This window comes from Oenanthe melanoleuca, chromosome 2 (genome assembly GCF_029582105.1).
Source record: "Oenanthe melanoleuca isolate GR-GAL-2019-014 chromosome 2, OMel1.0, whole genome shotgun sequence".
In the NCBI taxonomy this organism is placed as follows: domain Eukaryota; kingdom Metazoa; phylum Chordata; class Aves; order Passeriformes; family Muscicapidae; genus Oenanthe; species Oenanthe melanoleuca.
In genome coordinates this window covers 102039722-102107947 of record NC_079335.1, presented here as the reverse complement: position 1 = coordinate 102107947, position 68226 = coordinate 102039722, and the positions used below count along the sequence as shown (strand labels likewise).

Genomic DNA, 68226 nt, shown 5'->3' with positions numbered 1-68226 from the left:
AGTTTTTGGAGATATTTCCCATGGATAGCTCACCAATCCTATTTATACAGCAAATGAATTGAACTCTTCCTCTGGCATTCACAGCAAGGATGACAGGTATAAACTACACAAGAGATTTGGGACAGCTGCCCTTCTCAGTGCTGCAACTACATGGCTTCTGCTGTGGATGCAGCCTGCAGCCCTGTAAGGGTCTACGGGTAGTCCCAGGGGTTTTGCAGCTGGGCATAGAACCAAAATCCCCCCACTGGTCCAAATGAACAAATGTATTTATGGATTGAGAGGCAAAAGATGAGGTGTACACACGGTGACAGAGGAAATGTGAGTGCCCCAGTCCAGCAGCGTGAAATCTCTGACATAAAACAAAGCTTTTAGTGAATGTGAGAACAAGATGAGAACAAAGATAGAGGCGGTTTCACACAGCACCTCTAAAATGCAGGATAATCCCAGATAATCTAGACATTCACACTTTAATCCTAGGGAGGATAACATCTCCTCTCTCTAAAAATTGCTCAATTTAAGCTGTTTATGAACCTTGAATCTTCCCAATTTAGCCATCCAGGCAGAGAAAAGTTAGACTTTTATAAATTTCTTTTCCATGCTACCTAGTAAATATTTGCACTGTGGAGGGGAGGAAGTGAATGTCTAGAGGGCCTTTAGACATGCTTGTACCCTACACCACCAAATTCACTCTATGAGATAAGCAAGGAGTGGGACAAACGTAGCAAGAAACACAACAAAATTTCCAGAAGCCTTTTCTACACTTTAACATCATTCTGCTAGCCATATTTAATTACACATGGCCCAAAAAAAAAGAAAACCAGCAAATTAAGAATTAAAAAAAAAAAAAAAAAGTAAAAAGCCAGTCAGACTTACTAATGTTGAATTCTTTTACAAGCATGGTTCCAGTTATATTGGACATGATATCCAAACCCCAAAGCCCTTGTGTACGGTGAGGTGCGCAAACAATAGTTTATTCATGAACAGACACTAGTCAGCATCTTGCCTTTGTATTTTTCAAGATGAATCAGATTTACTCCCAACTGAAAAATCCCTGCCACCACCCTTGCAATGACAGAGCCCTAGGTGTGGCTTTTGCACTTGTGGGTTTGGTTGCAAGTAGGTTAGATTTCCAGTGTGCTTGATGTAGAGGTATTTCCCCCACAGAGTGATGGAAGGGTGAGTGCTGTTCAGTTTGGGCTTAGCAGGGCAAGCAGGGCTGCTCCTCACACTGCCCCCTCAATCCCACCACAGCTCCCAGCCCCACTGCCTTACCTGCAGGGTTTTGCTTAGGGGTCCCCTCCTCTGGCAGTTCACAGATCCCAAACCCTTCATGCACCCAAGCAAGGTGTAAAACTTGTTGATTTTGGCTTCTTATTTTCTCCTGATGGTGATTCTCTCAGGTACCTGTCCTATCATTGGCACAATTAATTCTTGTTGTGAAGGATCTATATAACTTCCCTCTTTGGTTTTGTCAGCAAAGCAGCTAGGCTGCTGGAGAAGAGATTGCTGGAGCTGGAGCAACCAATTTTGTAACACAGGACTGCTTCATATTCAGGACTAAGATCAAGAAAGCACTTAGGCAAAGGAATAATGACCAGCTTGAATGAGAATAATAGTGCTTAAAGTTAATTATGTGCTTTTAAAATTGGGCCTTATATCATGCCAATCAAATTTTTAATCTATTCAATTACTCCTGCTACAAAATGCATGTCCTGGACTTCCTTACTCAAAGCAGGAAACATGCAACTAAGCCCTTGAAAAAGCTAACAACATTCAATAGTAACACAGCAGAGACTTAAAATAATGTTGGCTTACTTCTTGCTAACTTTTACCAAGCAGAAAATTCAGTGTGCCACTACATCAGCGACAGTCGTTAAGTGCTTTAATGAACAAATGGTTATATATTAAAAGCTAAAGAGGGCGTTTTTCTCCTCCCTTGAGACAGTCTCAGTGTCTAATTATTTTTTGACATCTCAAGTCCTCAGATTTCTAGTATGCATCACAGTAGGAAAAAAGTAATCTGAGTGACAGAAGGATTAACTGTGCAGGGAACAGCAGGAGACAGGATAATTGATATCTGCAACATAATGCACATACAGCTGAAGGGAGTGATTGGAAGTAATGCATCCTTGTGAAGTCAGATATATTTTTACACGGGCATAGTCTACAAGCAGAATCATGCAACTTACCACCTCAGAGCTCTTGTTGACCAAGCAGAGTACATCTTTTGCTGTACAACTCTATTAAATTAAGCCCACAAACATCCTAAACTAAATAATTGCAAGAATTTATTAATTAAATTATGTGCTTCTATAGGAGATGAATACAATGTCAAAACTTTCAACTTTTTCAACAAAACCTGTGTGGTGGACAAAACCTGGGATCGGTCTCTGAAGTGGTTGATACAGCAAGCTGGCTCATGACAGCTTCATTTGCCATGCTGTTGCTGAGGTCTGTTTTGAGCAGCTCAGCTAGGCTGTCACATTTCAGAGACAGTCTCTGAGGAGCTATAGATGCTAAAGTTAGATGCAGTGCTACATGCTAATGTATGAGATTCAACAACCTGGATCAAATTATTGCTGTAATACATGTCTGACCAGCTCTAGCTAGCATTATTTCCACTAGTCCCCAAATTAATTTCTCAGTTTAAATGGAACACTGATTTTGCTGTTGCTACTGATGCTGTTTTAGATTCATTCTGAGTTTGTTTTGGTGCCTGTTTGTATATTAGAGACATTCTGAGTCTCTGCATCAGCTCCTAGGGATGGGCTAGTGTAGTGCACTGAAGACTTCTTTTGAAGTCATGATTGCAGAATGGGAACCAGAGAGCTGGCTCTCATGGCAATTTGCACTCAGTTTTTGTTGTGTCGGTGTGTGATGTGTTAGCAGGGAGCAGGCATTTTTAGTTCAGACTTCTAAAACTGTATTCAATGATGTTCAGCTATGGACTATGAATTGAGGCTGTCAAAACAAGGATGTTGCTGTGTTTGTATATGTACATGAATACATGCATGTAGAAGACTAGGGAGAAAACAAAATATAGCTGCCTAACATAAGATAGTTTTGGCTTTGTATCCACTTCTAAGAATCCTTAGAGATGGGAATGGCATCCAGCCTTTCAGGAAGAAGCCATGTTTTAACTAGAGATGTAGTGGGATTGAAGCCTAAAGATATTTTCCCATAAGCAGGGTGGTACAGAGGGGCAGTGACTGAAGCAGTAATGGTGTAGGACATGAGACAAGAGGCCTAGGTAACTAGGAGGACATTGGCTTGGCTCAATTTAAAATAGCAACAGATATTTCCTCAAAGAGGCATTGTCTTAATTGCCACCTTAGACTGCCAGCTTTTTCAGGCAGTGATCAACCCAGCAATGCACAAAACACCATCAGTGCTATGGGGCTCTCCTGGTAAACTCCAATCCTCAAGCACATCCATAATGACTGCAGTTTTAGCAACTGTAACTCAAGTGTAGTATGTTTAGGTTTAGTGCTCAGCTATCCCATGGCTATCCCATTCATTGGCTCTTTTAAAGACATCACCAAAACAGTAGGATTGATGCCAATAAGGGAGGCAGAGTCTTCAGGCTGAACATCCCAGACAGATATGGCTAACCCTAACAGCCTGCTGGGACCTGTAGTGCCATCATCCCCCTCTCTGTCCATTCTCCCAGCATTCAGAAAATTGGAAATGCTGTCTCACAAATGGAGGGACATGGCTCCAAGAAAAATCTAGACTCATCTCTCTCTAAGAGAGAGTTAGCTTTACACTGCTCAAATTTCCTCATTCCCTGAATTTGTGTGGCAGTCTTAGTCATGTCATATTCCAGACTTCATGCCTTTGCTTCTAATTCCTTTTTCTGCTTGTGCTCCTTTACATGTTATGGCTGTCTTCCTTCTTTGAGACAACTCTGGCTCTTTACAGACCACACAGACTCATTCTGTGAAAATACTGAGCTGCCACTTGCAATCCCACACAGGACAGCCCTCCCATTCTCTGAAGGAAGGTAAAATCTTGTGGTCACCACGTGCAGAGGGCCTCACCTGAAAAAAATCAAGGCTTTCAACTATTTTGTGATACAGATGTCGCTCCCATTTGTGCAGCTGAATGGTAATTGAAATTTAGTTTATACAGAGATTTCTCATTTGTGTATGGGTGAAGAACTTCCAAATCTGAGTTCCTCACTGCTCTGCATCCATCATGACCTCTCAAATTCAATTTCATTGTTTATTCAATGATATTTTCTTAAAATTCTGTGCTATGTCCAAGTCACCTCAGAAAAGAATGTCTGCCATGAATGCTCACACAGTGGATGCCTTTATTTTGTTTTTAGTAGACACAGTGCTTAAAGTACCTCTGCTTCTCTTCCATGTTGCTGGAAAGACTTGGTTTTCCTTTGGGTTTTTTTGTTGTTGTTTGATTGTTTTTGGTGTTTTTTTAGGCTGGATTTGGCAACCATGAAAACTGCATGCTAACATCCGAACAGGAATAAAAAAGAGGGATACTTTTATGTGTTTCTTGGATTATCTTTTCAACTCAAAGAGTTCCCAGGTGCATGTTCCAAAGCTCAAGACTGGTAATCCTCCCAGCAGAACAAGACTTCTGTGCTTTTTCCAGGCAAAGAGACAGACAAAAGATAACTATCAAATAAAGGTTTGGAGTTCCTTGCATTTACAGGTTCCTTTGCAAAATTAAGTCGCACACTTCAGAAGGAAAGGAGCTGATGTGCTGTAAAATTTCAGAATATATCTCTTGCTTTCAGTGGTTTCACTGCTTCTAGTATCCAACATACCTTTCTTGTGTCTAAGCAGCTTCCTTTTTCTCACTGACCAAAGACTTCGACCAGGTTTCGCTGATTAACAGCACTGGAAAACCCAAATGGCAGAATTAGATCATTTTTGCCTCAAAAACAGCTCTCTGCCCATAGACAAACTTACTCCCAAGCCTGGCTACTGCAATAGAAGTAAAGGTTGCTTTCTATTTCAGTCCCAGCACAGTAAACTAACTTTGCCCTTCAGACATTGGAGCAAAAAACATGCCATCCTGTGTTATGGAAAAGGTCCCATCCTGAAAGGTCCCCTCTAACCCAAGTTTTTCTGTGATAAACCCTCCAGAGAATTCATTGCCATGGTGGATAACTCAAGGCTCGAGCAGCTGTTCTTGACCACTGCTTGTTGCTCTTCACTCTTGTGGAAGATACAAGAAATATTTTTAAAACAAATCCATACCTCCTCTGTCTAGTAAAGGTCAGCTAAAATCAACTATGCTCTGTAGCTGCTGGGGCCTGCAGTCAAAGCCCCAGCTGCCACCGACATACCTGGATAGGGAGCTCCACAGAGAACAGTCTGTTCTGGCATCTCAGGCAGGCTTCAGCCACAAGGTACAGATATGCAAGCAATGCCTGGTATTCAGGCGATCAGCTCTTAGAGTGATTTCACCTCTAGAGTGATTTCACTCAGCTTGCCAGCGCAGGGAGAGGAGAATGGGAAGTGCTGTATAGAGATTCTGCAGAGTTCTTTATTGTCTTCTATTGCGATTGGAAGTCCAGGGACAGCAACAGTCCACTGAACTGGGTAAAAGCGGAGTTTTTTAGAGGGTTAGTGTGACTTGACAGAGTGTCCAATGGTTTGGGGTTTTGAGAATATGACCAATGGTTTTACAAAAAGATAAAGCGGGGGGCTGGAAAGCAGGGAAATATTTCTTAGCCTAGTCACCATGACTAACCAATTCTTAGCTAGGGGATAGCTCTCCAAGGAGGCCTTGCAGTGGGCCCTGCTCTATCCACAATGCTCTACTTGAAAGGAATCAATAACCTTTTTTCCTCAAAGAAGGCAATTAATTGGCTTTTCTGTAGAAGTTCAATAATCTTTTCAGTGTTCAAATAATCTGCACACAATCCACTAAATTTTGATTACAAGGGAAAATGTTCAAGAAAATAGTAAAAAGATAATGCAAACAAAGCATGACTGTACCGAATACATCTGGTAAGGTCTATGAACAGGGAGAAAATTTGTACAAATTACTGAAGACATCTTTCTTGTAAATTGGGTTGACATCTTGATACTGCAACTCTTCAGCCTCCTTGGAGCCTTCCTCAGTCTAGGCTGTTCTGTATTTCTAATTCACAAAACATTCCTGGTTTGATAAAAGCCACAAAGGGCATGGCTGTTTCTGTCCTTTAAAGTCTTATTGACTCTTCTTCATTGTTCAAATAGTTTCTCAAATCTTCTGATCTGCTCTCAGCAAAACACCATGGATATATGTCTACAACTCTCATTTTCATCAGATGCAAGCATAGTCCTCACAAAGAAGTGTTGCTGCACATAGCAGGAAACAACACCTTGCTGAAGACTGACTAGCTCAAGCACTTTGGTACTGCTCGTACTTTCTTCTTCACAGTGAGACTGATATTAATTACATGAGATTGAAAGGGATTTGCAGCCTGTGGCATTGCATATTGTACAGATATTGGGTTGAACCTCTGGTCTGTTAATGTGCAGTTTCTGGGTGCTAGAGAAAGGACATGATAAATCAATTGGCAAATTCCAAGATCTGATATTGTTCTGATTATAAAAACTTTCTACTACCACCAGCTAGGAGTTAGGAGAATGCCTTATCATGTTCTTATGCTTTTGACCCTTCAATTGTTGCTGCTCTTGAGCTGAAAAAGAATCAAAAGTTCCTCATCTGAAAGAATAGGATTGGGAAAGAGCAAGAAAGAGAAGGAAAGACTGATAGATCAGGAGTTGCAGGTCTGTCTTCTGGTGACAATGACTTTGTGTTCACATCTGACCCCATACCCCTTTTCTGTCCCATTTTGCTCCATTATTATACTTCATCCTTAATCCTCATCCTGGTGTGTTGTAAGACTCTACTTGAACACAAAGTAAAATAACCGGACACCAAATAGAAATGCCACAAAAGTTAAAGGTTATAGTGGTTGCATATTTGCTCAAACTTTTTTCTCTCTCTTTATAAATCTATAGTTAGAAGGAAACTTTGTACAGTTCTGCTGCTTTTCTCTGGACGGGACAGTATGAATCAGACAGTTTTTCTTGTAAAGATTGAGGAGGCCATTGCAGGCTGGTTTCTAGTGTGAGTTATTGGCATGTGTCCGTGGCATGGTAAAAAATTACTCCCAAAATCACACAGATGAGCAACAGCTGTTGACTTAACCACTGTATCTTTTACTGCTTACCTGAGGGATGTTTTACTTTGGAGGAAGTATGGACATGTCTGTGCCTACAGGCATGGAGCCTTGGGAGATGTTGCAGCAGGGCTGCCAGCTTTTGTGACACAAAGAGTGGACTTGGCAGTGAGGTTCCATGCCCAACAACAGCCTTCTCTACACACTTACCAGGGCCCACCTGGCAGCCAGTAATCATAGAACCATAGAATCACAGAATCATAGAATCACAAAATCATGATCATAGAATGGCCTGGGTAGGAAAGTGACCTTAAGGATCATCTAGTTCCGACCCACTCTGCCATGGACAGGAACATGTTTCACTAGATCAGTTTGCTAAAAACTCTATCCAAAATGGTCTTAAACACTACCAGGGATGAGACATTCATAACTTCCCTGAGAAACCTGTTCTAATACCTCACCACTCTCACAGTAATCAATTTCTTCCTAAAATCTAATCTACACCTTCTGTCTTTCCATTAAAAGCCATTGGGCCTTCTTGTAAAAGTCCCTTTTAATCTTTCTTGTAGGCTTCCTTCAGGTACTGAAAGTTGGCAATTAAGTCACTCTGAAGGCTTCTCTGTTTCAGGCTTAAAAATTCCAATTCTCTCAGCTTTTCCACATAGGAGAGGTGCTACATCTCTTTGGATTCACTCCAACTGGTCTGTGTTCTTCCTCTGCTGGAGACCCCAGAGCTGGATACAGCACTGTAGGTAGGGTATTATCAGAGAGAGACAGAGGGACAGAATTCCTTTCCTCACCCTGCTGGCCATGCTGCTTTGAATGCAGCCCAGGAACATGTTTGGCTTTCTGGCACATTGCTGGCTCATGTCCAGTCTCATCCACCAGCATCCCCAAGTCTTTCTCCCCAGGACTGTTCTCAATCTGTTCATCCTCCAGCCTGTGCTGATCCTGGGGTTTGCCCTAACCCAGATGCAGCACCTTGTCCTTGATCTTGTTAAAGTTCATGAGATTCTCATAGGCCCACTTCTCCTTCCTGACCAGGTAGCTCAGGATGGCATGATTTTTTTAAGCATACACTGGATCCCTCTGTCTGTATCAAAAATGAACATTAAAAAAAAAAAAAGGAAGGCCAACCTACATCTAGTAGCAAAAGCACAGGCAGATCTTATCTCTCTGCACCTATTTCATGAGAGGCAGCAGAAAAATAAGGATGTGTATGGTTCTCAGAGGTGACTAGATATGGGACAAGAAGCAATGGATATATGATGCAGCATGGGAAATTCCAGTTAGGTATTAGAGAAAAAAAGTACAGTATGAGAGCAGTCAAACTTTGGGACTAGAGCCTGAAGATAAATGTGACCTCAAGTTTTTGAGCTATTCCAAGTCTGCTGGTCCAGGCCCTGAGCAACATGACATAAGCCAGCCCTGCTTTGAGTGCCTGGTTAACAAAAAACAAAAAACAAAAAAACAACAAACAAACAAACAAACAAACAAAAAACAACAAAAAACCCAGATAAAGCTACATTCCCATTGAAAGTGCAAACTTTGCTTCCCAAAAAATCAAATTCTCAGGAATATTTAATTCTCCATATAACTGCTGAGCTTCTGAAAAACCCATAGCTGCTTTTTGCTTGAGACAAGAGTTACTGGGTTTCACAAGTCAAATGAGGATTTTTTTTTCTGGAAACCTTCCTTCCAGTTATTGAAAGGCAAAATATAGCCTGTAGGTTAAAGCACGAGACACATTAGGTAAAAAGTAGTCTAATTCTGACTCAGTAGCAGCCCTGTTAAGTAACTTTGAAAAAAATGTCTGAAGTCTTTCATGCCTTTAATATCATATAATATAGGACTAGCAACTTAATACACAGATGAGACAAATTCAACATTTTTTATTTTTTTCATTTGGATGTCATGGGAAATACTTTTTATTTGAGGAAAGGTACTATTATATCTTTTTAACAATGAATTGGCTGTAATAATTAAATGATAGGTCACTAAAAGAGTATTTCTATGCTTATTGGTTATTGGGAAAACAGTTTATTAAACCTTGAAGAGAAGTTAGACATTGTTAGGGAAAGTATTGTATTTTGTACAACTATTGCTTTTTATCTTGTGGAATCTTAACATGGGGATAAGACAGAACATTTAATGAGCTTTTGGATTTAAAAATCCCCAGGCATATGCACTTAATGTGGAAGAAAGAGAACATCCTTATCCTGAACAATTTATTATTCATACTGAGCTCCTGGAAATGAAACATCAAGATTTTGAAATATGAGTTTGTCCTACATTGCTACTGGTTGCATGGCAGGCTTTATAGCTATTCTACTGTACCACTGATAGAGAATTACTTTTTGAAATTAAATGGGGTCAAGGAATAATTGCAGCTTTGCAGGTAGCTGTGTTGTCTGACAGATTTTTGGTAACGGGGGTATGAAATGGATACATTTAAGAATAGAGCCAACAGTGTATTATAAAGATGATCATGACACCTGATAGCAAATTCACCCCATATCTTTCTTCTTTCCACATATTTTATTCTCTTCCTCCGTAAAAAAGGTTGAGTCAGTACTTTCCAATTATAAAACAAGTGCAGTATACAAAAAGCACGTGCAGAGTGGATGCTTACATCTCTCTGGAAGACTACTGTTTGATAAGGAGGTAGAAGCATTTCAGGAGTACCAGAACATTTTCAGCATTTCAGGATGCCCAGCTTCAGGGTTGCTACAGATATTTTATCACTGTATCCTAGGGAAAGTTCCTTCAAGGGCTGTCAGATCTCCTCTTAGGTATTACCTGAGGAACTGAGGAAAACCTGTTCAGAGGCTGAGTGGCCTTCATATCACACAAGAGAGATACCTCCCATGTCTATCCACAAACACATACTCCCATGTGTTATATTCACTTTCACTACAATTTGTCCTCTTTCTTTCACCTGTAGTCACTTAAAAAAAATACATTTTGCAATAACTAAAAATATTTAACATATAGCAAACAGAATAAAACACATCTTCATCAATGAACTTGATAAGTGAGATGATAACAGCTGGTCCAATCCTGTCTGTGGCTGACAAGCAATGGGTGGCACTTCACGAAACAGAGCTGGGCTGCAGTAGCAGTTCCTCATCAGTGCTTCTCTGCAAAGTCCAGGAGTTACATAGAGTGAGGCAAGTGTCCTGCTATGCTGCTGGAGAGCGGCTGGGTAAGTTCTGCAAAGGTCCTCAGCAGAAGTTCTGAGGTACTGGAAACAGATCAGGAGGAGGGCAATAGTATCAAACTCAGATGGGAATGCTGCAGGTCTGGATGGAGCTTAACGGCTCCTGGTGGGAGGTAAGATTACAGCAGAGCTGGGAGAAACATGATAGAAGTTAAAAGTACTTTGGGTTCTTAGTCCACTGCAGCAGTTGTGAATATCATATTTATGAAATCAGTGGAAGTAAAGTGGTAGTTAAAAGTGTATTTTGGGAATATTATTGGAGAAAAGACTGCTGCTTTCCTTTTACATAGCATCCACATTTTCATAATCCTTTCTGAAATTTAGTTTTAAAAAAGAAGAAAGTATAATTGTTTTGCCAATTAATCTTTGAACAAAGAATAAGGAGGAAATTTCCATAATGATTCTACTGGTTCCTCATAGTCTCCAATACTTTTCATGGTGAGTAAATTTTTCAGAATCAGCTCAGATGCTGATCATCTCAAGTCGCCTTCATAAAAGGTTACCTGATCTGCCTTAACTTTGGCACTTTTAGACACCATCCCTGATGCTCTCAGGCACTCACACAGCTCAGCAGTGAAATGAAACCTCATCATGGGCCGCAACAGCAAGAGCCTAGTTAGCAGGTCAAGGACTACAGCTGGCAAATCAAGAGTGTGGTTATTCCACTCTATTTACTACCTGTTAGGCCATACCTGGGAAGTAGAGTCCAGATTCTGTCTTCCTTGTCCAAGACAGACACTGAAAAACTCAGAGTAGCACAATTTCCCCTGCTGGAAATACTCAAAGCTCAGTTTGATCAACTCTGGATACCTCAGTCTATAGCTCTGCTTTCAGTGGGAGGTTTGACAGTAAAATTTCTTGAGGTGCCTGCCAGCCTGGATGTTTTTAAGATTCAACAGTCACAATCCACATAGACTGGGATATGCCTATTACTTTCTGCAAAGTTATGCAGAAAACTGGCTCTGGAGGAGCTAATTTAATTGCTGAAGCCTCTAAGCCTGAAAAACAGGGATAGATTTGATGAGGCAGTGTCACTCCAGCACAGATTTATCATCAACTATCTACTTAAAGCTAGCTTAGATATTTTTACACAGCATTGTGCTCTGAATTGCACACATACCTCAGGCTCACATGGCAACATGCATATCTTCTATATCCAATGCTGTAAAGAAAGACTCCATGAAATCTACCATTTTACTCCTAAAAAAGCCATGTGCAGGCTGCTTCTGAATCTGAAACAAAAAACAAATCCAGGGAAAAAAAACACTTCCAAAAAAATAATATAATTCTAGAACCTCTCACCAGTCTAATAACTTCTTCCTAGCCTAGAATTGATCTCTGTTGCACAGCTGAAATTAAGTTCATGTGAGGATAATCTTAGGTGTGGGCATGGAATGAGGTCAGACATCCACTAACATGGATAGAGGAAAAAATATGAAAATTAAGTGCAGATAGCTTTTGATACAGAATTCAATATCTAATTTTAATCTCGCTGAACAGAAAGAAATCTTTCCTCTTAAGTTGAAAATAAGGTGGAAAGAGTTTTAGCCAAAATAAGAGACAGGAGGAAAATCTGGACTGGATACAAAACAGGCTTTGCTTTATCTGCACTTTCTGTGCTAGAGGTACTTATTAGTAAATGGTGAGCTCTCACCATGAGGGCTATAGAAATCCTTGAATCGCTTTCATTGATGATCCTGATTTGATGGTGCAGAGAGAAAAAGGCAGCAATGGAAATTGCTACGCAGTGAGCTGTTGCTTCTCATTTTCATCTCAGTTGCACAATTAAACAAATTAACTGCCTGCTTTATTTTCTTAAACTCCCCAAATTCTTACCATTACTGATATCAACAGGAAAACTATTTTGGTGAGATCTTTTCTGTGAAGATGTACTGGAATTAGAGCTTAATTTGCTAACTTGAGAACCAGAAGCAATGGGGCTAGAGGTATGTTACTGTGGCAAATCTAACCTATCCTGTTGATAAGATAAAGATCAGGTCACCACCCATCTGTGGCAGTTTTGCCTTGGGATCAGAGCTCATATCTGCACAGTTGCCCACTGTGCCAGACCCACCAAAGCCTCCCTATCACTCCCCTCTGCAACTGAACAAGGGAAAGAAAATATAAAAAAGGCTTCATAGGTTGAGATAAGGACCAGGAGAGACGATTCACCAAATACAGTCATGAGAAGAACAGACTCAGCTTGGGGATATTAACTGAATTTATTGCTAATGAAATCAGCAGGGTAATGAGATGTAAAAGCAGACTATAAAAACACCTTCCTTCTCAACTCCTTTCTGCAGTCCAGTGGCAGAGGGAGACAGGGCATAGTGGTGGGGTCAGTTCATCACACATTGTTTCTTTCCCTGCTCCGATGTGGGGTCTTTCTCCTGGAAGATGGTACTCCATTGATTTCTCCAGTGTGAAAAACAGTTCACTGTAGTTCAACTGTAGGCAACAGTTCTTCACAAACTACTGCAACATAGGTCATTCTTTCCTGGAATGCAGTTGTTCACAGACGCCTGCTCCAGTGTGGGTTCCCCATGTAGTCAAGCCCTATCAGGAAACCTGCTTCAGGGTGGGCACCTCTCTTCACAAGTCTACAGGTCCTTGACAGGTGCCTGCTCCAGCACATGTTCACAGCCTCTTTTGGGCATTCACCTGCTCCAGCATGGGTCTCCTCCATGGAGAGTGATGTGCACCCCTCTGATCCTCCACATGCTGCAGGAGAACAGCTGCTTCACCATGGACTTCACTGTGGGCTACAGAGGAATCTCAGCCTCAGTGCCGAGAGCACCTCCTCCCCCTCCTTCTCCATTGGCCTTGGTGTCTCCAGTGCTGCTCTTCTCACATGTTCCCACCCTGCTCTTTTCTGCCTGCAAATGCAACTACCATAATAACTTTCCCCCCCCCTTCTTCTTCTTCTTCTTCTTCTTCTTCTTCTTCTTCTTCTTCTTCTTCTTCTTCTTCTTCTTCTTCTTCTTCTTCTTCTTCTTCTTCAATATGTTATCACAGAGGCATTATCATAACTTCCATCTGGCCCAGTCTTGGCCAGTGGCATATCCATCTGGCTGGCATTGGCTCTGACAGACTTAGAGGAAGCTTCTGGCAGCTTCTCTCAGAAGCCACCCCTGTAGCCTTTCCCACTACCAAAATCCGGCCATGCAAACCCAATACATCAGGGTTTGTACACATCCTATACAATTCATTTTGTATCAGCTTACATTTGTGCTAGGGTCTTCTGTCCACCATGCCTCACTGGCTACATGTGGACTAGTTTTATTTTACCTTTTCATCTACTATGTAGGGCTCATAGTATCATAAAGGAATGTCTGTCTGTCTTCAGCTACTTATTCATAAGAGCTACAGTGAATAATGACATAAAACATTGGGGTCTTATGCTTTCCAGTGATAAAGAAGATATACAAAACATTAAATAGCCTGGATTATATGAATATAAGGAAGTTAGAAAGGGAAGCTATTTCATAACTTACTGTTTTCAGATCTGGTTTTCTGCAGAGAGGTCTAAAGATCAGCCAAGTACAGGGACCCAGTGCAACACCACAGCACAGGACACCCCAAAACTGAATAAGAATATTTGGACTGGCAAAACATCATTAAGGCCACAAGAAGCATGGCCTGAGATTTTCTGTGGACTCCTGTGTCAATTAAATGGGGAGAAGTAAGGAGAAAATATATTAGGATGATAGTGGGACAAAGGGCAGATGTGGGTATTCTTCCATAGCCCAGAACAGCAGCACTTACTGTAAGTGTTTCTACGCCTATGGCTGGGCTGTCTAGCTGCCTTCTTAAATAATTCAACTGAACTGCAAATAGGCAAAAGTTTTTAAAAATGCATCACTAATGAGATTATTAACAGCACAATTGGCTTCACATTTTGGCATATGCACTGAAGATCCTTACTTTAACGCAGTTGAAGTTACTATTTATATCATAAAGTTTTCATTTTTTTCAGAATGGAAACCCCCAGATATAACAACAAAATGAGCCATTTCAGCCAAACAATTTGATGTAACAGAGCACTTGCATGCACACAGCACCTCACTCTAATATGCAGAGTAGAGCTGTGCTGATCAAGGAAAGGCTCTTGCAAACCAGTGTACTTTGAGAATGCAGTGTGGAAAAATTCCTTTGCAGTAAATTCCTCCTTTTTGAAATGACAGGAGGAGTCTGAATTCCTCTCTAACCCCACTGTAGCAGAAATATCATGTATTTAATTGTGTTTATGCTAAGGTAGGAAATCATGCTCATTATAGATCAGTGTTGGCAGCAAGCATTGCTTTCTGTACTGCTCCTAGGTAGTAGGAGCTTAGACTAATGCAGGGAGGTTTCTTGCTCAGACAACACATTTTAGCATACTAAGTTGCATAAATATATGCATGTGTGTATTCAGCATGAAAATGATCTTTGGTAAAATTATTTTTTCCATGCGCCTGATGATAGAATTTGCATTACCTCTGCAAAGATGACGCTCAGATGAAATGAGCAATCTGGGAATAAAACAATATTAGCAGTTGCAGTACACATTTTGAGGGTGAGTAGCAATAGACTTGTGCTGAAATAATTTTAAAAATATATTCTTCCTTACAGCATGCTTTCTAACCCAGCAGGCAATTAGTGAGGTTAGTACCAAGTTCAAAAATATTTTAGGAGGAGCACTGTCATTTCAAGATGAAAGGAAGGATTTTTTTTCTTGGAGAGGCATATATGTTTATAGAATTGGCATGATGCAGCAATGCAGCATATATGATTTCTTTCTCTGCAGTCTTATGTCATCTTTTTGGTAGGAGTAATAAATCTCCTTGTCAGTCAGCTTCTCCATCCATTTTTTTTTTTCACCCTGATGAGAACAAGCTCCCATAATGAGTCAATTGCTGTACTGGATTCCTGATGAAAAGCACATTCCCTGAAAAACTTATTGGCTTGCAACAGATATGAACTAGTAAAATCCTTCCCAAAAAAGATAATATTAAATTTGGTGATAGACTGTTAGAAGTGTGCCATTGTTAAATGTAAGTAGAACACCTTCGCAAAAAGTCCATTTAGGCTGGAGACTGAACAGGTACCTTTTGTATGCAGTTCCGATTCCTCCTCCTGCCCTTGATGACAAAGGCTAAAGTAGAGTCCAATAGAAAAGAGAAGGTATGGCAAAAGTTGGGCAAATCGCTAGTGTTCTTAGCTTTAGAACTGTTGGTTTCTAGATCTGGGTTCCCTCCTACACTGTTAAAGAAGAAATATGGCAGATTTTGATGTGAACTTAAGTTTTGGTTTGTTTTCAGTACTTTTCTGAAAGATCTGGACTCCAGTAAGAACTGAAGAGAAATTTGAGGAGATTTAATTGATATAATGTACTTCAACATGCTGCAATTTTGGCATTTCTGTAGGAGGAAAAGGTAGTGAGGCTGCAGGGGAAATAGACTTTCTCCATATCTCTTTTCCTCAGGTACATTTAAGTAAATTTGAGTAATAATGCCCAGGGATAATAACTTGAAAAATGGGTATTCTGTCCCCTAAATCAGGTAAAAAACTAGGAGGAGGCCACTAGATGAATTTCCACTTTTCAGAGGAGCTTTCATTTATGGCTCTGCTGCGCAAAGGTGTGTGAAACAAGGAATTTCAAGTCATGTTTTATTCCCTGTACTCTTCCAAAATGTTCTTTCAGATGTGTCACAGGAACTATTTCTTACTCATAAAACACCTTGCACTGCCTGGGTGACAGCCACAAATCACAACTGATCCAGAACCCAGAGAGAGACATTTTAAGAAACCTATAATCTATAAAATGTTTTTGGCTGATACTGATACTGAATGCTTTTCTTTTTGTAGGTAATTAATACCTTTCTATTCAGGTGTTTGAAATAGTAAAGCACACTAGAAATACAAGTCAAAAGTAAGATTTTGTTGGTAACACCCAGAAGTTATTCACTTCACTAATTACATACAGCCTTTCAGTTCTTCATATTAGCAGCTGATCTTTTACTCAATAATAAATTGCAAATAACCTGTCACAATTGCAACTTAATAACTAATCAGCCAGTCTTACACACTAGCCCAGGCCCACAGCTGGCACTAGGAGGGACTCTGAGCAGATCAAAAAGCAGGCTTTTTGTAAGGAGTACAAATTATTATGAATTATGTCCTCCCCGATGCTACGTAACCCACATCAGTTCAGTGTTGTCAGGACCATCACTCAAGCTTTACCCACAATTAAGAGCCGGGTTACCCGCAGTCAATTTAAGGTGTCCAGGTGGATCTTATTTTTTGCTTTCTGCCACTTAAATAAGTGAAGGAGAAGAATATTTTTCTAGAAGACCCATCCACCATGCTTGCATCCCTCCTGCCACCCTGTGTAGTCCACTTCTGAATTAGCACTCCAAATCCTTGAGTCCTGGCAAAATAAATGTAAACAAACAAAACACCTGTGTTGCCATGGTTATTCTGTGTACAGATCTAAGTTTGGAACAGCTGAAAAATCACTAACAGAATGTATTGTGCCTGAGCATAAAAGGGCACGGTTTTCTTTCCTCAAGGCCTTCTCACAATCCAGTGTAGAGGTACCTTGATGCTAATCAGTCTCAGGACAAGCAGTCCTTGAAATCTAGCCCAGACTCTTGTCTATTATTAAGCAACCTTGGCCCTTGAAACTGTTGCTGTAATGCAAACTCAAACTAGGTGATGGTTAAATCTACACGATACAATAGTACTATGAAAACACACTATCACACTTCTAGATTTTTAAGGTATTGCTAAAACCAGCAAATACTCAAAATTTTAAAATACATGCATTTCTAGTATCTGTGTTTAAAACTGGTGATGCTCTAAAATAATCACATTCTGCCACCAGCTCAGTACATTACAGCTGAAAATCTAAACTTACCAGCCTGGAATCCATTATACATGTTGTTGGTAAATCCTGCGCAAAATTGCATCAATTTACCAGGGAAGATTAATTGCAATTATGTATATTAAGTGTTCTATGCCTATCTAGATCTTGATGCTAACTACACATTAGAGACCAATAAAGGCAATGAGGGTGTCTGCCCCAGATCATACTCTGGTATTTCACTATTTGATTTACTCCTAGAATAAAGGATTGAAATTTGCCAACTACAAACACATGGAAAAAAATCAACCAGAAAAACTCCTATTTGTTTTGACTGCTTGAGAATACAACATTGTTATTTATCAACAAAATTATGTAACTTGTATGTTATGTTATTGTATATTACATTGCATCAAAAATATATATCAATATAAAACATTATTTATGTTTTAACTTATGTTTAACTATGTGCTAACTCATTTTATGTATCAAAAATATTGTATCATTTTAAAACCCACATACAGATGCTACCTGGAGGTTTTAAAGGTACCATAGCTTTATTCCACCGGGATGTATTCGTTCTAAAACAAGACCTAGAAGAAGTCATGACAAAATTGCTAATTTGAGAAGGCATAAGTCTTGATTCCAGGATATCTTACCTTTAGTTTTGGCTTTTTCCACGGAGTTTTCAACTTTTTATATGCATGCCTTTCAGCAGAGCTTTAAGACCAGCTTGTGGAAAAGTCTTAGAGAAGAACTAAGCATTACTGTTATGATCACCATTTAATATTATCTAAACAGTTCTTTAGCTGTCAGCCACTGTTCAAATTGCAAAATGCAATAAGACTATCTCCATCACATACCAGTCTGTTGTAGCAGGACTTCCCTTGTGCTTTTTTAACTAAATGTGAAGCAACAGGATGCAGTCAGCTAAAACATTCTCATGTGAGATTACATTTAAAAGTTGTATGTCCATACTGTTGATTTCAAAACTAGTATACTCAAATATGACCATGTGTGCTGACAGAAACATGTTAAGCCAGCAGGAGAGCAAAACTGACCTTGTACAGATTCCTTACAGACACGTAGTCCTGCAGTAAGACATCTTTTACCACACATACATCTCACAGCAACCATCATTGATGAGCCTATGACACTGGCATGGCTAATCACTTTTTAATTAGATCTCCTAGTTTCCCTCTGCTAGCAATGTGCAGCTATAGTGATGGCACCACATCCCAAGACCCAGACACTAGGCTAAAATCTTGGCAGAAAGCAGAGCTGAGAAATGGTGCTGGGCTGTAGAGTGAACCTTATTTCATCCCTTATACTTAGGTGTTTCTGACCACATCCAAACCTACACTTAGTTACAATGTAGATCATATTTTTCTCTTGTCCTGCCCTGTTTTCTCAAAACACACTTTCAAATCATCCCCTCCACTCTGGGGAACCGCTCTTCCACACATGTCTTTGCGAACTGTGAGGCTCACTTCTGTGTGTATAGTTTATCATTTTAGGCAGTAGTAAAAAGCACTATTCAGAAATGGAAGACTTTGAAGAACTCTAATCACTAAGAAGTAGCTGCAAGGTAAGGGATGCTGTGATGCTGTAGCAGCGTGGAAATGGATGGTGATTGCTGCTACCTCTCCTAAAGCATCTTCTGAGAAAGCCACTCACAGAGGCTTTCACACACACCACAGATAGGTCAGAGAAGAAAGATGCAAAGGCTCTCCTGGTATATTTCCAGCGAAGTTTATTGCAAAGTCACACCAAAGGAGTCCAGTGACCAAAGACCAAAATTAATGCAGTGTTCCAGGTTAAGTATGGGGTCAGGGGCCAACGATCTGCGGGCAGAGGGGTGGTACAAGGGCAGGGCTAAGGGCAATGACCTATAGGGAACTGAGGTAGATTAACATAGTGCTGCAGAGCACCATGGGGGAAGTCTTTCTGTCTCACTTCAAATAGTGAGGCGTTCTCAAAGCCTGTGGCAAACTCTTCCAGGACATTTCCTTGGAAGTTCCCCTGATAGGCTCAAGGGCCATCCACATGATGCAACTAAAAATTTTTCCCAAGGTTGTGTGCCCATGCTGAACTCTACCCTCACACAGTGGAGCCTCAAGGTTATTGTTTTGTCATAAGCTCAAAGAAGAAAGTAAGGCAATAACTCTTTAAAGTATCAGGCCTTTTGCTTTTTGTTCTTAGAGCTTATATAAAATGAAGATCCAAGTAAGCAACACTTGAAGAGTGGAGAGTGTAGTGGTTTAGGTTTGTTAATTTGAGATTTCCCAGCCAATGTACTAATTAATGTTATGGGTTAGGTTTGATTAAATTATTAGAGTATTTATTAGAATTATTTATTTATTTATTTGTTTTGTTTTTGAGATAGGATTAGGAGGAAGGTAAAATAGGTTTAAATTTTAAAGGGTATAAAGAAAGAACTTTATTATTATAAGCTATAAAATTAAAATAATATTAATTAGAACAAAATTTTTAGAACACTTTTCTTCTTTCACAAATTTTTTTTTACATTGACGACATATAGAAACAAATTAGTTCGTTTTCTATTTTTAAAAACAGTCTTTTACTAATTTATTTGGGAGAGGAGACTTCTTTTCAGTTTATGGAGAATTTTTTTTCAAGAAACAGATTTTTTTTGAGCTTTGATGTCACAGTGAATCAGCCACCCGGGAGAATGGAAATTTAATTATTGTGTAAAAATATTTTTTTTCTATTAATAGTTTTTCTATAATTGTTATTGAGGACTATGCCAACATATGGGGCACACTTTAAGGATTATCATAGTTTAAACAAAAACTCTTTTTGTTTTTGAAAATAGAGATCTTTTTTCTTCTCTTCCCTCGGGAGTGGCAGGGGTCTTTTTTTCCCTTTATTTAAACTTCTTATGGGATTATAACTATTTTAACATTTGCTTACACTAGCATAAAGGTCTTTGCTTATATTTATAGTTAGATCATTTTATCTACTCTATAATGTATTTTTATGAGTTATAGGGAAATAAGAGGGGTTTTTAAATAGTTTTAAAAAAGAAATTTCATTCTAAGAGTGAGGCATCTTCATTAAGTTTTTTTTTTATTTGGGACTTTGTCTTCTTTTTTTTTTTTTTTTGGTCTTACCTTGGTGTTTTTATGCTGGTTTTGTGTGTGTTTTTATTTTGTTTGTTTGGGTTTGTTTGCTTGTTTGTTTGGTTTTTAGTTGGTTTTTTTTTTTTTTTTTTTTTTGGGTTTTCTTGTTTGTTTGTTTGGTTGGTTTGTTTTGTTTTTTTAACTTAGGCGAGAGAATAGAGTCTGTAAGTCTCATTCTGGGTAGTGAAAGAGTTAATATCTTGCCTGGGCCTACAGATGGTTATGGGAACTCTTCCAGGCCGCGGCTGGGAGTTATTTTGCGATAGAGATTTTTTTCGACAGCCGCGCTGGTTAGACTAGGATTTTAGAAGGGGCCCAGCCAGAAACGGCAGTGTGTTCCTTGGCCGCATTCCATTGCGGGGTGGGTGGGGAAGCTCGGCTCAGTGCCCCGCCTCCCCTTCGGGCTGGGGGGCCCGCGGCGGGGCAGCCTCCTGGGGATGTTAGCAGCTGCAGCATTTCAGCCACGCTGGGTGCAAGGGGGAAGCAGCCAGGATCTCAGTGGCCAAAGGGCCTCCCTTTCCCGGCCCGGCCCCGGGCCCAGACCTGGTCAGGCCCGTGGGCCACATGTGGCCTAGCCCCAGCCAGACTAGTTACCTTTTGAGAGGCCGGAAATGAAAGATAGATTTTTGGGGTTTTTTTCTTTTCATGTGTGTTTCACAAAGGCGCATAAACTTTCTCATTGGTCTAACAATATGTCAGTATTAAAAATCAGACACCAATTGGTTCTTGTCAGGTCCAAAGGAAGCGGCCGAAGTCCTGAAAGGGAACTATTTTAGGAAATTTATAGAAATTGCTACAGAGAGAAACTCTAATCCGTAAGTATACACAGAATGAAAAAAAAAAGAAGAAAAAAAAAAGCCTTGATTTGCAAAGTTTTTAAAAGAATGTTTGCAAGTTTGAGGGGGAAAGCGTTCAGTGGTCTATTTGTTTTATTTTTAAGGCATTTTCTGCACAAATGTTTTCTCATTGTGTTTGGCAGTTTCCTAGTAAGGGACAACATTGCTTCATTCTTTTTCATGTTGATACCCTGTGTTTTTACACTGTCTTCTAAAACTGTGAGGGAGTACATTTTGTTTACATCCATCTTTTTGTGTGTGTTTGATATCACACAGTCTCTGTAGGGGCAAGAAGGGTTTGTTCTCTCTGTTTAGATACAGCTAAGGAGGTAAATCATCCTTTATAGGAACACTTCATAGTTTCCATTTTATTGTGTAAAAATAGTGACAATCTTAAATGAAAGAGGACTAACTCAACATGCTTTTCCCATCACATTTGTTCTTCAATGGACTGGATTGAAACCATAAAGTATCAGTATAATGTTGACACAGACTGCAAGACATGAGCTGTTCAGTTACCTAATGAGTTAGGGGAATCATATAAAGTTTTAAAAAAGCCAATGTCTAAATGTAAAATTGGGCTTGATATTTAATACTATTTTATTTTTAGTGTTTTCCAATTAGCAGGTTTTTATTCTTCAAATTTCAGGTGTGTTTGGTTATTTTGCAATTAAAGAAATTCTGCAATTATTCTAGTGGCATAGTCTACATTGCTGTAACTCAGCACAGAAATAGAACAAATTGAAGTGCAATTACAATGCCCTTAACATAAAACACTTTGAGACTAAATTAGGATTCTGTGAAACAGATGCAGATTTTAAGCAGACCTTTGTTAAAAATTATTTGTATTTTGCACTTCCTCCAACCTAGTCTAGTTCAGTGCAGGAATGCCAGTTCTGACAAACATCATTTTTCAATTTATTAAGGCTGTCAAAAATAGAAGTCTTTCATAGTTGAACTTTTTTCTTCTCCAAATTCAAATGAAACTTCTCAGTTTGGTGCATGCAGATAGCAAATGCTTCTTTTGCAGAACCCAACTGTCAGAACACAAGAAAATCTGTGTGAAGCCTGCCAGTAAGACGTGTGGAAGATGAATTTTGCAAACACTTGTTGTAGAGTAGAGCTCACTGTTTGACAGAGATTGTGAATGTCATTATTTCTGACAAATGACGTGGGTTTTTTTTTTTTTTAATAAGCTGATTTAATGTTGATACATATGTTGATACATGTTGAAACATAATGGTGACTCATGGACTTGGTTGGGAAAATAGTATGCAATGAAGGCAACTAGCCAGGCTATTCTGGACTGCTAAATCAGGCACAAACTAGAATGAGCGTTTTACCCCTGCCAAATGCAAAGTTGTTCATCTAAGAACCAAGTACAAATGTAATGGCAGTTCACTGAAGAGCCACAGGTATGGCTGGGATTGAGGGAGAATAAGCCTCTTATGTCTCATATCAGATATCCACAGGGGAAGTCAAAATTTGACAAAAGCTTTTTAAATCTGAAGACAGAGGCAGAAGCACATAAAATGCCTGGAAGCTGAGGTAAATTCTCTCCAGCAGCACGGGTTATCTTTTATTCTTTCTTACTTTTTTTTTTTTTTAATAGTAAGATAGACAGCAGTAAGATAAAAGAGAAACAAGTTCCTGAAGGTTAGAATGAATATTTCTTACCCGGAAAATTTTGAACAGAGATCAAACTGTTCTCATAAACCATAGAATCACATGATGGTTTGGGAACAAAGAGGCCTTCAAGATCATCTAGTTCCAACAGCCCTGCTATGGGAAGGGACATGTTCCACTAGACCAGGTTGCTGAAATCCCCATCAACCTGGCATTGAACACAGACAGGGACTGAGCATTATGACATTTTCTGTCCTGAGAAGAGCAGTCCAGGGAAGTCTCACAGACTATGCTGCACTGACAGTCACATGAAATGATTGTGATTGCATTATCAACACTGATAAATCTTGAATGCACAAGAGTATTTTTGCTGATCATATTTCTGAAAAGAATTAGCCTCTGGCCTGTTGGCAACCTACCTCCTTTGTCAGACTACAACAGCTATTTTTGCAATTGTCCCCTAACCCTTGGCACCGGCAGCTGCTGTAGCATCCAAATTAAGTGATGTCCTCTATTGCCTTGTGACTGCTCAAGATTCATGTCCAGCAGAAGTTCAGCCAAGTCATGAGAGGCTTAACACAGAGAAAGAACAAACCTGGCTCCAAAACTTGAGCAATATCATTGAACTGGCAGTTGCTAAGAAGGGATGGGAAGGCACAGAAACAAGAACAACTGTGTCTTGTAAGGTCCACATTAGTTCTTAATCCATGTGCCTCCGGCTAAATTCTGGCAAAAGGACTTTTAAGTTGCATTTCAGGTCAGTAGTTATAGATTTGTGAATGTCAGTACAACAGGAAACCTCATTTCACCAGAAAACTATTTCCTCTGTGAAATGCCCTGTGTTATGTTACACTCTGTATTCATCATGCAATGATATTTCAGTGGGGTGCCTGTACTACTGGGGAGCTGATAATCTCCTATCATAGCTGCTAGTAGCTTTTTTTTTTTTTTTTTGGAAGATTAATGAAAATTACATATTCTGCAGAACCTTACTACACAGGGATTTAATGATGACTGCAGAATTCTGCAGAAACCTGCATTTCAGTGACTCAGTTGCTTATTTGCAGACAGAAATAGGTCACTTGCTGCCCCCTTCACTGTACAGTCTGAAGAAAATATCAGTTATCTGACTTCTGCTTATCTGTTCTTACTGCTTTCAGTTCAAGTTTCACTGCTTGCCTCCAAAGGGTGACAACAAGAGGTTCTTCTTCTTCAAGTGCAGCCTTGCTGCTGGGTCTGCTCACACCAAGCCACAAGTGTGTTGCCTTTCCCTCTGTGACACTTTTAAAAGTCTTAAACTTTAAATATGCATTTTAAATCCAAACAGTGTCATAATGCCTCTTTTTAGAGACATCCTTTCAAACTGAAGTTTAGCAACTTGGAGAAACTGATGAAGAGCTCTTGCTAATCCCTTCTGACTTGCATAGTTGTGAGGATGAAGTGTCTCAGAAACTTCTGATGCAAGAGCTGCAGTGTGCCAATCTGCGGTGACTTTAATGAAATGCTCCTTCACTGAAACCCATTGTAAATTTCTTAATGTACTGGAATTTGTTGTCCACGTAACTCTGAAATGCAAGGTCAAACACAAAAGGTCAGTAATGCCAACAACTAGCACATCAGTTTGAGATATGACACTTATATTTATACTGCTGATAATACTTATGATAATAATAAGGTATCTGGAGTCTTATATGCATTGGGATAGCTAGAGAATAACTTTTCAATGTATTAAGAGATCTTGATTACTGTGAGGTAAGTGCTTAGAAATATTGCTAAGAAACAACACAAAACACCTGAGGTGCACCACAGATATTCATTTCTCACTATGAGCAAAACCAGTTTATAAAACTGTTATATGCATTTCCTCTTTTCCATAAAATGAGTGGACTGCTAAAAAATTTTTCCTCTCCCAACTTTTGGCAGTTTGTGCTACCTGAAAAATGAAAATAAAGCTCAAATATCACTCATACAAAGAGACTGAGGAAATAATTTCTGAAGTTAAAAGCCTTTTATTATTTGTCACAGTGTGATTTGGGTTTGCCAGTTTTAATATATTTAATTTCTTTTAGAGATAGGATTTAGAAGTAGAGACAAAGCAGGCTCAAAACTTAAAATGGTATAAGAAGAAATTTATTAATAACACAAAAAAAAGAATTCAGAATAAGATTCCTAGATTGTTCCCTCCTCCCCTTCATTCATTCCACATTCCTTAACAACAACATACATGTAACACTCCCTCCTAGCTACTTACTCTGAGTAGAGTTTGCGACATTAGATAAACGACGGAATCCAAAAGAGGCTCTTTGTCTTTCTCAGGGATCTTGTTTATTGCGTGATGACTCCAGGGAACAAAAAGGGTTAGGGTCTCAGCTAACGGACTTTTCTAGGGAAAAGGTCAGGGAGGGGACTTGGAAAGAAGCCAATAGGATGTGGACACAGAGTTAGGGCAACACATTCCTTATACCTCTTTAGGTATTGGGTTACAACATCTCCCAGTTTTTTTGTTTTTAATTGAGGAAAGGATATTCTATTTGTTTTGATTCGAATTATGATTTTGCCCACCATTGGTAATTTGAGGGAGAATTAGATTGTTTTGTTTTTCATTTCTATGTGATTGACTACAGAGGTAGAAGGAATGATACCATTAATGGCCTTGAAAGTTAAATGTCATAGGATCCCAAACGCCATTATTACAAGGAAAAGAATAACAAGGAATAACAGAATCGTTTTAACTATAGAAGTCCACCACCCGGCGAACCCCCAGCCTCTGAACAGTTCATTAAACCAATCTTCTGATTCTTGCTTCACTTGTCAGTGTTAACAAGAAGACAACTTGGAAAGGGTTCATCATGGGGTTGAGTGGAGGATAGGTTTTCTCTAAAAGGAAAAACAAACATTTGCCGGAATGTAGTCCTTTATAAAGATTTTTTCTCTTCCTTCCGGCAGCGTCTTCTTTTCGAAGCAACGGTTGCTTGCTTCTCATCTCCTTCTGCTGGAGCTGGATTCTTTGGAACAAACGGTTTGACCCACTTCTGGGGAATCCACCGAGGGCCTGAGGGAGTGGATATGCATGCATAACCTCTTCCCCAGGTTACCAGTTCATAGGGACCTTTGGTTTCCCACGTTTCTGGGTCCGTAATCAAAACAGGTGGATGCTGAGACAACTTGAACTGTTTACTGCTGTTAAAGTGACGTACCACAGGAGGATACATATTTTCAAATGAGCAATTCGAGAAATTGATAGTGAACATGGCTTTGCACTGCTTTTGCTGTGGAGACATCCACACAGTAGAACTGCTCTGTCTAGCCAGAACCTGTTTGAGTCTGGTGTGCACGCTCAATCACAGCTTGGCCTGTGGGGGGAGTGGGGGATGCCAGTTTTATGTTCCACTCCCCACTGCTGGACAAATTCCAGGAACTCCTTGGATGCGTACGCTGGACCATTATCTATTTTGATTTCCCTAGGTATTCCCAACGCTGAAAAGGCTTGCACTAGGTGTTGTTTAGCATGCACAGCCCTTTCTCCTGCATGGGCAGAGGCATAAACTGCACCTGAATATGTGTCAATGTTTACATGGACATATTTGAGGCATCCAAAACTAGGAATGTGTGTGATGTCTGTCTGCCACACTTCGCAGTTGCCAAGGCCTCGGGGATTAACCCCCATACCCAGTGATGGCATGGCCTGGAGCTGGCAGCTGGGACAGGTGGCCACGATGGCTCGAGCCTGACTCCGTGTTAGCTGAAACTGACGAACCAGACCTGGAGCATTCTGGTGGTATTGCTGGTGGCTCAGCTTTGCCTGTTGGAAGATGTCAGGAAGGTGTGCTTTCTCAGCTGGGGCTGCAAGAGAGTCTGCCTTACGATTCCCTTCTGCAATCTCGCCTGGCAAATTGGTGTGTGACCTCACATGCACCATATAGAACGGATGCTCTCTATGTGAAACCAAATAGATTAGCTTTGAGAGCAGTCTAAAGAGATGCTCATTATCAATGTCTTTTAGCACTGCCTGCTCCACTCTGGACACTACCCCAGCAACATAAGCTGAGTCTGTTACCAAGTTAAATGGCTCCGAGAACTTCTCAAAGGCTCTCACAACTGCAGCCAGCTCGACTATTTGGGGCGAGCCCTCCACAAACTTAACATCACCTTCCCAGTGCTGAGTCTGTGGGTTTCTCCAAGTCATCACCGACTTATGAGAGGCCCCTGATGCATCTGTGAACACCGTGAGCGCCTTGAGTGGTCTCTGACTCCTCACAAGGAATGAGGTGGAATTCCTCATTGAACCACTTATGAGCTGGGCCCTGGACTGATATTTGTCCACTGTAGCTGTCTAGAGATATTTGGAGGCTGGCATTGCTCTGGAGCAAGTGCTCAAACATCTCTTTGGTCATCCTTTCCGGAGAGTTTCTTCCCTCCTCAGAAAGTTTGATTGACAGGTAAATGCTTGCAAAGTCACAACCAGCCAGCTCAGGCAGCCTCATCCTTGCCTTCTGAATCAGCTGAGCCATCAGCTCTTGTGGCTGAGTGATGGTCTTGGATCTTTGATGCGAGAGGAAGACCCACTCTATGATTAAGAGTGAATCATTCTGCCCCTTGATCCACTGGAATATTAGACCATGCAGGTGTGGCAGTTTTCCCAAAACAATGAATTTGAAAGGCAGCTCAGGTTGATAATGGTGAGCCTGTCTCTCTGCCAAAGCTTTTTGCACCTTTTCAATTGCAATCTTTGCCTCTGGGGTCAGTTCCCTGGGAGAAACCAGCTCTCTTTCTCCTTTCAATAAATTAAAGAGAGGTTTTAGGTTCTCATTAGTGAGGCCTAACCAGGGCCTTACCCATTTTAAAGACCCACACAGGGAATGGACATCTGTCAAGGTTTTGGGATTACAATTAATTTCTAATTTCTGTGGAACAATAATCCGTGCAGTAATCTCCAAGCCCAGGTACTTCCAAGGTGGCATCCTCTGAACTTTATCTTCCTGCAATTGAAATCCAGCAGAGGTTAAAACTTTAACTACTAGGTCAAGTGTGTGTTGGAGTATCACGTTATTGGGAGCACACACAAGCACATCATCGATATAATGTAATATTATGGCTTCCCTTCTTTGTGCATGCACAGGGGACAGCAATGAGGCTACATACCACTGGCAGATGCTAGGACTGCACTTCATGCCTTGTGGCAGCACTTTCCAGTGGTACCGCTTCATTGGTGCTTCTCAATTTATCAAGGGAACTGAGAAAGCAAACATTTGGGCATCTTCAGGGTGTAGGGGGATTTGGAAAAAACAATCTTTGATGTCTATTACAGCCAATTGCCAATCTCGGGGTAACATTGTTGGGGATGGCATCCCAGGTTGAGGAGACCGCATGTCCTGAATCACTTTGTTTATTTCTCTGAGGTCATGTAATAATCTCCACTTGTCCTTCCCCGGTTTCTTTATTACAAAGATGGGGGAATTCCAAGGGCTTGTGGTTTCCTCAATATGGTTTTTTGCTAATTGCTCCTCCACAAGTTCCTCAAGCACCTTCAACTTTTCCTTTTTCATTGGCCACTGTGCTACCCAAATTGGGGTGTCACTTAGCCATGTTAGTTTCTGGGCAGGGTGCTCCACAGTAGCCAACTCTAAAAATTCCGAGGAGTTTTTGGAATAATCATTTTAATTCCCCACTGTGACATGGAGTCCCTCCCCCACAAGGGACATTTGTAATCTATTACAAATGGATGAACACTAGCCAATCTCCCATCTGGACCCTCGATTTGCACGATGGTTTTTGATATTTTTGCCAATTTAATTCCTCCTATACCTTGAATTTTCCCTGCCACAGGTTGCAGTTTCCAGTGTGAAGGCCATATCCTTTTGGGTATGATCATCACATCTGCCCCTGTGTCAAGCACCCCTTCCACATGGAGACGATCTGATCCATGTGTTAGGTTGCATACCCACCGCTTCTGCCCAGTAGGCCTCAGGTGTTTTCCCATCTGCTGTGACTTCTGCTGGAATGGGAATAGCCTGAGCTAATATCTGCCCCTTGCCCAGGTAGAATGGTGGCTGAGAACAGCGTGCTAATATTATGAGGCAGGATACTTTTCTCTTCATAACCATGGGAGCTACTTCAATTTCTAAGAGTGTGTGTGATGTGTCTCCAACAACAAAATACTCACTCTCCATTTCCATGTGCAATATGGTCATGTCTACTAGGCTGCTTGAGAGATCCACTGTAATAATTGTCCAATCAATAGTCCTGAAATGAAAACCTTTTGTAGTCTCCAGCCTGACACGACCGCAAGGCTGCCGGACCTGGTTAACAGAAGATTTAACATTTAAATTATTTGGTATACCCACATTTTTTATCCCATCCTTCCCCTTTGTTTTTAAGAGAGAGGCTTTTGCCACTGTAGCACCTGCAGTATTTATATCTTTGCGCGTTATGATGTTAAGAGCAGGCACGCGCTGCAAGCTCACATTTTTCTTTTGTTGGACTTCTTGTGTTTCTGGTTAAGAGGGCATTCCCTAGCGAAATGTCCTTGCTTTTTACACTGGAAGCAGGTGATATGCTGCAGCTGTTCAGGTGGCATAGGTTGCTTCCTTTCTTGTGATGTTTCAGCTGCTGCAGGCTTGGATGGAGATGGCCTTGGATTCCTTTCTGGTACTCTGAACAATTACTGGCGTAGGCTTCTATCATTTGTGCTAGGGTTGGTTCAGGGTACATAGGAAGACTTAGAATAACTCTGTGACAGGCCTCATTGGCATTTCTTTGTGCCATTTCTTTTATCAATTCAGCCTGGGTTGCTGGATCATGCACTTGTCTTTCCACCTGTACACGCAGACGATCTACGAACTGCAAAAAATTCTCAGAAGCATATTGTTTTATTAACATAACTGCCAGTTATCTCAACTGTTGGTAACTGATTAAAACTTTTTTCAGCCATATTGCAAATTTTATCTAAAACAAATTTGGATAATACTTGAGTTTGTTTTTCAGGGCAATGCCAAGTCCCTTCACCACTTAAATGATCCAATGTTAATTCATTATCTTCCAGATCCTTGGAATTGTCAGTGTTTTGGCGAATCTCTGTTAAAAGAGCCCCTAAAGAACGTTTCCACATATTAAACCACACATCATATTCTGAGGGAGTTAGCAAACACCTGAAAATATCTTTTATATCATGAGGTGTCATCTCATTGGAAGTGAAAGTCGCTCACAGCATACCCTTAAAAATCTCACTGCTTCTACCAAATTCTCTTTGCACTTTACAAATTTCTTTTTTATCTTGATATGAGAGAGGGTTATACTCCCTCTTCCCATTTCTTCTACCTACATAGATTACAGGAGCAGCTGATGGTATATTATCTCCCTCTAAGATCTGGACTGCAGAGCTAGGTACAACCTGTTTTCCCCTGCTGCTGTCAGCTGAGCCTTCCCCTCCCCCTCCTCCATCAGCCGGTGTGCTGTCCCTCTCCCCCAGGGCCCCGCTGTAGCTTGGAGGATTGTTATTTGTAACCTGAGCCTGGAAAAGGTGGCTAGGGGAAGCTATAAGTGTAGGATTAGGATAGGGGATAGGGAAGGGGGTGGAGAAAAAAGGATGGTGGAGCATGCCTGCCACCATGGACCATGTGGTCCCCATCACCGTGAGACAAAGAAAGATTACTTTTCGGAGTATCATCAGAATTCTTTTGAGGTAAATTCGAAAGAGATGGGTATAAAGAGGATTTCTTGACAGACTGCTCAGAATTTACAAAGTTTGGATCCTTTTCAGGCATCAGCAAATTTGGAGAAGATGGGGGGGGGGCGGTTTCAAAGCTTTTATCTGTGGCTGTCCTTTATTTTCTAATTGTAATAATTGTTTGCGAATATTTAAAAATAGGGAGGAACAAAGCTGTAGCAGAATTACCTTTTTCTATTTTAGAAGTCAATAAATTCTTTATTTCATCCCAAAATAAAACCAAATTCATATCTTGTTTTTCAAAATCTGGAATTTCTTTAGAAATCCAAGATACAAATTGTTGTATTGTTTTCCTTCTAATTGCTACATCCTCTGCATTTATCAGTTCTTTAAGCTGAGAAATAATACTCTTTTGTTGTGCCGATAATTGTGAGCCCATTTTGATGTTATAAAAGCAATTTGCACAATATCCTATACCTTCACGTAATAATCACACAAAGAAAAATGACTCTTTTCTGACCCGAGTTTAAAAAACCCCGCCAGAAAAGGGAGTGTGGGCTCTCCACTGTCTGGGATGAAACCCTGAACACGTGGCCCCCGTTCCGCTGGCCATGCCAGCTCTGGGGAACCCCTGCCGCCTCAAGCGGGTTCTGGGTAGCCCCTAAGAGCTGCGCAGCACTGGAGCTGCCAGCTGCAATGGTTCGAAAGGGGTTAATATAGCGATCCCGCTTGTCTCGGAGGGGCCCCGCTCCGCTGAGCCGCTGCCGCTGCCGCTCAAGATGTCGCAGCTCCCGCGGTAGCTCCAGGTCCTAAAACCCGCCCTGCTGCCGCGCTGCGACCGTCTCCACCTGGGAAACCCCTTCCCTCTGGGATCCTCGCCTCCCATGATGGAGTAAACTTTACCTGTCCTGACGGACCTCGGTTTCTCATGTGATTCGTGAAGTGTTTATCTTCTCCGGCCGGCTCCCTCCAGCGCTGAGAGTGGAGTTATCGGCCGTCTTCCTCCCTACCTGGGAGCTGTTTAAAAGCAGCTAGCCAAGCACAGAGGGAAGTTGAACAGACCAACGAGCTAAGAAATCCCTAAAAATGGGATTCAACTACTTGTGGGCCCGTAATTAAAAGAAACCACATGTTGGTCGCCAACTGTATACACACTGTAACTCCCTCCTAGCTACTTACTCTGAGGGAGCTAAAGTGTGCTACATTAAATAAACGATGGAATCCAAAAGAGACTCTTTGTCTTTCTCAGGGATCTTGTTTATTGCATGATGACTCCAGGGAACAAAGAGGGTTAGGGTCTCAGCTAACGGACTTTTCTAGGGAAAAGGTCAGGGAGGGGACTTGGAAAGAAGCCAATAGGATGTGGACACAGAGTTAGGGCAACACATTCCTTATACCTCTTTAGGTATTGGGTTACAACACATACAGAGAACACTTCAGTCAGTTATCTACTTAAATAGCCATTTCAGTTCACTTTAGAGAGAAAAGTTCCTTTTTTGATTTAGGCTTAGGGGGTGTCTTCAACTTCACAGTCTGCATCTGCCCAGACCTACAGAACCATGAATTTCCTCCCATTTACACAGTCCCTCCAGGGCTGTGTTATGGGTTATGATGCATACATGGGGTACTACTTTGAAAGGCAGGCTGCTGAAAAACCAAATTCTCTTCATCTCTTTCTCTATCAAATGTCTCTGTTCATATTCCAGTCCCAAAACAGAGAGCTCCATTCCCTCCAGGCAAAAAGTCTTCTTCTCAAGCACCCCAATCTCCCCAAGTATATTTCACAGTTTAAAGGAGTTTTAGTGTAGTCACCGTCCCCTTAGCCCACAAAAAAAAAGTTTTCAGCTACTTATCAGTTACATCTTTTCAATCTCTTCTCATCAGGAACTTTATCTTCATTCCACTGAGTTTTGTAAACTCCATGCTTTATTTCTTCTCATTCAGGGGAGCTCAGGAGATCGAGAATCTTATCCAGGGATTAAAAAGAGTTAAAATTGTATCCAGATCATGAAGAAGCCAGACCAGGCTGTTGCTGGAAAACTCTGAGCCACGTACATCATCTCGGGCCTCTCTTCTCAGAATGGGGGGGAAAGGGATTGTCTTTGGTGGGTGCCCCATTCCCCCTGCTTGGCCATGCCACGTGGAGAGGGGAGCAGAGCCAAGCCGAAAGCCGCGCGGGGCCGGGGGCCATGTGGAGCCGGGGCCACCACGGCCAGGGCTGAGGCTGAGCCATGGCCGGGCCAGGGGCTCCCCGCAGACCTGGTGCAGGGGCTGGGGTGCCGAGCCAGGCCCCCCCACGGAGCTGGGGCCAGGAGGCCGGGCCCGAGGCCGAGGCAGGAGCCAGGCCGGGGGCCCTGGCCAGGGCCACCTCAGCTCCCAGGAGACGGAAGCCGAAAGAGAGCTAGTTAACTTAATCCAATGTGATTTGTGAAAGCAAAATAACTTTCAATTGGTTTCCCGAGCTGTCCATCACCAAATCAGCTCTCTGATTGGTCCTTGCAGCTCACAGGGGAAGCCCTGAGACACAGGACAGTCCTCTTGTTCCCTGGCGCGGTGCCTTCCCTCAGGCGAATCCACCCCTCCCCCCTTGCACGTGAAAGCAACATATTATTAAATGAAAAATGACAAAAATTCAGGAGAAAATTAATTGTATTGTGGGATTCCCTGGTGTCTTGGTTTGAAAGACAGGTGTCTGCTAAGAAAGGCAGGAGCCTCTCTTTGAAATGAAGAATGTAAACCTCTCCCTCCAAATTATTATAATTTTGAAATGAAGGGGCTCTCAGGCAAATATATGAGAATAGGAATAACAGTTCTTTACAAGGGAAATTAAAATAGAAATACAGTATTACAAAGGACAAACCCAAAACACTGACAGAGTCAGAATACAACCTGCCACCCTGTCAGTCAGAGTGTTCATAACAGTCCGATAAAATGGTGGCTACAGTCCTGCAGTGGCAGATGTGGTTCAGTTGAAGCAGTGGTCCTGTAGAAGCAGAAGGGTGCAGTTTCCGTCCAAAAGTCCAGTGATGATGTGGAAAGGTCCAGCTTTCTTCTGGAAACCAGTAGAAAAAACGCTGCTTTAGTGTTGCAAATTTCAGTTTTTATCTAGGTAGGAAAGGCTTGGCTCCTCCCCCTGGCTGGAAGATCTCACAATGGGATGATATAATTTTATCAGTCATGCAGTGGGACTCAATGGCCCAGCAGCAGATGATATCTTCCTAGAGGGAGGATGGGTTGTAGCAAAGATAAAGATGATTGCCCCACCTGGTTTTAACAGATGCCCCATTAGCTGAGAATATCTGCCCCTGAGATAAGGATCACTGCCCCACCTGGTTTCAACAGATAGTGATAGAATACATACTTTTGGTCACATCCTGTATTGCAACCTAAGATAACTGGTAAAATGATTGACTTTCCAGAGTCAGTTTTAAATTACAGTTCAGGTTGCAGTAGCACTATAATTGTGATAGTATAGAGCCTGACACTGTTCAGTTTTCCTTGCTTCTTTTCTGTAACTGTAGTGTGAACATCCCCTGAACATTTTTACACATGCAAATATGCTTCAGGATAACATCCTACATGAACTCTTCACCTCCCATATAATATTGTAGTACTTAAAATCCTAACAGGAGCTGCAGTTAGATTTATAAGAATTACATTTAATCTCTTTTTTAGATGGTAATATAATAAAAACATATAGAATACTTTTTAAACTTGCTGTTAACTTGCATTTAGCTTCTGCTTGGGTCAGATGGTATGATTTACACTCATTCAGGATATCCTTTCCTAATATTTTCTAGCAGTCCATTTCCTAACACCCAGTTACTACAAGAAAGATTTGAAATTGCTCTGAGAACAGGACAGTACTGCCAATGCTTCAAGGCCTGATGGATCTGAGCAGGATTTCTGTGCAGTCTGGGTATTCATGGTGTTTAATCCCTTGATCACAGAAATTGTCCATAGAGAAAAAGTTGACTGTAATGTGTTCAAAACTCAGCTTTCAGTAACAAACAGAATTTTTATCTTAGATTGAACAACATATGTTTGTTGTCTGGCCCTGGGAAGGAGATTTGTGCTGCAAAGAAACAAGTTGATGGATGAGTAGCACAATTAAAATAGCATCTCTGATCTTCACTGTAAAAGCATGCAAATGCTCAGAAAAGAGGAGAAAATAAGACACAGCACAAAACCACCACAATTATGTAATTTCTCTAAGGATCATTTCTCTCCATATATTATTTACTCATATTTCTTTTTAGGTGTATGACTGGAAATGTCTTAAGGACTAAAGCAGCTCTCTACCCAACCTTCTCATCTATTTTCCCCTAGGCTGGAGGATGTATGGATAAAAGTACAGGTTACAGCTGTTGATGCCATCTGTGAGATTTCAGGATTGTTGCTTAAGCAAGAGACAGGTGGGAAGCCCTTCTGGCTTTTTAGATAAGTCCTCTCATTCCTACCTTATCTTAGTCTTTCTGTATTCTTTCATTTTCAGGGTATGTACCAGGAAGATTTCAGGAACATGACTGAAGGGACCAGGAACAGCAGTGACTCCTCTTCTGCCTTCGTTCATACCGGCACCATAAGTGCCATACTGGTCACTGTCTACTCGATTGCCTTTACTGGAGGTGGAATTGGGTCTATCACAATGTCCTTTGTGCTGCTCAAGATGAGCACTCTATCTGTGACCACGACTGCTATCATTAACCTGGTCCTTGTACACAGCCTCCTCCTCTTCACAGTCCCCTTTCGCCTCCACTATTATGTCAAAAAGAAGTGGGTATTTGATGTGCCATTTTGCAAAATGGTGAGTGCCATGGTGCACATCCACATGTACCTGACCTTTGTATTTTATGTGATCACACTGGTGATCCGGTGGCTCATCTTCTTTCAGTGGAAGGACAAGGTGGAGTTTTACAGAAAGCTGCACGCCATTGCAGCAAGTGCTGCCGTATGGGTCTTCGTCATGGTCTTTGGGGTGCCGCTCTTCTACTTTGAGTATGGACGCTCAGGCTTATACAATAATACAACATGCTTCAAGTTCCACAAAGAACTTCAGCACATGAGTGTGAAAGCCCTGAATTACACCTTAATTGTAGCTGTTGCCCTCATTTCTTGTGTCCTCTTGGGCTTGCAGATTCTTATCCTGGTAAAAGTGGTGAGAAAATTTTCTACCTCCCTCTGTTCACACCAAGAATTCTGGGCCCAAATAAAAAACTTGATTTTCATCTGGGTCATCATAATTTGGTTCCTTCCCTATCACCTGTTCAGGGCCTACTACATACAGCATGTGAGTGATTTTGACCAGTTAGAAAGCTACAATGAGGTTTTTTTGAGCCTGACTGCCCTGAGCTGTCTGGACCTGTTGTCATTCATGCTGAGTGGAAGCCGCTTCTTCAAGCAAAATGTGGGGATGCTCCACAGGAGGTTGCCTTGTTGCTAGCATCAGCTTCCCGCAGAGTGGGCAGGACTTGGGATAGAACAGTGATAGACAGACATGGCAAACTGTCTCCTCAGCAAGTGAGGGTGTGCTCTGGAAATGGCACAACACACTCATACAAGGCTTTGCACATCAGCTTCCTGAATTAATGGAGCAAACTGCCTCCAGGGTCTCAGCTGGTAAACAGGAAGGTGATCTCAGCAATTTCCTCATGGTGCTACCCAGTGAGTTGTGAATGGACCTGGAGAAGAGGGAAGAAAGGTCATGGATGCTTCTGTCTTGCTGTTTTTACATGAAGATTTTTGAAGTCAAAGGCACTAGGAGTAGACTTGAGAATTGCAATGTAAAAATACAAATAAATAAACTGGGTTTTATGGAGTAAGGTACAGATTTTTGAAAATTAAAGATCGACATAGTTTTCCCATACATTTCTTATTTATTTCCCACAAGCTCTCATAAAATATCAGGGAAGGTACCAATACTTTCTTAAAAGCTTAGCAAAAATAGAAGGTGAGGTGGAGAGGGTAAAGGTGTTAAACATTGTTTAAATTTGTTTGCTGATTACTATACTTGCGTAATTGAAATGAGAAATGTTTTGCATATAGTTTCTCATATAGAATGCTGTTCTCTATATCAAGTAAACTAAATAGGGATGGCTGATTTACTTGGAAATAATCACAATGATCTTGGCAGTTTAGATATCCAGCCATGCTGCATGTGCCGTGCTGGAGCGAATACTCTCAGAATCAGGTATACTTTCCCAGAATGATGAACTCTTCTCTACCAGCTCCCCTCACTGGCTGTGGAGATGCTCAGCCCTAAAGGGCCCAGCTACTGCTGGGTTTTACCAGAAGTTCAGATACAAAGGGAATTCATGTAGACTGTTCCTTTGACTTTTCAGTGCAATACACTATAGCATTGCCTGGTTTTCTCCCAGGAGCTGCATCCATGTTTGGTTATGATCTCTTGATGGGCAGATTCCTAGAGCTGATACTAAATGCATTTTATGATGTTTAAACAGCACTTTTGTCTTAGATTGGGCTCCATACCTACTCCATGATTCATACTTGAGTTAATTGTCCCAAATATACAATAACTTACTCAAAAATTGCTCCCTCTTTTAAGTTCTGCTCTGAAATGGGTTTTCAGAGAGGTTTCAAAGAGGGCCAGAGTGCCACCTCCTGTCCTGCCTTCTGGCCACCTGATGTTGGCTTTCACTGGAAGCTGTGAAGCTTTCAGCATGACAGACTAGACCTAGTCTATTTAGTGGATTCTACATTCAAATGAATAGTGAGAATTACATACAAAATTAATTTTCATCAGTGTGCTGAACATTAGCTCTGTTCTCAGCCATCCCTTTGCAATTCTCCAGCTTCAAGAGAAGAAAATGAATTCCCTAATTCCTCTAACTGCAGAGAGAACTTAAAGGAAATGTGCAACTTCCTAAAAGATATTTTATCTCATTTTCCTTTTTTTTCCTTTTATTTAGTGAAAGAGTAAATTCTGTGTTTTTATTTCAGCATGCCTATTTTGTACACATTACTTATCCCCTTCAGCCTTGTTCTGCCAGGATGCATCGAAGCCTTCTCCTTGCAGCCCAGCATCCTCAGAAATTGTGTCCTTTGTACCATGAAATTACAGTCTGCAGGAATTGCCCCACTCTCCAGTACTTGCTGTGCTCCAGAAGGGACAGAAATGTGTTGGAACTTTGTTTACCCTTGGGACTGAGCACCTGGGCAATCTCTGCAGTTTCAGAGTCCACATGATGACACTTGGTCAGTGATGACTGAACCTTTGTCAGTGATGACACTGAGGAGCTCCCTGAGCCACCCAGCCTTTTCCTGACTGCCAGTGTACCTGCCTTGGCCCACCTGGTGCTCAGTCTTTCCTCAAAGAGACCGTCCCCCTGCCACCTTGCCCTCGCTCTCTGACTTTAACTGCAGAGCTGGAACACAAAGCACATTTTCCTAAGTACCTGGTCTTAAGGGAGGACCTTGAACCATGAAGCAGTGCCATTGTTATCACCAACAGCTTAAGTGTGTTCTTTTCTCACATTGCACTTGACCTTGCTTCACCTTCCAGACCCTGAGCTAAGTGTTCTACTAAGTTAAACTGTAGTTAACCTGCCGGAGCTAGGGTGGTTCTAGCTTCAGGCTGCTGCGGGGTCTGGATAGCTCTGAGGGCCCCCGAAGCAGTAGGTCAGCTTCTCAGCTAGCTAGGAATCAGACCTCGGGAGTTGCCATAGAGGTTCCAAAGGTAGCTTTATTTCTTTGAAGGGTTCTACCAGCAAAATGCAGATACATAGTGTAGCAAGAAGTTTTTATAGGTTTTAGGGGGATTTGGATTATAATCAGTAAAATTATAAGTTGAAAACTATCCAATTACTTTGAGATTCTAGGTGAGAAAAGATCAATCATCTAGTAAAGTTTAAGACCAATAGAAATCCTAAATGATAACAGGGGTTTCAGTAGCGGGGGAAACATTTCTCATGAAAAGTTTCATTGTCTCATGGTATGAGATCCCAGGAAGTAACATCTTCTACAGGGTCTTTTTCAGGGACAGTTGTATCATGCACATTAAACAGCACTGCAGTGTCTGGAATTGTCTCTCCATTTAAATCCTCCTTCCTGTGTTGAAGTGCTGCTTGCTGTGGTTGTATCATCACTGTCACATATCTTCAGCCCAAAGTCACTCTGTGCCTAGGTTTCTCATCCTCACTGCAAGGGTTGGCCCCATCTTCAATTTGCATTTGCCCTATCTTCCCTTGACTGCCAAACCAGTACACCATTTGATGCAGTAGCACGGACAATCTGCAGGGATAGTGGTGTGGATAAACTACTGGGGGCAGCAGCATGGATAAACCAGGGACAGCTGTACACTCCTTGGATTAACCAAAGACAAGTGTGCCCTCCTTTGCTCTGCACTGTTCCTGACAGCTCTTTAGCAAGTCTTGCCTGCAAGCTTCCAACACAACACTGTGGCTTGCTCCAGCATGGCATTTTATATAAGTGTGCTGTGCTGTGAAAACCTCACTCTGGTTGGTTGTAACATCACCTTCAAGTTATTTCAGGCATTTTGTAGTGAAAACAATACTCACGGGCCATGGCCAATAGCACCAAGTGAAGCCCAAGGAAAGATGGACCAAGTACAGTGATGATGTACCTGAGACTATTTCCATCCTGTGAAGTGTGACAAACCTGGCGACAAACCAAGGTGACAAACCTGCCATGCCCTGCCGGGTGGGGCTGTCACAGGCCAGTGCCTCCCACACTGCGCACTCAGCTGCACTGCCACCACACGCACCAACACAGCCTGCGAGTGGCAATCACAAAAGACAATAATGCTATAATATCTAGAGGTGATAACATCACCAGCATAAAGGAAACTTTTCTGTCTGACCATCCAAGAGCCACTCTGGCAGTCACACTTGCACCGCCAAAAATCCTTCTCAGCTATGCCCCCACATGTTGTAATTCAGTATATGAGGTATAAGAACTGAAATCAGGATACCCTGTAACCTCCTTCCTGCAAACCCCAGTTCATGTCTTCCTTTCCGGTCCTGTGACCTCCCCCTGTGACCTTGTATCCACCGGGGGTCGGGTATGCTGATCCTAGTCCCCCCTGTGTCCTCATCCCATTGGCAGCCAGCCAAAGCCACTCCCATTCCCTTCTCCTGAATACCCGGTTTGGAGAGAGATTCTCCCTCTTTCCGGCCGTACCACCGCTCTGGACTAAACTGAGCTGAGATTGAAAGAGCCTCTTTGTATCCTTCTCCATCCATGCTGCGATACTTTGTCTGATGTTAAGTAATTAGGAAAAAGACACAGTGTATGGCATCAGTTGGCGCCCAAACCTGGGGCTTCAGTTTTAGACACCATTTTGGCTAAAGTGCCTGTTTTGGGACTTTAAAAGGCTCGTTGGGCTGTTCAACTACCTCCGTGGGTCGGAGCTGCTTTTTGCCAGCCCCGAACATAGGAGGGTGAATCGGATAACTTTTCCGCGAACTCGGAGGAGCCCGTTCTAGATAGGAACTTTTGCAGAGTTACGGCAACCGCACTCCGTCTGAGGAAGGTAAAATATCCCTTCGGGGAGGCGTGAACCCCTATATAGCCCCGAGGTACTGGGGGGGGGTGTTTTTAGGCGGAATAGCCCCAAATTCGCGGGAGGAGGTTTGTATCCCGCGGGCTTGGGAGCTGCGGCAGTTCCGTGTGGAGCGGCGAGCACGTGAGCGGTGTTGCGCAATTCCGCTGGCATTTACGTGCTCGGCCCGCTCTACCGGCGTGTGTTGCGTTATTGGCGTAAGCAGGGCCGCGGGGATTCCCTTAGGAGAATATCCCCGGGACCGTCCCTGTTACCACAGCGACAGCCACGTGTGGTAACAAAGCCCAGTACCCCCACACAGATCACCTGGGTTTGCAACGAACTGCTACTGTGTAACTATCTGTGAAAGTAAGGGAATCGTGCATTTTGTGTTTATAACATCGGAATGGGGGGGGAAATTTTCTGCACAACAAAAGAGTATTATTTCTCAGCTTAAAGAAATGTTAGATGCACAGGATGTTGTAATTTCTAAAAAACAGATTAGAAAGTTTGTTAGCTGGTTGTCTCGAGAAGTTATAGAATTTGAAAAGCAAGATGTCACTTCAGTTTTATTTTGGGACAGTGTTGGAGATTTATTAACTTCTAAAATACAGAAAGGCGAAACCACGGCTGCTTTATTTTTGCCTATATTTTTAAATATTCACAAACACGTATCACAATTAGATTCGGAATCTTCTGTCCCTGAATTAAAATCCTCTTTGCCTAATTCGGAATCTTCTGTCCCTGAATTAAAAGAGAAATCAGAAATACCTCAAGAAACTACTGATTCTAAAAATCCCCCGAGTTATACAGACTTAGACCCTTCTAAACAACCTGCTACAAAGTTACCAATAACTCCTAACAATATGCCTTTTTCTTCCAATAATCCATTCCTGCATCCAACTCCCATTTCTGCTCAATATCTTCCCAGCTATTTCAACCCATTTCTCCAAGCTGCTGTTTCTATACCACCTTGTAATTCTTTTTCTAACACAGGAACAAAAAACAATAGAAACTCCGGGAGGGCTGAGAGAGGGGGAGGGGCAGCATGTGTTTCAGGAACGCTAACTGCAGAGACACAGAAACAATTAACCCCTAACTTGCTGACTAACCCTCCTCATGTTTTTGATGTAGCACCAGTTAATTATGTGGGTAGAAGGAATGATAGGAGAAGCTATGAACCATTCTCATACCAAGATAAAAAAGAAATTTGTAAGGTGCAAAGGGAATTTGGGAGGCAAAGTGAAATATTTAAAGGGATGCTAAGAACAACTCTTTTGTCTAGTGAATTAGTTCCCCAGGATATAAAGGACCTTTTCATGTGTTTGCTAACCCCAGCTGAATATGAATTATGGCTTAATATTTGGAAACGTTCTTTAAGCAGTCTTTTAACAGAGCTTCACAAAAATCCTGAACATTCCAAAGATTGATGATAATGAAATTACATTAAATAATTTATGTGGGGAGGGGGAAATCCATTGCCCTGAAAAACGAACTCAGTTATTATCTAAATTTATTTTGAATAAGGTTTGTGATGTAGCTGAAAAGGCCTTTATCAAATTGCCAACACCTGAAGTAACTACTAGTTATATTAATATTAAACAATATTCTTCTGAGAGTTTTTTAAGTTTTATAGATCAATTAAAGACACAGGTGGAACGCCAGGTGCAGAATCCAGCCATGCATGCAGAACTGATTAAAGAATTAGCAGAAAAGAACGCAAATCAAGCATGTCGAAGAGTCATCCTAAGCCTGCCACTCTACCCAGAACCAACCCTAGCATAGATGATAGAAGCGTGCACGCGCAAAGCAGAACTGTTCAGTGCTCCTGAGAGGACCCAGAGTCCAGCACCTCCTAAGCCTCCAGCACCTCAACCACCACAGATGAAGAAGCAGCACATGTCATCACAGCAGCTAAAGAAGATCACCTGTTTCCACTGTCAGCAGGAAGGACATTTTGCTAGGGACTGTCCTCAAAACAGGAAACAGAAGAAACTCAACGAACAAAAAAACTACAACTGAGGCGCTGGCCTGCCATAAACACCATAGAGCGCCAGGATATAAATTCTGCAGGCTATACTGTAGCAAAAGCCTCTCTCTTAAAAACAAAGGGGGAGGGTGGAAGGGACAATGAGGGAATAACAAATGATGCAAATGTTAAATGTCCTCTTAACCAAGTCAGGCAGTCCTGTGGCCGTGTTAGGCTCCAGACTACCAGAGGTTTTCATTTCAGATCTGCTGAGTGGACCATCATTACAGTGGACGTCTCAAGCCCCTTAATTGACATGACGGTTTGCCACATGGAGAGTGAATATTTTGTTGTGGGAGACACAGCACACACACCTTTAGAAATTGAAATAGCTCCTATGATCATGAAGGGGAAAATATCCAGTGTTATAATATTAGCCCGTTGCTCTCAAGCACCTTTCTATTTGTGTGAGGGACAAGTACTGGCCCAAGCCTTTCCTATTCCAGCAGATATCACGGCAGATGATAAGTCACCAGAGGTTTACTGGGCAGAGACGGTAAAGGAGGAAAAACCTTCTCTAGCATGCAACATGACACATGGATCAGATCACCTACATGTGTAGGGTGTTCTGGACACAGGCTCAGATTATCCCTGAAAAAATTTGGCCTTCACACTGGGAATTGCAACCTGTAGCCGGGCAACTTCAGGGTATAGGAGGAGTTAAATTAGCAAAAATATCAAAACGCATTGTACAAATTGAGGGACCGGATGGCAAATTGGCCAGTGTTCGTCCGTTTGTAATAGATTACAAGTGTCCCTTGTGGGGCCGAGACTCCATGTCACAATGGGGAGTTAAAATGATAATTCCAAAAACCCCTCAGGATTTTTGGAAGCGGCCACTGTAGAGTGCCAAGTCCAAAAGCTAACATGGCTAAGTGACACACCTATCTGGACAAAACAGTGGCCGCTAAAAAAGGAAAAATTACAGGCACTTGAAAAACTTGTAGAACAACAATTAGCAAAAAACTATATAGAAGAAACAACAAGCCACTGGAATTCTCCAATCTTTGTAATAAAAAAACCAGGGAAAGAAAAATGGAGATTGTTACATGACCTTAGGGAGATAAATAAAGTAATTCAGGACATGGGGTCTCCTCAAATTGGAATGCCTTCTCCAACTATGTTACCTAGAGATTGGCAATTGGCAGTATTAGACATCAAAGACTGTTTTTTCCAAATCCCATTACACCCTGAAGATGCTCCCAGGTTTGCATTCTCAGTACCATCATTGAACAGAGAGGCTCCAATGAAGAGATACCACTGGAAAGTGCTTCTACAGGGCATGAAGTGTAGTCCTGCTATCTGTCAGTGGTATGTAGCTTCATTGTTGTCTCCTGTGCATGCACAAAGCAGGGAAGCTATAATCCTGCACTACATGGATGATGTGCTGGTGTGTGCTCCTGATAACTCCATACTCCAACACATGCTTGACCTAGTAGTTAAAGTTTTAACCTCTGCTGGATTTCAATTACAGGAAGACAAGGTCCAAAGGATGCCACCTTGGAAATATCTGGGCCTAGAGATCACAGCCAGGACTATTGTTCCACAGAAATTACAAATTAATTGTAACCCTAAAACTATTGCAGATCTTCACTCTCTGTGTGGGTCATTGAACTGGGTAAGACCTTGGTTAGGCCTCACTAATGAGGACTTACAACTCCTTTTTAATTTATTGAAAGGGGAGAGGGACTTACTGTCTCCCAGGGAACTGACATGTGAGGCAAAAGCTGCAATTAAAAAGGTACAGCAAGCTCTGTCTGAGAGGCAGGCTCACCGCTATCAGCCTGAACTACCTTTCAAATTCATTGTTTTGGGAAAGCTGCCACACTTACATGGTTTAATATTTCAGTGGATTGAGGGGCAGAGGGACTCACTCTTAATCATAGAATGGGTCTTTCTCTCCCACCAAAGATCCAAAACTATCACACAATCACAGGAGCTTATGGCTCAGTTGATTCAAAAAGCAAGAATGAGGCTGCGTGAGCTGTCTGGGTCTGATTTCACATGCATTCACCTGCCTATTAAACTTTCTATGGAGGGAAAAAACTCTCCTGAAAGGCTAACAAAAGAAATGTTTGAGCATTTGTTACAGAGCAATGCCAGCCTCCAGATATCTTTGGATAGCTACACTAGACAGATATCTGTTAACAGCCCAGCTCATAAGTTGTTTAATGAGGAATTCCACGTCATCCCTCGTGAAAAGAGAAGCAGGAGACCACTTGAGGCACTCACAGTGTTCACAGATGCATCGGGGGCCTCCCATAAGTCGGTGATGACTTGGAGAAATCCTCAAACTCAGCATTGGGAAGCTGATGTTAAGTTTGTGGAGGGGTCACCGCAGATTGCAGAACTGGCTGCAGCTGTGAGAGCCTTTGAGCAGTTTTCAGAGCCTTTTAACCTGGTAACAGATTCAGCTTATGTTGCTGGGATAGTATCCAGGGCGGAGCAGGCAGTGCTCAAAGACATGGATAATGAGCAGCTCTTTAGGCTGCTGTCAAAACTAATTTATTTGATTTCACACAGAGAACATCCTTTCTATGTGATGCATGTGAGGTCACACACGGAGTTGCCAGATGAGATCACAGAAGGCAACCGAATGGCAGACACCTTTGCAGCTCCAGCTGAAAAAGCATGCCTTCCTGACATTTTCCAACAGGCAAAACTGAGCCACCAGCAGTACCACCAGAATGCTCCAGGTTTGGTCCATCAGTTCCAGTTAACACGGAGTCAGGCCAAGGCTATTGTAGCCACCTGTCCCAGCTGTCAGCTCCAGGCCATGCCATCGCTGGGTGTAGGGGTTAACCCCCGGGGCCTAGGCAGCTGTGAGGTGTGGCAGACAGACATCACTCACATTCCTAGTTTTGGACGCCTCAAATATGTTCATGTGAGTATAGACACATATTCAGGTACAATTTATGCATCCGCCCATGCAGGGGAAAAGGCTGTACATGTAAAACAACACCTAGTACAAGCCTTCTCAGTGTTGGGGATCCCTAAAGAAATAAAAACAGATAATGGACCAGCATACAAATCCAAGGAGTTCCTGGAATTTGTCAAACAGTGGGGTCTGGGACATAAGACAGGCATCCCCCACTCCCCTACAGGCCAAGCAGTGGTCGAACGCACACACCAGACTCTCAAACAAGTTCTAGCTAGGCAAAGTAGTTCAACTGTGTGGATGTCTCCCCAGCAAAAGCTCTGTAAAGCTCTGTTCACAATCAATTTCTTGAATTGTTCATTTCAAAATATGAGTCCTCCTTTGTTCCGTCATTTTAACAGCAGTAAACAGTTCAAGTTGTCTCAGCATCCACCTGTTTTGATTAGGGATCCAGAAACATGGGAAACCAGGGGTCCCTATGAGCTAGTAACCTGGGGAAGAGGCTATGCATGTGTATCAACTGCCTCAGGCCCTCGATGGATTCCCCAAAAGTGGGTTAAACCTTTTGTTCCCAAAACTCCAACTACAGCAGAAGGAGGTGAGAAGCAAGTAACCATTGCTTCAAAAAGAAGACGCCGCAGAGGAAAAGGAAACAAAAACCTCATAAAGGAATACCCTCCAGCAGAAAGAGACTTATAACATGTTTTAAAATGTTTGTTTTTTTTTTTAGAAGAAAGCTACCCTCCAGTTAACCCTGTGTCCTGTTAGCCTTGAACAGTCTGGCAGCAGCGTGGATCATCCCTCAGCCACGTCAAACATCTGGGTAACCTTGGCACAAACACTCAAACAGGAAAACATATGCCTGTCCACTGCAGCAGCAACAGACCCTATGTCCACCTGCCTGGAATGCCAGGAATTTGAAGGACTTTGCTGCATGAACCTGACTTCAAGAGCTCCTAAGGTCCACGCTGCTCTGCAAGAAACAAAGGACTGGTTTAATGAACTGTTTAAGGGCTGGGGGTTTTCTGGGTGGTGGACTTCCATAGTCAAAACCATTATGTTATTTGTTGTTATTCTTTCCCTTGTAGCAATAGCATTTGGAATCATACTTCATTTAATATTTAAGGCCATTACTAGTATCACTTCTTCTACCTCAGCAGACAATCATATAGAGATGGCAAATATAAACAATCTAACTCTCCTGCTTATCACAAATGGTGGGCAAAATAATAAATTCGGACTAGAATTAGTTTAATATCATCCCCCTACTTAAAAAAACAAAAAACGGGGAGATGTTGTAATTCGGTATATGAGGTGTAAGAACTGAAATCAGGATACCCTGTAACCTCCTTCCTGCAAACCCCAGTTCATGTCTTCCTTTCCGGTCCTGTGACCTTCCTCTGTGACCTTGTATCCACCGGGGGTCGGGTATGCTGATCCTAGTCCCCCCTGTGTCCTCATCCCATTGGCAGCCAGCCAAAGCCACTCCCATTCCCTTCTCCTGAAAACCTGGTTTGGAGAGAGATTCTCCCTCTTTCCGGCCATACCACCGCCCTGGACTAAACTGAGCTGAGATTGAAAGAGCCTCTTTGTATCCTTCTCCATCCATGCTGCGATACTTTGTCTGATGTTAAGTAATTAGAAAAAAGACACAGTGTATCGCATCACCCACACTCACAATCACACCTGGTTTTCTGACCAGCTCAACACAAGGTTTCCCATGGCAGAGACTCAGATGTCTTGAAGAAGCTGTCACCTACAGGAGTTCAACCTGCATCTGGCACTGTAGCTGCACCCTGAGCTACTGGCACTAAAAGTATTCAGCACCCAGGTTGTACTCAGTGCTCCTCATTCTCTAGAGACAATGTGCATCCTGCCCAGGCAGCATGTCCCTCTGCCCTCAGGAAACATGCTGGATGGTGACTTCCTACTTGGTGTTTCAGGATATGTAAAGTCTGTGTGTCTGTGTTCTGCTTTCCTTAACAGGCAATTATGTGTGTGACTTTGTCCTTGACATAATTTAATGACTGCTTGTCATTTAGTATTATTCTTCTTCAGTATCTGTAATTTACACAAACTTAATTTCCTTTTCTTTTTAACAGGAAAATAATTACCCTGTATTCATCCTCATTTTGTTGAGTAAAAGGTAACTTCTTTGAAATACTGTATTATTTGGAATATGTTCGTTTTTTCTAGATGGTAACTCTTCCTGAGTACATGATAAATAAAAATGTACTGACTTTGAGCGTTCTTGTAGGACACTGGTTTTCCTTTGGTGATCACATTAGAGGAAAACATAATTTATTTATAAAAATTAATTCAGTAACTAAGTATATGTGTGGTTTCAGTGTGACTTTCTCCTAGAGTTGGATTGCTTATTTACCAGTATGTTGAAGATTTAGAATTCATTTGAAATGTAGACTAGTTCATTGGACTGCAAACACCATGTTTCACATCAGTTTGGTTTTTTCCCACAGTTACTGCAAGCTGATGGAAGCAATAGGACTACTAATAGGCTTGTTTGCGTACTGGTAGGTGAAGTGCAATCACTTTAGTTCATATTGCTAGAATGTTGTAACAGAGAGAAAAAGGTGATACAGTATATGGGAAAGGCTTGATATCTTTTTTTCAGTGACAGCTGACATCACGGTCGGATTTGGCTTTGGTTTTTAGGTAATACAGCAATTTAATGGTCTTTAATAGTGTTACTAAGTCTATTTGGTTGTTTTAATTTAGATTTTCTCCTGTGTGGGATGTGCAATCAGCCCATTACTTCAGGTAAGAGATTTCTTAGTCCCTAAAAGTGAGAGTTCTGAAGTGAGCCGTTACTGTGTCAGAGAGTTAAAGGTATGGTAAAGATATGGTAAAAAATAAAAAAAATTATGGTAAAAAAAATTCTCAAAGAATTTCCTTAGAGAAACAAGATTAACTTCAGCATCTCTATTCACTAAAGAGAAATCAGGGAATATTTGCAAGGGGAACCTTTATTTCTGGCCAAAGGGAACAAAAACAACAACAAAATTTTACTGTCAGACAGTGCTCAGCTAGAGAGTTCAATGGAACTCAAAGGGTGATGGTGGCAGCAGCAGGGGTCAGCTTCTACTTCAACCCTCTTTGTACCTGCCAACTTCAAGACAACCATTGTGGTGCTATTTCCCAAAGAGGTCCGGGCAACTACTGAGCCATCACCTACAGCAAATTATCAGAAATTACAAGAAACAATGTATTGTTTACATATAGTAAATATGGTGATTTGGGTATGCGTCAGTAAAGTTCCAATGTTAGTGAAGGAAAATATGCTTCACCAAACAATTAATTAAGAAAAGCTGATGAGTGTATGGAGTGAGCAAAGTCCAACTGATACAATTACTTAGACTGTCAAGACACTTTGAGCTACCTGGAAGGTCCATGAGTAGCATAGTGATGACATCTGATGATGCAACAAAGCTCTTCAGAGTATTAAAGACAAGGACTGACTGTGCAGAGTTGCAAAGAGCCTTAGTTAAAGTGGGAGAAGGAATACAATGCTCGCAGATGCAACAACTAAGCAGACAGGGAATAAAAGCTGATATCACCACTCAAGATATTTGGAATTACATTAATTGGGACTGCTCTGTGGAAATGTCAGATTGGTGCTATGCAATGATTCAAAAAGCAAAGTACTTCTCAGAAATAATTAGGAAATAAACTGAGAGGAAAAAAACAAAACAAAACACCATTATGCTGAAATATAAATCTATGGTATATTCACATCAAGAGCTGTTTGTGGTTCTGATCTCTGTCTCCAAAAAACAAGTATCAGTGTTTGGAAAGCATCAGAAAAATGCAAAAGGGTTGAGCTGAATATATAGACTGTTGCCAGAGACTGATGACTAGATTTGATAGACTTTGGTCACTTTGAACATTTTTATGTTCAAAAATTCTTATGAATTGAGCCTTTGGTCAATCACTAAATGGCCATGAGGAAGGGATTTTCCCTTCCTGAAAGGGAAAAGTCATAGTCTAGTGTGAAATACGAGATTTTTTTCTATGTGTCCTTATTAGAAAAGTACAGCTCAAATAAAAAAGCATGTCTGAAAATATTTGACTCACAGAAGGTGGTTGTATACAAAAGTATCAAACAGAGCAAACTGAAATATTCAGTTTATAACTGAAACGTCTTATATTAAAATTTAGGAGCTTAAGAGAATCTGTTTGACTTCAAAGTGCTAATGTTTTTGTAGAATATATCTCTTTGTACTTGTCCTGGTTTGAAAGAAAGGCAGAAATTTTCCTTTGAAACAGAGACCCGAATTCCACTCCCCCCCAAGTATTATAAACGTTTGAATCAAGGACTCTAAGGCAGAGATAAGGGGGTAGGAATAACAGCTCTTTTACTAATATATCTAACTGTACCAGCAGAAACAACAGCAGTTGTTAAAATTACTAACAAAACAGAACAGATTACTCGGTTCCAGTCCTTTCTTTAACTGTGAGCACGCTCTCTCTTGGCGGGAGCGGAGGCGGGAAGGGGCGGCTGCGGCCACGCCGGTCTCAGGGGGAAACGGTTGAAACGGGCAGCTCCTCGCTCACCGTTTGGGTTCTGGTGCTCAGCTGTGTCCGCAGAGGCTGGAGGCTGTAGCAGGGCAGATGCAGGGCAGGTGATCGCAGAGGGTCTGGCTCTCCTGCGTTCGGCCGCGTGGCTCCAAAACCGAGAGGATCCTCCTCCCAGCTCGCCGGAAACACGAGTCCCCTCCGGAAGCACGAGAGCCCCTCTCCAAGCCGATCCCACCTACTCCTTTTGTCCAGAGCCCGCAAAGATCTTCGGTGTAACCGGCAGCTCCATTGGCATGACAATGGGAAAAATTCTTTAAATTGACACAGCAATAGGAAAAACACTCAACCTCCAACAGTACTCCACAGATTCCCAACTGTGTGATTCCCCATTCTGTGTTGGATTGTTGGAAAGGATGAACCAGGAAGACCTTACAAAAATGAATGTTTAGATTCTGAGAATATGGAAACCATGAACGAGATTGAAATGAAAGCCACTTTTGAGATACAAAACCTCAGTTACTGAATAACAGGAAGACAATAGAATGGCCAGCTAAAAGTAATCCCCTCTTGATAGAACAATGTCTTCTGCTGGAGAGCAAGTCCAAAGGTCAGAGAAGACTTTGCTAGGGTTTAAAGAGTAGTTTTTAGAGTTTAAAATATAACACACTATGGTGTCACGATCCACGCAACCCGAGCGGGAGTTGTGATGGTTCGTTCGACCCCAGGGTGCAAAAGACAAAAGACCAGAGACTCAGGTTTATTTAGCAAAAACCAATAATGCAGTTTATTGAGTGCCAGAGAGAGAGAGAGAGAGAGAGAAGGTGAGAGAGAGAAAGGATGGGATATAGCTACCAACAGACAGGATGCATCCTCGTGGTTGTCCAACAAGACGCATCCTCAATCTGTTGGGGAGAAAGAGATCTCAAAGTCTTTTTGGGGAAACTCACCTTTTACAGTCCTTTTCCAAAGCGAATGGCCTCTGGCCAAATACGCTTTGGGTTCCGTTGGGGGAACAAACCCAAAACAAGCCCAAGCGAGTCCTTGCCGATGAAACAAACACAGGGCACTCCATCTCTGACCATTTCATTGTTCTCACACCTGTGGGAGCCTTGTCGAGTAAACACAGTTCAGTGCACTGTGACTACCCGTAAATCAGCCTCATGAGAAACCAGCATTCGTCCAATGGGCACCACATGCGAACAATAATTCGGCGTTCCTCCACTCCCAGGCCAGCGCGTTTAAACTGCAGTTTGACGGGTCTTTTAGGCCTCAGGTGATGGTCATTGAGAAGAACAAATGAGAGGCTTTCAGACGGACTTTCACATAACTCAAAATTCTAGGCATTCCTGGGAAAAAAAATCAGGAAAACTCCAGGATAAATTTGGCCTAAAAAATTTGCACTAAGACATGCAAAATTCCCCTAAATATCCATATGAAAATGGCCAGAAATAGTCCTAAAATCGACACTGAAACACCAAAAACCGGTAAAAATTCCAGGCACTTTTGGGAAAAACATCCAAAAAAACCCAGGATAAATTTCGCCTAACAAAATCCCACCAAGACAATGAAAAATTCTCCTAAAAATCCATATGAAAATGGCCATAAATGGTCTTAAAATCAACACAGAAAAACCCCAAAATGGTCAATATTCCAAGAATTATTGGGAAAACATCAGTAAAAATCCATGATAAATTAGGATTCAAAAATCCGCACTAAGACATGCAAAATTCCCCTAAAAACCTATATGAAAATGACCAGAAATAGTACTAAAATCGACAATGAAACACCCCAAACCAGTCAAAATTCCAGACATACTTGGGAAAAACATCAGAAAAAATCAAATATCAATTTGGCCTAAAAACTTCCCACTAAGACATGAAAAAATCTCCGAAAAATCCATATGAAAATTGCCAGAAATACTTCTAAAATCGACAATGAAATACCCCAAACCCGTCCCAATTCCTGGCATTATTGAGAAAACATCAGGAAAAATTCAGGATAAATTTGGCCTAAAAAATTCCCAGTAAAACATGCAAAATTCCCCTAAATATCCATATGAAAATGGCCAGAAATAGTATTAAAATTGCCACTGAAACACCCCAAACCGGTCAAAATTCCAGTCTTTCTTGGGAAAAACATTGGTAAAACTACAGGATAAATTTGGTCTAAAAAACTTGCACAAAGACATGCAAAATTCTCCTAAAAACCCATAGGAAAATGACCAGAAATAGTCCTAAAATAGACACTGAAACACTACAAAGTGGTCAATATTCCAGGAATTATTAAGAAAGACATCAGGAAAACTCCAGAATAAATATGGCCTATCACATTCCCCTTAAAAATCGCAAAATTCCCCTAAAAATCGATATGAAAATGGGAAGAAATCGTCCTAAAATCAACACTAAAACACCCCAAACCAGTCAAAATTCCAGGCATTCTTGGGAAAACATCTGGAAAATGTCAGAATAAATTTGGCCTAAAATATTCGCAGTAAGACATAAAAAGTTCCCCGAAAAACTTCATATGAAAATGGCCAGAAATAGTCTTAAAATCGACACTGAAACACCCCAAACCGGTAAATATTCCAAGCATTTTTGGGAAAAACATCAGGAAATATACAGGATAAATTTGGCCTAAAAAATTCGCAGTAAGTCATGCAAACTTCCCCTAAAAATTGATGTGAACATGGCAAGAAATAGTCCTAAAATCGACACTGAAACACCCCAAACCAGTCAAAATTCCAGGCATTATTAAGGAAAACATCAGGAAAACTCCAGGACAAATTTGGCCTAACAAATTCGCAATAAGACATGTAAAATCCCTACAAATTCCAAGTGAAAATGTCCAGAAATAGTACTAAAATCGACACTGAAACACCCCAAGCCAGTCAATACTCCAGGCATTCTTAGAAAAAACATGAGGACAAACCAGGATAAATTTGCCCAAACAAATTCGCACAAAGACGTGGAAAAATCCCCTAAAAGTCTATATGAAAATGGCCAGAAATACTCCTAAAATAGACACTGAAACACTACAAAGCAGTCAATATTCCAGGCAGTAATGAGAAAACCATCGGGAAAACTCCAGGATTAATTTGGCTTGAAAACTTCCCATTAAGACATGAAATTTTTCTCTACAAATCTATATGAAAAAGGCCAGAAATAGTACTAAAATCGACACTGAAACACCCCAAACCAGTCAAAATTCCAGGCATTCTTGGGAAAAACATAGGGAAGAATACAGCATAAATTTGGCCAAAGAAATTTCCACTAAGACATGCAAAATGCCCCTAAATATTGATATGAAAATGGCAAGAAATAATCTTAAAATCAACACTGAAACACCCCAAACTGGTCAAAATTCCAGGCATTATTAAGAAAAACATCAGGAAAACTACAGGATAAATTTGACCTAAGAAAATTGCAAAAAGATGTGTAAAAATCCCCACAAAATTCAAGGAAAAATGGCCAAAAATAGTCCTAAAATCGACACTGAAACACCCCAAACCCATCCCTATTCCAGCCATTATTGAGAAAACATCAGGAAAAATCCAGGATAAATTTGCCCAAACAAATTCCCACTAAGACATGCAAAAATCCCCGAAAATCCACTTGAAAATGGCCAGAAATAGTTCTAAAATCGCCACTGAAACACCCCAAACCAGTCAAAATTCCAGTCTTTCTTGGGAAAAACATTGCTAAAAGTCCAGGATAAACTTGGTCTAAAAAACGCGCACAAAGACATGCAATATTCCCCTAAAAATCCATACGAAAATGGCCAGAAATACTCCTAAAATCGACAATGAAACACCCCAAACTGGTCAAAATTCCAGACAATATTAAGAAAAACATGGAGAAAAATCCAGGACAAATTTGGCCCTACAAATTCCCACTAAGACATGCAAAATACCCTGCAAAATCCGTATGATAATGGTCAGAAATAGTACTAAAATCGTCACTGAAACACCCAAAACCAGTCAAAATTCCAGGCATTCTTGGGAAAAACATCAGAAAATATATTAAATTTGGCCTAACTAATTCGTCTTAAGACATGCAAAATTGCACTAAAAATCAATATGAAAATGGCCAGAAATAGTCCTAAGATAGACACTGAAACACTCCAAACCCGTCAATATTCCAAGCATTCTTGGGAAAAAAACATCAGGAAAATGTCAGAATAAATTTGGCTTAAAATTTCGCAGAAAGACATGAAAAATTCCCCTAAAACTTGATATGAAAATGGCCAGAAATAGTCCTAAAATCGACACTGAAACACCCCAAACCCTTCCCTATTCCTGGCATTATTGAGAAAACATCAGGAAAAATCCAGGATAAATTTGGCCTAAAAAATTCCCACTAAGACGTGCAAAATTCCCTCTAAATATCTATATGAAAATGGCCAGAAATACTCTTAAAATCAACACTGAAACACCCCAAATTGCTCAAAATTCCAGGCATTATTAAGAAAAACATCAGGAAAACTACAGGATAAATTTGGCCTAAGAAAATTGCAAAAAGATATGTAAAAATCCCCGCAAAATTCAAGGAAAAATGGCCAAAAATAGTCCTAAAATCGACACTGAAACACCCCAAACCGGTCAATATTCCAGGTATTTTTAGGAAAAACATCAGGACAATCCAGGATAAATTTGCCCAAAGAAATTCCCACAAAGACATGGAAAATCCTCTAAAAATGCATATGAAAGTGGCCAGAAATACTCCTAAAATAGACACTGAAACACTCCAAACCGGTCAAAATTCCAGGCATTATTAAGAAAAACATCAGGAAAACTCCAGGATAAATTTGACCTTAAAAAATTCCATTAAGAAATGCAAAAATTCTTGAATAATCGATTTGAATATGGCCACAAATAGTCTTAATATCAAGACCAAAACACCTGAAACTGGGCAAAATTCCAGGCATTCTTGGGAAAAACATAGGGAAAAATCCAGGATAAATTTGGCCTAAAAAATTCGCACTAAGACATGGAAAAATCCCCGCAAAATCCATATAAAAATTCCCAGAAATACTCCTAAAACTGACACTGAAACCTTCAAACAGGTCAAAATTCCTGGCATTATTAAGAAAAACATCGGGAGAAGTCCAGGATAAATATGGCCTAAAAAATTGGTGTTAAGACATGCAAAATTTCCTGAATAAGCAATATAAAAATGGCCAGAAATAGTCCTAAAATCGACACTGAAACAACCCAAACCTGTCAATATTCCACGCATTATTGACAAAACATCAGGAAAACTCCAGGATAAATTTAGCCTAAAAAATTGGCTTTAAAACATGCAAAATTCCCTGAATAATTGATATGAAAACGGGCAGAAATAGTCGTAAAATCGACACTAAAACACCCCAAATCAGTCAAAATTCCAGGCATTCTTGGGAAAAAACATCGGGAAATATACAGGATAAATTTGGCTTAAGAAATTCCCAAGAAGACATGCAAAATTCCCCCAAATATTGATATGAAAATGGCCAGAAATAGTCTTAAAATCAACACTGAAACACCCCAAACCTGTCAAAATTCCAGGCATTATTAAGAAAAACATCAGGCAATCTCCAGGATAAATTTCGCCTAAGAAATTCTCCATACGACATGTAAAAATCCCCACAAAATTCAAGTTAAAATGGCCATAAATACTCTTGAAATCGACACTGAAACACCCCAATCCGGTCAATATTCCAGGAATTCTTAGGAAAAACATCAGCACAATCCAGGATAAATTTACCCAAACAAATTCGCACAAAGACATGGAAAAATCTCTTAAAAATCCATATGAAAATGGCGAGAAATAGTCCTAAAATTGACAATGAAACACCCCAAAATGGTCAAAATTCCAGGCATTATTAAGAAAAAAATCAGGAAAACTCCAGGATAAATTTGACCTTAAAAATTCCCACAAAGATATGTAAAAATCCCCACAAAATCCATATGAAAATGGCCAGAAATACTCCTAAAATCGACACAGAAATGTTCCAAAATGGTACAAATTCCAGGCATTATTAAGAAAAACATCGGGAAAACTCCAGGATAAATTTGGCCTAAAAAATTGGTATTAAAATGTGCAAAATTCCCTGAATAATTGATATGAAAATGGCCACAAATAGTCCTAAAATTGTCACTGAAACACCACAAAACAGTCAATATTCCAGGAATTCTTAGGAAAAACATCAGCACAATCCAGGATAAATATGCCCAAACAAATTCCCACCAAGACATGCAAAAGGCTCCTCAAAATCCATATGAAAATGGCCAGAAATAGTCCTAAAATCGACACTGAAACACCCTAAACCGGTCAAAATTCCTGGCATTATTGAGAAAAACATCGGGAAAAATGCAGGATAAATTTGGCCTAACAAATTCGCACTAAAACTCGCAAAAATCCCCACAAAATCCATCTGTAGATGGCCACAAATAGTCCTAAAATCCACCATATTCTGGAGTTTTCCCGATGTGTTTGTCAATAATGCCTGGAATATTGACTGGCTTGGGTTGTTTCAGCTTCGATTTTAGGACTATTTCATGCCATTTTCATATCGATTTCTTGTGGAATTTAGCATATCTTAAGGCGAATTTATTAGTCCAAATTTATCCTGTATATTTCCCGTTGTTTTTCCCAAGAATGCTTGGAATATTGACCGGTTTGGGGTGTTTCAGTGTCTATTTTAGGACTATTTCTGCCTATTTTCATATGGATTTTTAGGAGATTTTCGCAAGATTAAGTGGGTATTTGTTAGGTCACAATTATCCTGGAATTTTCCTGATGTTTTTCTTAATAATGCCTGGAAATTTGACACATTTGGAGTGTTTTAGTATCGATTTTAGGTGTATTTCTGGCCATTTTCATATTGATATTTAGGGGAATTTTGCATGTCATAGAGCGAATTTGTTAGGCCAAATTTATCCGTTACATTTCCTGGTTTTTTTCCCAAGAATGCCTGGAATTTTGCCTTGTTTGGGGTGTTTCAGTGTGGATTTTAGGACTATTTCTGGCCATTTTCATATCAATATTTGGGGGAATTTTGCATGTCATAGAGCGAATTTGTTAGGCCAAATTTAACCTCTATATTTCCCGATGTTTTTCCCAAGAATGCCTGGAATATTGACCGGTTTGGGGAGATTCAGTGTCGATTTTACGACTATTTCTGGTCATTTTCATATCAATATTTGGGGAATTTTGCATGTCATAGAGTGAATTTGTTAGGCCAAATTTAACCTCTATATTTCCCGATGTTTTTCCCAAGAATGCCTGGAATATTAACCGGTTTGGGGAGATTCAGTGTCAATTTTAGGACTATTTCTGGCCATTTTCATATGGATTTTGAGGAGCTTTTTGCATGTCTTGGTGGGAATTTGTTAGGCCAAATTTATCCTGGAGTTTTCCACATATTTTTGTCAATAATACCTGGAATATTGACCGCTATGGGGTGTTTCAGTGTCGATTTAAGGACTATTTGTGGCTATCTACAGATGGATTTTGTGGGGAATTTTGCATGTCTTATTGGGAATATCTTAGTCCAAACTTATCCTGGAGTTTTCCCGATGTTTTCCTTAATAATTCCTTGAATATTGATTGTTTTGTGATGTTTCAGTGTCATTTTTAGGACTATTTCTGGCCATTTCCATATGGATTTTGTGGGGATTTGGGAATGTCTTAGTGGGAATTTGTTAGGCCAAATTTCTCCTGGATTTCTCCCAATGTTTTCCAATAATGCCTGGAATATTGACCGCTTTGGAGTGTTTCAGTGTCTATTTTAGGACTATTTCTGGCCATTTTCATCTCGATTTTTAGGGGAACTTTGCATGTCTTAAGGCAAATTTTTTAGGACAAACTTCTCCTGTATATTCTCTGATGTTTTTCCCAAAAATGCCTGGAATTTTTACTGGTTTGGGGTGTTTCAATATCGATTTTAGGACTATTTCTGGCCATATGCATATAGATTTTGCAGGAATTTTTGCATGTCTTAGTGGCAATTTGTTGCGTCACCTTTATCCTGTATATTCCCTGATGTTTTTCTTAATAATGCCTGGAATATTGACCGGTTTTGGGTGTTTCAGTGTTGATTTTCGGACTATTTCTAGCCATTTTCATTATAATTTTTAGGGAAATTTTACATGTCTTTGTGGGAATTTGTTAGGCCAAACTTATCCTGGAATTTTCCTATGTTTTTCCCAAGAATGCTTGGAATATTTACCGGTTTGGGGTGTTTCAGTGTCGATTTTATGACTATTTCTGACCATTTTTATATGGATTTTTTGGGGATTTTTGCATGTTTTATAGGTGATTTGTTGGGCCAAATTTACGCTGTATTTTTCTCGATATTTTTGTCAATAATGCCTTGAATTTTGTCCATTTTGGGGTGTTTCAGTGTTGATTTTAGGACAATTTCTGGCCATTTTCATATGGATTTTGCTGGGATTTTTGCATGTCTTAAGGCGAATTTTTTAGGCCAAATTTCTCCTGTATATTTCCCGATGTTGTTTTTTAATAATGTGTGGAATATTACCCCATTTTGAGGGTTACTGTGTGTCCAAGTTTAGGACAAAATTGGGGGGAAGCCTCCAAAGGAGCCCCCCAGAGAATAAGCCCCCCTCACACTTCCTCCCCCCACTGGGCTCGGAAAGAATTCTACTCGGGGGGGAAAAGTGGAAAAAACCTATTTATTAACAAACACAAGAAAAACACTTCCCAGCAACAGGAAAGTACAATCCCCGATGACAAAAAACGTTTTCACCAAAGTGAGAGACGGTCGCTGCTGGGAAGGGCGAGAAGCTTCTTGGGCAGGCTCCGGAGGCAGTCTCTGATGTCCAGGTCCCGTCCAGAGCCAGTACAGATCTTCGAGCTGAAGGAGAGAAGGGTGGGGAGTGGAAAGCAACAGCCGCAGCAGCAGCAGCAGGGCAGCGGCAGCCGGGGCAGCAGCAGCGGGGCAGAAGCAGCGGGGTAGCGGCCGGGGTAGCTAGCAAGCGGGCAGCAAGCAAGCAGCAGCAGCCGGGCAGCCGGGCAAGCCAAGCAGCACAGCCCTGGGGCCCCACCCACCCCGGGGGTGCGGGGGAAAGGGCACTGGCGGCAGCTCCATGCAGACAGAGAGGTGTGGGGGCGGGAGAGGAGCAGACACAGCACCAACCCAGGACATTCCACCCCTTATCCCACATCATGAACATTACACACGATTGGGATATACACCCACTAACTACAACGTAAAAGCTTTCATCCAACTTGCTCAAACCTTCATCACTTACACATTTCCTCTCATTTCACTTACTCAGTCCTTCAACACTTACATATGTCTTTCTGTCTCATCGTAAAATCAGTTCTCCCTGTGGTACATATCGCGTTGTTCCATCTTCCTGCATTATCCACCACGTGCATCCTGGTCCTTGAGCAAAGACAATCCCACGAACGGGTTTGCCTGTACTCGAGGCAGGATTAACCCATACTGCCTTTCCTAACAAACCTCTAACATGGGCCACTGGGACTTTATCTCCATCCACTATATTAAGGGAGTCAGACTGGGCAGGACCTGCTTGGTTGATGGAACCTCTGGTGTTAACTAAGCAAGTAGCCTTTGCTAGATGTTGTTCCCCCCCCCCCCAATGCCTTCAAGGTGGTTTTCAGTAATCATTGTACCTTCAGTAATAATTGTACTTTTCCACTTTACCTGCAGCTGGTGCATGGTAAGGGATGTGGTACACCCACTCAATACCGTGTTCTCTAGCCCAGGTGTTAATGAGATTGTTCTTAAAATGAGTCCCATTGTCTGACTTGATCCTCTCAGGGGTGCCATGCCTCCAAAGGACCTGCTTTTCCAGGCCCAGAATGGTGTTGTGGGCTGTAGCATGAGACACTGGATACGTCTCTAACCATCCAGTTGTGGCTTCCACCATGGTAAGCACGTAGCGCTTACCCTGGCGGGTCTGAGGCAGTGTGATATAATCAATCTGCCAGGCCTCCTCATACTTATACTTAGACCACCGCCCCCCATACCAGAGGGACTTCACCCGCTTGGCCTGCTTGATGGCAGCGCACGTCTCACAGTCATGGATAACCTGAGATATGCTGTCCATGGTTAAATCCACCCCTCGGTCTCGTGGCATCCCTGCCCTGATGACCTGAGGCATCATGGGCCCATCGAGCTAGGAACAACTCTCCCTTATGTTCCCAATCTAAGTCTATCTTCGACACCCCTATCCTTGCAGCTTGATCTACTTGCTGATTATTTTGCTGCTCCTCATTGGCTCTACTTTTGGGGACATGGGCATCTACATGGCAAACTTTCACAGGTAGTCTCTCTAGCCGAGTAGCGATGTCTTTCCACTCTTCAGCAGCCCAAATTGATTTTCCTCTGCGCTGCCAGTTCGCCGATTTCCATCTCTTCAACCATCCCCACAGAGCATTGGCTACCACCCAGGAATCAGTGTATAAATAGAGTTTCGGCCATTTCTCTCTCTCTGCGATGTTAAGGGCCAGTTGAATGGCTCTGAGTTCGGTGAATTGACTAGATCCACCCTCTCCTTCAGTGGCCTCTGCAACCCGTCGTGTGGGGCTCCATACAGCCGCTTTTCATCTCCGGTTCATCCCCACGACGCGACAGGAGCCATCAGTGAATAGAGCATAGCGTGTTTCCTCTGCCGGTAGCTTGTTGTATGGTGGAGCTTCTTCAGCCCATGTCACTGGTTCTTGTTCTTCATCCGCGACACCAAAACTTTCACTCTCGGGCCAGTTTGTAATTATTTCCAGAATCCCAGGGCAATTCAATTTTCCAATCCGGGCGCGCTGAGTGATGAGGGCAATCCACTTGCTCCATGTGGCACTGGTGGCATGGTGGGTGGAGGGAACCTTTCCGCTGAACATCCACCCCAGCACTGGTAGTCGGGGTGCCAGGAGGAGCTGTGCTTCCATACCAATCACTTCTGAAGCTGTTTGGACTCCCTCGTAGGTGGCCAAAATTTCCTTCTCCGTTGGGGTGTAATTGCCTTCAGACCCTTTGTAACTTCTGCTCCAGAATCCCAGGAGTCGGCCTCGGGTCTCACCAGGCATCTTCTGCCAAAGGCTCCAGGACAGACCATGGTTCCCAGCTGCAGAGTAAAGCACATTTTTTACCTCTGGTCCTCTCCTGACTGGGCCAAGAGCTACCGTATGAGCGATCTCCTGTTTAATCTGGGCGAAGGCTTGCTGCTGTTCAGGGCCCCAGTGGAAATCGTTCTTCTTGTGAGTAACCTGGTAGAGAGGGCTCACAATCTGGCTGTACTCAGGGATGTGCATTCTCCAAAAGCCTATGGCACCTAGGAAAGCTTGTGTCTCCTTCTTGTTAGTAGGTGGGGACATAGCTGTAATTTTGTTAATAACATCAGTAGGAATCTGACGCCGTCCATCTTGCCACTTCACTCCCAAGAACTGGATCTCACAAGCAGGTCCCTTAACCTTACTCTTCTTGATGGCGAAGCCGGCTTCCAGGAGGATTTGGATAATTTTCTCTCCTTTCTCAAACACTTCCGCTGCTGTGTTCCCCCATACGATGATGTCATCAATATATTGTAGATGTTCTGGAGCCTCACCCTTTTCAAGTGCAGCCTGGATCAGTCCATGACAGATGGTGGGACTGTGCTTCCACCCCTGGGGCAGTTGGTTCCAGGTGTACTGCACGCCCCTCCAGGTGAAAGCAAACTGAGGTCTGCACTCAGCGGCCAGAGGAATGGAGAAAAACTCATTGGCAATGTCAATAGTGGCATACCACCTTGCTGCCTTGGACTCCAGCTCGTACTGCAGCTCCAGCATATCCAGCACGGCAGTGCTCAGCGGTGGAGTCACTTCATTCAAGGCACGATAGTCCACAGTCAGTCTCCATTCTCCATTAGATTTTCGCACAGGCCAGATGGGGCTGTTGAAGGGTGAGTGGGTTTTGCTCACCACCCCTTGGCTCTCCAGTTCACAGATAATTGTGTGGATTGGGATCACAGCATCTCGAGTTGTCCTATATTGCCGGCGATGTACTATTGAAGTGGCAATTGGCACTCGTTGCTCTTCTCCTTTCAGCAGTCCTACTGTAATTGGATTCTCAGACACTCCAGGCAAGGTGTTCAATTGCCGGATGTGTTCTGCCATCACAGCTGCTATCCCGAATGCCCACTTAAGGCCTTTTGGGTCCTTAAAATAGCCGCTTCGAAGGTAATCTATGCCCAAAATACGTGGGGCCTCTGGACCAGTCACAATAAGATGTTTCTTCCATTTCCTTCCAGTTAAACTCACTTCAGCTTTCACCAGGGTGAAGTCCTGCGAGCCACCTGTCACACCAGCAATAGAAACGGATTCTTCCCCCACATATCTTGATGGAATTATCATACACTGTGCTCCTGTGTCAACTAAAGCTCTATACTTCTGTGGTTTCAATGTGCCAGGCCACCAAATCCACACGGTCCAAAAAACACAGTTCTCCCTCGCCTCATCCTGGCTGGAGGCAGGGCCCCTCTAAGCCTGTTTATCCTTCTTTTCTGATGCATACATCTTAGAGGTTCCCTCAAGAGGGTCAGACATGTCATTGTCATTATCATTTTCATGTTTGGCATTTTGGCTACGAGAAACAGGAGCGGCTCTCCGTTTGGTGGAACTCCCTCTTCCAATCTTGCCTTCCTTCAAATCCCTCACCCATCATGCTAGAGCAGCCGTAGGCTTTCCATCCCACCTCCTCATGTTCTCTCCAGAATCCTGCAAGAAAAACCATAGCTCGGCCCGGGGAGTGTACCTCCTCTCTCCATCGGGGGAACGTCTACGCTGGGTGCCAGGTTTTCTAATCTGTACAGCTGAAATTTGGAGGACGTCCTCCTTAATTTCCTAAGTCTCCGATGATTGTCCTCTATCTTATCCTTGAAATTTTGTAAGCGTGTTTCCATGGCGGCGATTCTGGCATGGGTTGGGCCATGCACAGCATCCGCATATGCCCGGAGCTTTTTCGCCATGTCGAGCACCATTTCATATATCTCTTCCCGCTTCATTATTGTTAAAGCAAAGGCATATTCAGATGGCCCAAGTCACACAAGTTTTCTCCACATTACAGGTGTGCATGCTACCAGGTCTGGATTCCTAGTTGTTATATCATCCGAAAAAATAATCTCTGCCACCGCCATCTCTCTCAGACGTTGGATTCCTTGCTCTATGGTTTTCCACTTGGTCTGCTGCATATACAGGTCATCAGCACACAGATATCTTTGTGCCACGCTGTCTAAAACACATGCCCAGAGGCTTTGAGGGTTAGCCTCCCTCATCATTCCTTGATCAATGACTGGATCATGAGACAGGGATCCCAAATGTCTCACTTCAGTGCCATCTAGGATGGTAGCCTCACCTGCCGCATCCCAAAGCCAGACCAGCCAACTAATTATGGATTCATCAGGCCATCTTATATAATCCTTTCATAAACCACGACGATCTTTTAGGGAAAGGGACTCATTAGTAGTCTCTGATCTCACACTAGTTGTTTTAACTCTTGATTTTATATCAGGAGGTCTTGAAGGTCCTTCTCCTGCATCCTCATCATCATCCTCCACTGGCCGATCGGTCTTCTTGGTGCACTTTCCACTCCTTGTACTAGTAGCCACAGCCATTGGTTGAAGCTTACTTTCTAATTTCGTCCCTGTCCTCGAGCCTGGGGTGTTAACTACAGCCTGAGTAGCTGGCATAGTAGCTAAGTTATCTCCCTGTTCCCTTGCCTTTGTTTGTTGTTCTACACTATCTAACAGGGTACGATAAGCATACTCCAGAGCCCACCTCACTGCAGTAATCTTTTTTTTCCTTAGAGCTATCGTGGCATTTCTCTTTAAAATATTTTACCACCTCAGCTGGGTTCTGAATTTGCTCGTGTGAAAAGTCCCAAACTATAGGATCAGAAAATTCTTTTAACATTTGGCCCAGGTCCTGCCATTTCCCACACCACTCAGGACTCCTCACACTTTGCTCTGCTGCTAAATCAGGAGTCACACCAGCACCTCTAGAAATCTTAGCCCTGATTTTATATAAACTGTAAACCGTGTAAAGGAAGCTTACGAAATTAAACATCAGAAAGATGATCTCTTTAATACTCAAGGAGAACTGCACATTTCCTAATAAAGATGTAAAAAATTCAGAGGAGACAAAGGCAAGCAAAGGCTGAAAAGCCTCCTCCCCTGCTTCTCCTCTAACAAACTGAATGCATATCCATAACCAGGATCCAGAAGATATCCCTGGAACCGATTCCAGCATCTTCATAAACCTCTTACAAGCCATTGCAACCAAGCCCAGTCCGATCAATATTTTGGTCATTATCCCTCTAGTATACAAACTACAAATAAGGGACAGTACTGGAGCTATTTCCGGGCAGGAAAATAACCCCAGAGACCAAAGAGGCATTAAAACCTCAAAAAACCCCAGTATCCAGAACCACATACCAAAATCCATCCCAAACAGCATTATATACAGTTACACAGTTTTTTCCACTTTCTCTGGTTTCCCCGTACAGGCCACCAAATTATTGTCCAAGTTTTGGACAAAATTGGGGGGAAGCCTCCAAAGGAGCCCCCCAGAGAATAAGCCCCCCTCACACTTCCTCCCCCCACTGGGCTCGGAAAGAATTCTACTCGGGGGGAAAAGTGGAAAAAACCTATTTATTAACAAACACAAGAAAAACACTTCCCAGCAACAGGAAAGTACAATCCCCGATGACAAAAAACGTTTTCACCAAAGTGAGAGACGGTCGCTGCTGGGAAGGGCGAGAAGCTTCTTGGGCAGGCTCCGGAGGCAGTCTCTGATGTCCAGGTCCCGTCCAGAGCCAGTACAGATCTTCGAGCTGAAGGAGAGAAGGGTGGGGAGTGGAAAGCAACAGCCGCAGCAGCAGCAGCAGGGCAGCGGCAGCCGGGGCAGCAGCAGCGGGGCAGAAGCAGCGGGGGTAGCGGCCGGGGTAGCTAGCAAGCGGGCAGCAAGCAAGCAGCAGCAGCCGGGCAGCCGGGCAAGCCAAGCAGCACAGCCCTGGGGCCCCACCCACCCTGGGGGTGCGGGGGAAGGGCACTGGCGGCAGCTCCATGCAGACAGAGAGGTGTGGGGGCGGGAGAGGAGCAGACACAACACCAAGCCATGTGAGCAGAAATTTTCATATGGATTTTGAGGGGATTTTTGCATGTCTTTAAAGGGATGCTGTTAGAATTAGGTTAAGGTTTAGGGTTAGGGTTAGGGTTAGGGTTAGGGTTAGGGTTAGGGTTAGGGTTAGGGTTAGGGTTAGGTTTAGGGTTTGGTTTAGCGTTAGAGATAGGTTTAGATTTAGGGTTAGGTTTAGGTTTAGGTTTAGGTATAGGTTTAGGTTTTGGTTTAGGTTTTGGTTTAGGTTGAGCTTTAGGGTTAGGGTTAGGGTTAGGGTTAGGGTTAGGGTTCAGCTTCGGGCTAGGTTTAAGAGTTAAAGCAAGAGTTAAGGTTGTGTTACTGTTAGGTTCGTGGTTAGGCTTAGACTTAGACTTGAACTTAGGTTTAGGGTTTGGTTTTGTTTAGGTATAGGGTTAGGGTTAGGGTTAGGATTAGGGTTAGGGATTTGTGTTAGGTTTAGTGTTACGGTAAGGTTTAGTGTTAGGTTTAGGGTTAGAGTTTAGCTCAGTATTAGGTCTAGGATTAGGGTTAGGTTTAGGTTTCGTGTTAAAATTAGGGTTTGGGTTGGGGGTAGGATTAGGGCTAGGGTTAGGCTTAGGGTTAGATTTAGCGTTAGGATTAGGGTTAGCATTAGGGTTAGGGTTAGGTTTAGGGTTAGGTTTAATTTTTGGGTTAGGCTCAAGTTTTAAAGTAAGGGTTAACTTTTTGTTGTGGTTAGGGTTATAGTTAGGCTTACACTTAGGTTTAATCTTAGGTTTAGTGTTTGTTTTGGGTTAGGGATAGTGTTAGGGTTAGCATTAGGATTAGATTTAGCGTTAGGTTTAGGGTTAAGGTTAGGGTTAGGCTTAGGGGTTAAAGCATGGATTAAGGTTGCATTAGGGTTAGGTTTATGTTTAGGGTTAGGGTTAGGGTTAGGGTTAGGGTTAGGGTTGGGGTAAGGGTTACGATAAGGGGTAGGATTAGGGTTAGGGTTAGAGTTTAAGTAAGGGTTAAGGTTTGGTTAGGGATAGAGTTATATTTAGGATTAGGGTTAGGATTAGGGTTAGGGATTTGTATTAGGTTTAGGGTTAGGGTTAGCATTATCATAGGGATTATGGTCAAGGTCAAGATTACTGTTAGGGTTTGGATTAGGTTTAGTTTTAAGTTTAAAGTTAGAGTTAGGTTTGGGGGTAGGGTTAGGGTTAGGTTTATATTTAGGGTTCAGGTTACGGTTAGTTTTAGGGTTAGGGTTAGGGTTAGGGTTACGGTTAGGGTAAGGGTAAGGGATAGGATTAGGTTTAGAGCTTGTGTTATGGTTAGGGTTAGGCCTAGGTTTAGGGTTAGTGTTAGGGTTAGGGTTAGGGTTAGGGTTAGAGTTAGCTCTAGGGTTAGGGTAAGGGTTAGAGTTAGGGTTATTTTTAGGGTTAAATTTAGGATTAGATATGGGGTTAGGGTTACAGTTAGGTTTAGGGTTAGGGTTAGGGTTAGGGTTAGGGTTAGGGTTAGGGTTAGGGTTAGGGTTAGGATTAGGATTAGGTTTAGGTTTAGGGTTGGCTTTAGGGTTAGTTTTAGGGTTAGGGTTAGCTTTAGGGTTATGGTAAGGGTTAGAGTTAGGGTTATTTTTCGGGTTAAATTTAGGATTAGGGATATGGTTAGGGTTAGGGATAGGGTTAGGGTTAGGGTTAGGGTTAGGGTTAGGGTTAGGGTAAGGGTTTGGTTTAGGGTTAGGGTTAGGGTTAGTGTTAGTGCTACAGTAAATGTTTGTTTTAGGATTCAGGTTAGGATTAGGATTAAGGTTAAGGTTAGGGTAAGAGTTAAACTTAGGTATAAGGTTAGGGTTAGGTGTAGGTGTACGCTAAGGGATTGAATTAAGTTTTATCGCTGAGTTAGTGTTACCGTTAAGCTCAGGGGTTAGGGTTATCTTTAGGGTTAGGTCAGGTTTAGGTTAGGGTTAGGGTCTGGGTTAGCGGTCGGGCTAGGAGTAGAGTTACTATTATGGTTGGGGTTAGGGCTAGTGTTAGGGTTAGGATTAGGTTTTGCCTTCGGTTTAGGATTAGGGTTAGGGATTTATGTTAGGTTTAGCTTTACGGTAAGGTTTAGTGTTAGGATTAGGATTAGATTTAGGATTATGGTAAGGGTTAGAGTTAGGGTTATTTTTAGGGTTAAATTTATAATTTGGTATGGGGTTAGGGTTAGGGTTAGGGTTAGGGTTAGGGTTAGGGTTAGGGTTAGGGTTAGGGTTAGGGTTACGGTTAGCTTTAGGGTTAGGGTTAGGGTTAGGTTTAGGGTTAGGATTAGGCTTAGTGTTAGGGTTAGGGTTAGCTTTAGGGTTAGGGTTAGCTTTAGGGTTATGGTAAGGGTTAGAGTTAGGGTTATATTTAGGGTTAAATTTTGTATTAGGGTTAGGGTTAGTGTTAGTGCTACAGAAAATGTTAGTGTTAGGATTCGGGTTAGGATTAGGATTAAGGTTAAGGTTAGGGTTAAAGTTAAACTTTGGTATAAGGTTAGGGTTAAGTTTAGGTGTACGCTAAAGGATTGAATTAAGTTTTATGGCTGAGTTAGTGTTACCGTTAAGCTCAGGGTTTAGGGTTATATTTAGGGTTAGGTTAGGTTTATGGTTAGGGTTAGGGTCTGGGTTAGGGTTCGGGCTAGGAGTAGAGTTACTATTATGGTTGGGGTTAGGGCTAGTGTTAGGGTTAGGATTAGGTTTTGTCTTCGGTTTAGGATTAGGGTTAGAGATTTGTGTTAGGTTTACCATTACGGTAAGGTTTAGTGTTAGGATTAGGATTAGATTTAGGATTCTGGTAAGGGTTAGAGTTAGGGTTATTTTTAGGGTTCAATCTAGAATTAAGGATAGGGATAGGGTTAGGGTTAGGGTTAGGATTAGGGTTAGTGTTAGGGGTGGGGTTAGGTTTAGATTTAGGGTTAGGGTTATGGTTGGGGTTAGGGTTATGATTAGCGTTAGAGTTAGGGTTAGGGTTATGTTTAGGGTTAGGGTTAAAGTTCGGGCTAGACTTAAGATCTAAAGGAAGTGTTAGGTTTGCATTCTGGTTAGGGCTATGGTTAGGGTTTGGTATGTGTTAGGGATAGGGTTAGGAATTAGGGTTAGGGTAAAGGTTAGGGTTAGGGTTAGGGTTAGGGTTAGGGTTAGGGTTAGGGTTAGGGTTAGGGTTAGGGCTAGCCTTAGGGTTAGGTATAAGGTTAGGGTTAGGTTTAGGTGTATGCTAAGGGGATGAATTTAGTGTTATGGCTGAGTTAGGATTAGCGTTAATATTAGGGGTTAGGGTTATAGTTAGGATTAGGCTTGGGTTAAGGTTACGGTTAGGATTAGGGTTACGGTTAGGGTTAGGGTTAGGGTTAGGGTTAGGTTTGGGGTTAGGGTTAGGTTTAGGGTTAGGTTTAGGTTTAGGTTTAGGTTTTGGTTTAGGTTTTGGTTAGGGTTAGGGTTAGGGTTCAGCTTCGGGCCAGGTTTAAGAGTTAAAGCAAGAATTAAGGTTGTGTTACGGTTAGGGTTATGGTTAGGCTTAGACTTAGGCTTGAACTTAGGTTTAGGGTTTGGTTTGGTTTAGGTATAGGGTTAGGTTTAGGGTTAGGATTAGGGTTAGGGATTTGTGTTAGGTTTAGTGTTACGGTAAGGTTTAGTGTTAGGCTTAGGGTTAGAGTTTAGGTTACTGTTAGGTCTAGGATTA

The 68226-nt window shown here is 41.8% G+C and overlaps 1 protein-coding gene across 1 annotated transcript; it reads left to right on the top strand.

The window, feature by feature from the left end:
• Positions 1–20704: 20704 nt before the first annotated feature.
• GPR141 (G protein-coupled receptor 141) lies at positions 20705–36296 on the top strand. Its single transcript, XM_056483202.1, has 2 exons — positions 20705–21166; positions 34975–36296. Exon 2 carries the CDS (start codon positions 34978–34980, stop codon positions 35920–35922), a length of 945 nt encoding a protein of 314 aa, XP_056339177.1. The 5' UTR covers positions 20705–21166; positions 34975–34977; the 3' UTR covers positions 35923–36296.
• Positions 36297–68226: the final 31930 nt, after the last annotated feature.

Excerpts from the sequence above, each read along its gene's own strand:
- GPR141 (XM_056483202.1), top strand. The coding sequence starts at position 34,978 with ATGTACCAGGAAGATTTCAGGAACATGACTGAAGGGACCAGGAACAGC.